The 68,415-nt window shown below is 61.5% G+C and overlaps 3 protein-coding genes across 4 annotated transcripts; 2 read left to right on the top strand and 1 right to left on the bottom strand.

Annotated features, from left to right (window-relative positions):
* Positions 1-683: 683 nt before the first annotated feature.
* On the top strand, positions 684-3,829 carry LOC311514052 (transcription factor HES-7.1-like). Of its 2 annotated transcripts, none has more exons than XM_084616358.1 (4): positions 684-798; positions 925-1,020; positions 1,179-1,257; positions 3,376-3,829. In XM_084616358.1, the coding sequence occupies exons 1-4, from the start codon at positions 757-759 to the stop codon at positions 3,807-3,809; spliced, it is 651 nt and encodes a 216-aa protein (XP_084472484.1). In that variant the 5' UTR covers positions 684-756; the 3' UTR covers positions 3,810-3,829. The 2 variants fall into 2 exon arrangements, with proteins under 2 accessions (XP_084472484.1, XP_084472483.1); XM_084616357.1 differs by having other exon boundaries at positions 1,179-1,356.
* A 19,796-nt stretch (positions 3,830-23,625) lies between these two features.
* Positions 23,626-31,231, top strand: LOC311514054 (transcription factor HES-7-like; the record flags this gene model as incomplete). Its single annotated transcript, XM_084616360.1, has 4 exons — positions 23,626-23,667; positions 26,974-27,069; positions 30,553-30,640; positions 30,843-31,231. The coding sequence occupies 4 exons, from the start codon at positions 23,626-23,628 to the stop codon at positions 31,229-31,231; spliced, it is 615 nt and encodes a 204-aa protein (XP_084472486.1).
* A 10,620-nt stretch (positions 31,232-41,851) lies between these two features.
* Positions 41,852-58,872, bottom strand: PER1 (period circadian regulator 1). Its single transcript, XM_084616362.1, has 23 exons — positions 58,694-58,872; positions 55,018-55,368; positions 53,400-53,498; positions 52,425-52,579; positions 52,112-52,233; positions 51,781-51,982; positions 51,267-51,318; positions 50,420-50,562; positions 50,220-50,298; positions 49,859-49,965; positions 48,700-48,853; positions 48,468-48,576; positions 48,243-48,374; positions 47,664-47,772; positions 47,357-47,513; positions 46,917-47,044; positions 46,238-46,423; positions 45,134-45,325; positions 44,528-45,048; positions 43,935-44,106; positions 43,088-43,292; positions 42,441-42,591; positions 41,852-42,348 (listed from the first exon to the last, which is right to left on the bottom strand). The coding sequence occupies exons 1-23, from the start codon at positions 58,783-58,785 to the stop codon at positions 42,148-42,150; spliced, it is 3,819 nt and encodes a 1,272-aa protein (XP_084472488.1). The 5' UTR covers positions 58,786-58,872; the 3' UTR covers positions 41,852-42,147.
* Positions 58,873-68,415: the final 9,543 nt, after the last annotated feature.

Genomic DNA, 68,415 nt, shown 5'->3' with positions numbered 1-68,415 from the left:
TGGTTTGGGGTCCTGCTCATGAGTCGCCCCATTGGTTTCGGGGGGAGGATACCCAGAAGGGAAGAGGAGGAGGGGCTGGGCTGTGGGGTGGCCATGGAGGTTGGGCAGTGGAGTGGGGGGAGACAGGTGCTTAGGGCTGGGGACTGCTGGGTTGTAGGGATGCGTGGGGTGAGGGTGATGGGCATAGATGTGGGGCAGTGGGGCGTTGGGGAGAGATGAGCATGGGGTTGGGTAATGGGGGGTTGCAGGAAAGTGTGGATCAGGGGCAAGGATGGGTCTGCAACTGGGGTGTCATGGTTGTACAGAAGTTGGGGGTCAGGGCTGTAGGGAAGGGGGAGGGGTACAGAAGTTGGGGATCACAGCTGTAGAGAAGGGAGAGGGGTAGGGAATTTGGGGGTCAGGGCTGTAGGGAAGGGGGTGGAGGGGTAGGGAAGTTGGGGGTCAGGGCTGTAGGGCAGGGGGAGGGAAGTGGGGGGTCACGGCTGTAGAGAAGGGGAGGGGAGGGAAGTGGGGGGGTCAGGCCTGTAGGGAAGGGGGAGCAGGGGCAGGCTGGGGGAGCAGGCTGGGGGGGCTCTCTGCCCCCCACGGGCCGGGCCCCCTCGTGTGCCGCGCCGCGGGGGGGGGCCGGGGGCCAGCCACGCTCCGGCGGCGGATCAAAGCCGGGGGCGGCGCCGGCGGGGCCGGGTCTGGGGCGGGGGCCGGCTTATAAAGGGCCCGCCGGGGACCCGCCGCCCCCCCAGCCCGGCCGCCGCCACCATGAGCAGCAGCGCCCAGTGGGACAGCAAACAGGACAAGAAGGTAACTCCGGAGTCCACTCGCTTCGGGTCTCACTCCGGATCCGGGGCTCCCTGCCCGGATCTCCCCGCTCTTTCGGGGTGTCTCTTTCAAAAGCTGCCCCCCTTCCTTCTCTTTCCCCCTCTCCAGCTCCTGAAGCCCTTGATGGAGAAGCGGCGCCGGGACCGTATGAACCGGAGCCTGGAGCGACTCCGGCTCCTCCTCTTAGAAGCCACCCAGGACGAGGTAAGCCAAATCGGATTTCCTCCTCCCGTTTCCCCGCCGCTACCCCAAACCGAATGATACAACGCATATTTCTCTTTCTTTCTTCCCCTCCTTCCCCCCGCTTTTTCCTTCCTTCCTTCCCTCCCTCTTTTTTTTTTCGGTTGCTGTTGTTCTTGCAGAGACTTAAAAACCCCAAAGTTGAAAAGGCCGAAATTTTACAAAAAACAGTCCACTTTGTGAGGACCCAGCCTCCTGCAGGTATCCCCTTCGGCGCGGCCGGCTACTCCTCTTCCTTGGCTCTAGCCCGGGGGGGCCCGTTGGCCAACCCAAGTTGGGCCCGGACCAGATACGACTACGGTGACCGGCTAGCAAGTGTGAAAAATTGGGTCCCTTTTTGGGCGGGAGGGGGGCATAGCTGCGTATATAAGACAGAGGCCCTGATATGGGGGTGTTTGGTTGCCCTCGACTTCCCCTCTCCCTGGGGGATTTCCTGAGCCGGGACCAGTCCAATGATGGGGTGGGTCTCCCCCGTCCTCGCACCTCTTTCGATGCAGCTCCGGGGCGGCCCGGACCCGACAGATGCTCAGTTGGGGCAAATTGGCATCACTCCGTTGGGGCCCTCGCTGGCCTTGGTGTAAATCTGGAGGACGACCGGTTGGGCGTCTGTGTTTTTACACCAGGGCGAGCGAGGGGGGGCTGCCAGACCCATGGGCGCCCATGGCGTTACTCCGGATTCACACTGGAGCCAGAGGAGACATGGCCTTTAGTCTGGATTTGGAGGTTCTCCTCTCGCTCCGGGGAAATTGGGAGCGCCCCCCCTGTTTAGATGCTCCGTGGGAGCTCTGGGACTGGCTCACTTGGGGAAGGGAAGGAGGGTCTGGCCCAAGAGTTTCGGGTGGGGTGTGACTTTCATTGCACCACCAATAAGCCTCCCTGAGAAGTGGGGGTGGGTGGGTGTCCCCGCTGCCCCCTACTGGACAGGATGAGCCCGTGTGTGGGTGTGGGTGTGGTGTGGGTGTGTATACACAACTCCATCCCTTAGCCCCCATCACTCACCCCATTCAGGCTTTTAAGCTCTCACACTCCTGTCTTGGGTCGGCCCGGCCGCAGGGCCAGATCCTGAACTCAGGCCTGGTCATGCACTAGGAAATCAGGTGGGTAGAACTACCTCGCTCAGCGGTGTGAACCGGCCACCCCCCTGAGTGACCCTGGCCTGACCCCGGGTGTAGACAGAGCTACGGATTTCTCCCCTCGACCTAGCTGCCACCATTAAGTGTAGACGAGGCCTCAGTTTCTCTGCTGTGGACCTGGGCAGGAAATTAAGTCCCCCTCTCTGGACTCAGCTCCCACTCTGCCAGGCCAAGCCCTGGCCTCTGGCTCACCTTCTCCAGCAGGAGCTCACCTGAGAGCTTTCTCTTCCCCCAGCCCCAATCAGCCAGATCCATGTTAGGTGACTTTTGTCTTTTAAATCCCGCCTCCGGGGTTTTGTGTGGGGGTCAGGGAGAGGTTGAGTGACTCCTGGGATGGGGCACACAGAAATACATTGCTTGGCCGCGAGAACTGCTTCAGCTTTGGCATCCAGGGTCATTTTGCTGTTGATTTCAACTGGGTCACACCCAACTGGTGGGGCCTGGTTCTGATTTTAGTCACACCCTGGTGTAAATCCAGAGTCAGTCCACTTGAGTCAGAGGGGCTGATTCCCCTCTTGCTTACCACAGTGTAAATCCGGAATCAGTCCGCTTGAGTCACGGGGACTGATCCCCGTCTCACTCACCCCAGTGTAAGTCTGGAGTCAGTCCACTTGAGTCACTGGGGCTGATTCCCCTCTCGCTTACCCTGGTGTAAATCCGGAGTCAGTCCACTTGAGTCACGGGGGCTGATCCCTGTCTCACTCACCCTGGTGTAAATCTGGAGTCAGTCCACTTGAGTCACAGAGGCTGATTCCCCTCTCACTCCCCCCCCCCCGATGTAAATCCGGAGTCACTCCACTGGGGTTGGCCGGTTTACACGAGTAGCAAACCATTGTCAGCAAGATCTCAGTGGGGTCTGTAGTGTATTTCCCTGAAGCCAGCACGCAGAACCCATTTACACCAGCTGAGGGTCTGGCCCTGTGTACGTTCCCCGTTTAAAACTGGCTTCCACGCAGGGCGTCAAATGCCGCTTATTTCGCGCCCCCCCCCCCCACACACACACACCATGCAAAGCCCCTGCCTTAGCAGCCCCGGGGTGGGGTTTCTCAGTCTGGAGGGTGTTGGGTGTCCTGTCCCCGGGGGTTTGGGGATCAGAGGCCGCCCCGCTGCCCCCTTTGCGCCCCCCCGCTTGATGCCTCGCTAATTAGCCCCCTTTGTCGTTGGCGGTTTTGGCAACGCACCACAGAGCCGGCGAGGCAAGAGGAGACCTTTCTGCGGAGGTACCAGAGCGGCTATCGGGAATGCCTGAGCCAGGCCACGCGCTTCCTCCACTCCAGCCCAGGCATCTGCGCGGGCAAGAAGGCCTACCTGATGGAGCGCATCTGCCACTCCATGGGAAAAATCACCCCCCGGGACCTGCCGACGGGCAGCCCCTCCTCCAACCCGGCCCACGGCCGGCACGCCCGCGACGCCTTGCCCCGCTGCAGCCCGCCACTCGGGGACGCCGCCTGCGTCCTGCACCCTGCCCCGGCCTTGCCCGCTGGCCACAGACTGCAGACCCTCGCGGCCGGCCGGCCCCAGCTGGAGAACTGCCCCAAAGGCCCGCGGGACAAGCTGACCGGCTCACAGAACTCTGCTGGCCAGCCCCAGGGGCTCAATGTCTGGAGACCATGGCCATAGGGGCCAGGGACCCCCTTGTAAATCCATAGAGTGTATATTAGATTCTCTATATATTGTATATGAGGAGGTTTATGGGGGTGGGATCTTTGGGGAGGGGTGTTTGGGGGGGGAAGGGGGGGTGTGTGGTTATTGCAACTTCATAATATTTTTCTTGAAGGCCCAGCAAGGATGGGTTTTCCCTTCAAAAAGAAAAATCACCTGCCCAAAGCAGCCGGCGAATCAAGGTGCTGATTCCCCCCCTGCCCCCCCGGCCGCCCCGTGATTTTTTTAAAGATGCTGTTATGGGTCGGGGAGAAACGGGGCTGGGGTCACGTCCCTTTTTTGTCTACCTCAGACCAAACCCTGAGAGTCCAGAGGCTTAGCCAGCTAACCCTAGACGTTAAAATAATATCCAAGAGCAAGATAACAGATCGAAAGCCAGAGCTGGGGGGGGGAAGGGGAGAGGAGTGGGGGTATTCCCCCCCCATGTATATATATATTTCCTGCCCCCCATTCCCCATCTGTGTATTTCTGAAAAATAAAAATTCGAATGCGGACTCTGACAGATCTTGGCTCTCCGTGGCATCAAAACGGGTGGGGCCGAGGACATAGGGGCAAAAAGGGGGGTTGTGTTGCCCACTGAGTGGGCGTTGTGACTCTTTGCATGGGGCCTGCGTGGAATCTACTCTGCCCCCCAATTTCCCTGCTTGGAATCTACTCCCCCCACCCAGTGTCAGGTTTGCAATGGTGCCGTGGACCCGGGCCCATGCTCAGAAGGGGCCTCTGGCCTGCTCTGTTTGCGCTGTGCCCGGAGACCCTGCTCCCCCCTGCCCACCAATTACTCCTCTTGGCCTGCCCAGGGCTTCTCTCTGCACCCTGGCCCCACTCCCCTCCTCCTCTCAGCCCCCTGGCCGGACCCCAGTGCACCTCTGGCTCCGGGCAGTCTCCGCTTCCCACCACCTGTGGGCCCCCCCCGTCTCCCGGGGTGCAGAAGCCTGGCTAGTCTCGGCCAGTGGGGGGCGGATGGGACAGTGTGGGGGTCTTAGCTGGGTCCCTCCAGACAAGTGGGTCTTGAGGGAGCCTCCCAGCGGGGCTGGTGAGTGCAGCCAGGAGACAGGGCATGGGGGAGGGGGTCTGTGGGGGGCGCTGGGCTGTGAGAGGGCAGGGAAGATGTGTGTGTTGGGGCATTGGGGGGGGGTTCTGTGTGGGGTGCTGGGCAGCTGTGGTGGGGCTGTGGGCAGGGGGGCACTGGGCCGAACTCTGTAGCTTGTTGAGGGGACGGGTAGGGATCCCTCTAGCAGACGCTGAAGGGAGACAATTGCCCTAATAATACCGAGCCCCAATAATATTGATCCCTAGCTGTATTCCACCCAGTGATCTCAAAGTGCTTCATGAAAGAGCCGGGGGACCGTTGCCTTCCATATCACACAGGGGGAAACTGAGGCACGGGAGGTGTGAAATGACTTCCCCGCTGAAGAGTCAGGATTTCAACCTAGATCATGTGAGTTACAAGCCCGTGCGCTGCCTGCCAAGTCACGTTCACCGGGTCATTTTTCTTGGCCAAGGAGACCCTCCCGCCAGTGAGGCAAAGGGGTGAATTTACTGCCCCCCAACCTGTTCCATTTTACACACACATCCGTGTATCCTGGGCTTCCTACCGCCTCCCCCCCCAGTGCACACACACACCCTGTGTGGATTTAAAAATTCCTTGCAATGGAGAATCCTCCCCAGTCCTTGCTAAATTGTCGCATCGTTAATGATGCTCCCTGTTAAAAACACACATCTCGTTTCCAACCTTAATTTGTCTAGCTTCAGCTTCCAGGCCTGTTTTTTGGTAGACTGAAGGGCCCGTTATTAAATAGCTGCTCCCTGGGTACTTAAATTTCTGTTCCCTATGTGATGGCCATGTAAGAAAAGCAAGCTAGATTTTTTTTCAGGGGACATTGGAGAAGAAACATCAAGAAATCAGAAAGAGATGAGAGAGAGCTCTGGATGGCAGCCCCGAAGCCTGCCACTGACCCAGCAGCGCTGCAGCTGGCTGTCCCAGGCCACGTTAACTACGGCCCTTCGTTTTCAGGTTGCACCGATCTTGACAGGAAAAAATCCCAGGTTTTACCATAGAATCATAGAATATCAGGGTTGGAAGGGACCTCAGGAGGTATCTAGTCCAACCCCCTGCTCAAAGCAGGACCAATCCCCAATTAAATCATCCCAGCCAGGGCTTTGTCAAGCCTGACCTTAAAAACTTCTAAGGAAGGAGATTCCACCACCTCCCTAGGTAACGCATTCCAGAGTTTCACCACCCTCCTAGTGAAAATTTTTTTCCTAATATCCAACCTAAACCTCCCCCACTGCAACTTGAGACCATTACTCCTTGTCCTGTCATCTTCTACCACTGAGAATAGTCTACAACCATCCTCTCTGGAACCACCTCTCAGGTAGTTGAAAGCAGCTATCAAATCCCCCCTCATTCTTCTCTTCTGCAGACTAAACAATCCCAGCTCCCTCAGCCTCTCCTCATAAGTCATGCGTTCCAGACCCCTAATCATCTTTGTTGCCCTTCGCTGGACTCTCTCCAATTTATCCACATCCTTCTTGTAGTGTGGGGCCCAAAACTGGACACAGTACTCCAGATGAGGCCTCACCAATGTCGAATAGAGGGGGACGATCAAGTCCCTCAATCTGCTCGCTATGCCCCTACTTATGCATCCCAAAATGCCATTGGCCTTCTTGGCAACAAGGGCACACTGTTGACTCATATCCAGCTTCTCGTCCACTGTCACCCCTAGGTACTTTTCCGCAGACCTGCTGCCGAGCCATTCGGTCCCTAGTCTGTAGCGGTGCCTGGGATTCTTCCGTCCTAAGTGCAGGACTCTGCACTTATCCTTATTGAACCTCATCAGATTTCTTTTGGCCCAATCCTCCAATTTGTCTAGGTCCCCCTGTATCCTATCCCTACCTGCCACCGTATCTACCACTCCTCCTAGTTTAGTATCATCAGCAAATTTGCTGAGAGTGCAATCCACATCATCCTCCAGATAATTTATGAAGATATTGAACAAAACCAAAAGTATTATTCAGTATTTTCCCCGTTTTCGCCCCACTTTTGTACCGTTCAACTATATCAAAAAAGGAACTCGCTTTGCTAGGAAAATGCGACACACTGGCTACGACAGCTGTGTTACGGTTACATATCTCTGTGTGGAGGTGGTCTAGGAGATGCACACAGTAAGCAAACCGGGGCAGGCTCCGAGGTAGCATTGTGGTTTGAGTTCTGTTTCCGCAGGAAACCGCACTGGGCTCCGTTGGTGGAAGCATTAATCTACTTGCTGCTTTTCAGCCGCCAAAATAAACCCCGCTATTGACCCAGAGACGTTATTTTTAGCACTGATGTTTTTTGCTAGGAGTCTTTCTAAACACTTATAAATGCCCAGGAAAAAGTCAATAAAATAAAATCCGAAAATGAAGGGCCCTAAGCATAACATTGCAGCCCAGTTGTGTGTAGGGAAAACCCCTTCTTCTTAATGTCACAAAGCCACCAGTATGGCCCACAGCAATTCCAACTACAGCTTGGAAAGCCCAGGGATCCCGGCAGGGGCATCTTTGCACCCGAGAAAGAATCCGGGATTCCCAGTGGGTCGGGGAGAGTGGTGTTACTCAGGAGTGGTGCATGAACCCCTGCGTTTGGAGAAGCTTGGACTAGATGCCTCCTGAGGTCCCTTCCGACCCTGATCTTCTGTGGTTCTACGATTCTGTTATTTAACCCATCCCTGACAGGTGTTTGTCCAGCCTGCTCTTAAAAATCCCCAACGATGGAGAGCCCACCACCTCCCTGGGCAATTTATTCCAGCACTTAACCACCCTGACAGGACATTTTCCCTAAACTGCCCTGGCTGTGATTTAAGCCCCTTGCTTCTTGTCCTGTCCTCAGAGGTTAATTTGTCACCCTCCTCCTTTTATGGGGTTGAATGGGGTGGCCAAGTTTCCAGGGGTGGAGGGGCGAAAAGCCAAGCAAGAGGGAGAGAAAACTAAGAAATGCTAAGAAAGGAAGAGAAATAAGACCAAACAAAAACCTGGGAAAGAAGGAAAGACAGACAAAAAACAAGGACAAGAAAGAAAGAAAGATGCAAGAGGAAAACAGGAAAAAAAGAAGAAGGAAAATAGAGAAAGAAGGCAAAAATTGAAAGAGGGAAAGATGGAAGCTAAAAGTTTGCACTTGCATTGGCCGGGAATCGAACCCGGGCCTCCCGCGTGGCAGGCGAGAATTCTACCACTGAACCACCAATGCTGCTGCTGGCTGATCCTTCAGCCCTGCAGTTTTCACAGTATTGTAACATTCATCCAGTGTAATTTCTGCTTCCTTTGCACACGTGCCAGGACACGCCGGGGTCGTGCAAGCAGGCTCCCTCCTCCTCCCTTGCCAAACTGACTTTACAAAGCTCCTGCCAGCTTCCACCATCTGGGCCCCATCTGCTTGGGTCTAGTTCAGAAATGACACTTCCCCCCCGGTCATTGTCTTCTCCCCAGGGAGGCAAGGGCATCTTTGCACTAGACTGGGGATGCTGGTGTCCCTGGTATCAGCTTTGTTGGAATCAAGTTTTCCTAGAGAGGGAGATTTTAGGCCTCTTCCTGTGCATTTTGTCACTAGTTGGGGTCTTTTTCTTTCTTCCCCCAAACCCATGTCCCCCTGGCCTTCTCATGCCTCCAGATAACGACACCAGGAGACAGCACCAGCTTTCACCAGTAGAGAGAATCCAGGGGGGACCAATGCCCCACTTCAAGTTTCTACAGCCAGACCCTGTGGGCCCAAGTTGGAGGGGGTATCTCTGGAGGGGATATTCAGGTAGGGCAGGGCCCTATTCCTGTGGGGTGAGCCTGGGCACCCTACACACAGACACTCTCAGCTAATCTTTGCAACCCCCCATCCTGGGAACTCCAGCAGCAGTTTCCCGATTTCCCCCCACCCCAGCCCCCAGCCCAGCGGTGGGAGCCTCGGAACGCCTACCAGGGGTGTGTGTGTCAATTCCCCTCCTCTCATCCAGCTGATGAAAGTGACAAGATTGCTCCAAAGCACCCCAATCTAGACACCTGAAGCCATCAAGAGAGGCAGGAAGCGGTATCATTTGCTCTAGGTCAAAAGGGGGCTGTTGGCCCCCCCAGCCCTTGGTTCATTTCCCCCCCAAAAAAACCAACAACAACTTTTCAAAGGTCTATCTGGTCCTACTCCCGCCCCCCCCTCCCCCCAGGTCTTTACAGGACGTGATATAATGACCGGTAATATCGATATCCTGACACAACTTGCTCCCCTTCACCACCCAGGAATTTTTCTGAATTAATGCCAAGGCCAGTTTGGAGCAATCCTGTCACTGTGAGTGAGTGAGGAACAAAGGAAGGAAGGAAGGAGGGAAGGAAGGAAGAACGAAAAAAGAGAAAATTTAAAAGAAAGAAAGAAAGAAAGAAAGAAAGAAAGAAAGAAAGAAAGAAAGAAAGAAAGAAAGAAAGAAAGAAAGACCAATAAAGGAAGGAAGAAAGACCAATAAAGGAAGGAAGGAAGAAAGAAAATCTCAAAGAAAGAAACAAAATCCCATTAAAAAAAGAAAGACAAAATCTAAGAAAGAAAGAAAGAAAGAAAGAAAGAAAGAAAGAAAGAAAGAAAGAAAGAAAGAAAGAAAGAAAGAAAGTGCAGGCTTAGAGTGAGAGGCAGAGGGGAGGGGTGTGAGGAAGAGGAAGGAGAAGAGGAAGGAAAAGGGGAAGACAAGAGCCAGTCCCCAGGTTCACTGACCCAGCCCCTGAGATTCAAACTCTTGCTTGTGGCCCTGTCCAAGGGGTGCGTTCCCCTGCTCCGCAAAAGGGGCATGGGGTAGAAATGGGGCCAAAAGGGGCCTCCAGGGCCTTCCCCTGACAGATGTTCTCACATCTGCCGGCCTCCAGCTCTTGCACATTTCTGCCTGCAGGGCGTGCAAGGCACTGCCTTCTCTGATGCTGCTCCCCTCCTCTGGGCTGTCCTCCCAGGAACAGCGTCTCTCTGTGTGTCTCTCTGTGTGTGTGTGAGAGAGAGAGAGACAGGCAGAGAGCAGCAGGAAATGGGAACAGAGTGAGGGCTACATACAGCAATGACAGTGGCCTGGTCTACACTACCAGGCTGGGTTCAATTCAGCCGCATTAGGTTGATTTTAAAATGACTGCGTCCACACAACCGATGCCGGTCCGTCGACCTTAAAATCCACTGCTGTACTCCTCCCCGACAAGGGGAGTAGTGCTAAAATCGACCTTGCTGGGTCAAATTTGGGGTAGTGCGGATACAAATCAATGGTATTGGCCTCCAGGACCTATCCCAGTGTGACAACTCTGGACAGCACTTTCAACTACCCCACCACTGTCCCTGGACACCTGCAAGGGGGGAGTCTCATGCATCAGGGAGGAGGATTTTGGGGATGCGGGGGAGGAAGAGAATGAGCAGCAGGCACGCGGTGAATCCGTTCTCCCCAGCAGCCAGGACCTTTTCATCACCCTGGAGCCAATACCCTCCCAAGGCGGGATCCCCGACCCTGAAGCCGGAGAAGGCACCTCTGGTGAGTGCACCTTTGTAACTACAGTACAGGGTTTAAAAGCAATAGTGTTTAATGTCTGATTTGCCCTGAAGAATTGGTACAGCTAAGGGAAAAGTCTATTCACATGTCTGGGGATGGAGCGGGAACCCGCCAGGGACGTCTCCATGAAGGTCTCCTGGAGCATTCACTCCATGGAGGCATTCAGTGTTAGAAGCCAGGAAAGCATTAAGTGAGCATAGAGGCAGAAGCACAAAATGTGGAAGCAGGAGGTGATGCTGAGGCTAATGGGAGAGCAAACGGACATGATGAAAGGTCTGGTGCAGCTGCAGGAAAGCCAACAGGAGCACAGACCCCCACTACATCCATTGTACAACAGCCTGCCCTCCTCCCCAAGTTCCATAGTCTCCTCACCCAGACGCCCAAGAACGCAGGTGGGGAAGCTCCGGGCACCCAGTCAGTGCACTCCAGAGGATGGACCAAAGAACAGAAGGCTGTCATTCAAACAGTTTGATTTGTAGTGTGGCTACAAAAAGCAATGTGGCCTTGTCCTTCCCTCTTCCCCCACCACACCCCACCCTACCTCACTTGGGCTATCTTGTCAGTTATCTCACTTTTTTTAATTAATAAAGAGAGAATGCATGGCTTCAAAACTATAGTTACTTTATTTTGAAGGCGGGAGGTAGGGTGGTTTTGTTACAGGGAATTAAAATCAGACAAGGGGGGTGGGATTTGCATCAAGGAGAAACACACCGTAGCCTAGCCAGTCATGAAACTGGTTTTCAAAGTCTCTCTGATGCGCAGCTTGCCTAGCTATGCTCTTCTAATCGCTCTGGTGTCTGGCTGCTCAAAATCAGTCGCCAGACGATTTGCCTAAACCTCCCACCACACCATAAATGTCTCCCCCTTACTCTCACAGGTATGATGGAGCACACAGCAAGCACCAATAACAATGGGAATGTTGGTTGCACTGAGGTCTAATCCAGTCAGCAATCTGCGCCAGTGCACTTTTAAACATCCAAAGGCACATTCTACCACCATTCTGAACTTGCTCAGCCTTTAGTTGAACTGCTCCTTACTACTGTCCAGGCTGCCTATGTACGGCTTCATGAGCCATGGGAGCAAGGGGTAGGCTAGGTCCCCAAGGATAATTATTGGCATTTCAACACCCCCAGTGGTAATTTTGTGGTCTGGGAAGTAAGTCCCTTCTCGCAGCTGCTCGAACAGCTTATTCTTTCTTTCTTTCTTTCTTTCTTTCTTTCTTTCTTTCTTTCTTTCTTTCTTTCTTTCTTTCTAAACCTTTTCCACTTTCTTTTTTCCTCTTTCTTTCCCATTTTTAAATTTTTCCCTTTCCCAATGTCCCCCTTTTTTGTCTTTTTCTTTCTTCCCCGAACCTCATGTCCCCATGGCCTTCTCATTCCTCCAGATAATGACACCAGGAGACAGCATTAGCTTTCACCAGTAGAGAGAATCCAGGGGGGAACTAATGCCCCACATCAAGTTTCTACAGTCAGACCCTGTGGGCTCAAGCTGGAAGGGGTATCTCTGGAGGGGATATTCATGTAGGATAGGGCCCTATTCCCATGGGGTGAGCCTGGGTACCCTACACATAGACACTCTCGGCTAATCTTTGCAACCCCCCATCCCGGGAACTCCAGCAACAGTTTCCCGATTTCCCCCCACCCCAGCCCCCAGCCCAGCGGTGGGAGCCTGGGAACGCCTGCCAGGGGCGTGTGTGTCAATTCCCCTCCTCTCATCCAGCCGATGAAAGTGACAAGATTGCTCCAAAGCACCCCGGTCTCCACACCTGAAGCCATCAAGAGAGGCAGGAAGCGGTATCATTTGCTATGGGTCAAAGGGGGGCTGTTGGCCTCCCCCAGCCCTTGGTTCATCTCCCCCCAAAAAACACTTCCTTATTTACTTTCTCCACACCAATCATGATTTTATAGACCTCTAGCATATCCCCCCTTAGTTGTCTCTTTTCCAAGCTGAAAAGCCCCAGTCTTATTAATCTCTCCTCATATGGAAGCCGTTCCATGCCCCTAATCATTTTTGTTGCCCTTTTCTGAACCTTTTCCAATTCCAAATATATCTTTTATGAGATGGGCTGACCACATCTGCACACAGTATTCAAGAAGTGCGCGTACCATGGATGTATATATTTATATTTATATTTATATATTTATATATTATATTTTCTGTCTTATTTTCTATCCCTTTCTTAATGATTCCCAACATTCTGAAAGACATGGGGGGCTAGGTGGCAAATCGCTTTAACTGAAATCACTCAGGCTCTCCCGCCACCCCACAATGATGATAATAAAATGCAATTACCACATGCTCTTTCGTGAGCGGGAATGGCGAAAGACACCAAACAAAAAGAGACTCGAGAACATGTGAGCGATTAATTATGTATGGCTTGACAAATAACCTTCCCCCGTAACACATCTCTGCACGACAGCTTTATACCCAACCCGGCAATGCAGGCACAGAACGATGCGAGACACAGAAGAGTGCCGGGCGCCAAGGAGAAAAACACATGCCACAGAGCGAGACAACACAATGAGTCATGTAACTGATGCTGCCTTTATTGCATGGTGCAACCGAAGAAGGGACGCCAACGCTGATGACATGACACGACACCTGGTCTTCAACCAATAAGAAGGGTTAGAATCAGGGGTGGATGCAGGATCCCAATTCAGTGGGCCCTGGAGGGTTTGGCGGGGGAGGAAGTGGTGGAGGGGTCATAAGAATGGCAATTCTGGGTCAGACCAAACATACATCTAGCCCAGTATCCTGTTTTCTGACAGTGGCCAATGCCAGGTGCCCCAGAGGGAGAGAACAGGTCATCATTGAGTGATCCATCCCCTGTCAGCCATTCCCAGCTTCTGGCAAACAGAGGCTAGGGACACTCAGAGCATGGGGTTGACTCCCTGCCAATCTTGGCTAATAGCTGGATCTCTTTTCCCTGAATGTCTCTAAGGCTTTTTTTAACCCAGTTCTATGTGTGGCCCTTCACAACATCCCCTGGCAAGGAGTTCCACAGGTTGATGGTGCGTTGTGTGAAGAAATACTTCCTTTTGTTTGTTTTATATCTGCTGCCTATTAATTTCTTTGGGTGACCCCAGCTTTTTGTGTTATGTGACGGGGTAAATAACCCTCCTTTGTTCACTTTCTCCACACTGGTTATGATTTTATAGACCTCTGTCGTATCTCCTCTCGGTTGTCTCAGTTCCAAGGGGAAAAGCCCCAGACTTTTTAATCTCTGTTCAGCTGTTCAGGGCCGCAGGGATGAGCAGCTTGACAGATGCTGCTGGTCCTACAGCATCCATCACCCTGCTGCTACCTCTCCGCCCAGCTGTTCGCCTCAAGCCCTGTGTACTGATGCCATGTGTAGGGACAGTGGGCGCTGAGGTGGGTGCATGGCCTCCTGCCATACTGATGGCAGGCGCCACCCCTGAGTTGCCAAGGGACGTTGTGAAGACCAGAAATATAACTGGGTTCAAATATATATATAAGTTCCTGGAGGATAGGTCCATCAATGGCTGTTAGCCAAGATGGTCAGAGTGTCCCATGTTCACAAATTTCTGTCTGCCAGATGCTGAGACTGGACAACAGGGGATGGATCACTCAAATTCAGCCTCCATTGTTATGGGGGACCTCTCAAATGAGGGGGACACCCTTCCCCCAGCCCTGACAGTTTCTAACCATTAAGTATGTCTACACTACAAAATTAGGTCAATTTTATAGATGTCACTTTTTAGAAATTGATTTTAGACAGTCAATTGCATATGTCCACACTAAGCACATTAAGTCAGCAGAGTGTGTCCTCACTACCGTGGCTAGTGTCGACTTACAGAGGGGTGCACTGTGGGTAGTTATCCCACAGTTCCCGCAGTCTCCGCCCCCCATTGGAATTCTGGATTAAGCTCCCAGTGCCTGATGGGGCAAAAACATTGTTGAGGGTGGTTTTGGGTACATGTCATCAGCCGCCCCTCCTTCCGTGAAAGCAACAGCAGACAATCGTTTCGCGCCTTTTTTCCATGCAGACGCCATACCACGGTAAGCATGGAACCCGCTCAGCTCACTGTCACCGCTGCTGTTGTGAGCACTGTAAACACCTCTCACATTATCCTGGAGTATATGCAGAACCGGGCTAAGAGGCATCAGCACGAGGAGGATTTCAATAGTGCTGCAAGCTCTGGTGGATCACAAGGGACGTCTCACCGACATCACCGTGGGATGACGCTTGCATATTTAGGAACTCCGGGCTGTTCGAGCAGCTGCAAGAAGGGACTTACTTCCCAGACCACAAAATTACCACTGGGGGTGTTGAAATGCCAATAATTATCCTTGGGGACCCAGCCTACCCCTTGCTCCCATGGCTCATGAAGCCGTACACAGGCAGCCTGGACAGTAGTAAGGAGCAGTTCAACTATAGGCTGAGCAAGGGCAGAATGGTGATAGAATGTGCCTTTGGACATTTAAAAGTGCACTGGCGCTGTTTGCTGACTAGGTTAGACCTCAGAGCAACCAACATTCCCATTGTTATTGCTGCTTGCTGTGGGTCCATCATACCTGTGAGAGTAAGGGGGAGACGTTTATGGTGTGGTGGGAGGTTGAGGCAAATTGCCTGGCGTCCGATTTTGAGCATCCAGACACCAGGGCGATTAGAAGAGCACAGCTAGGCAAGCTGCGCATCAGAGAGGCTTTGAAAACCAGTTTCATGACTGGCCAGGCTACAGCGTGACCGTTGTGTGTGTTTCTTGTTGATGCAAACCCACCCCCCTTGTCTAATTTTAATTCCCTGTAACAAAACCACCCTCCTTCCCGCCTTCAAAATAAAGTAGCTATTGTTTTGAAACCATGCATTCTCTCTTTATTAATTAAAAAAAAGTGAGAAAACTGACAAGATAGTCCAGGTGAGGTGGGGGAGGAGGGAAGGACAAGGCCACATTGCTTTTTGTTGCCACACTACAAATCAAACTGTTTGAATGACAGCCTTCTGTTGTATGTACCATCCTCTGGAGTGCACTGGCTGGGTGCCCGGAGCCTACTCACCCGCATTCGTGGGCGTCTGGATGAGGAGGCTATGGAACTCAGGGAGAAGGGCAGGCTGTTATACAATGGATGCAGTGGGGGTCTATGCTCCTGTTGGCTTTCCTGCAGCTGCACCAGATGCTTCATCATGTCCGTTTGCTCTCCCATTAGCCTCAGCATCACCTCCTGCCTCCAAGTTTTGCGCTTCTGCCTCTATGCGTCACGCTCACTTAATGCTTACCTGGCCTCTAACACTGAATGCCTCCATGCATTCAGCTGTGCCCTATCAGTGGGGGAGGACTGCATGAGCTTGGCAAACATGGCATCTCGAGTGCGTTTTTTTCGCCTTCTAATCTACGATAACCTCAGGGACAGAGATGATAGCGGGAGCGTAAAAACATTTGCACCTGGGGGGAGATAAAAAGGGAGAGTAAAATTTAAGGTGATACATTTCTGAGAACAAAAGGGAGACTCTTTCACAGTGAATCAAGCAATTCTCAGCAGACGGCACATGTGCTTTAGGTACAAGGTCACATTTTGCCTTTTATATTGCATTTCTGCCGGTATGGTGACACATCACACACAGGTGGGCAGCAGAATTAAGTTTCCAGGCAGCCATGGTAAGGCTCAGGGTACGCGGGATTGGCTTCTTATGCATAACATGTGGGAATGGTTTCAAACTATAGCGCCATCCTTTCCCATAGCAAGCAACGGGTTGGGTTTCACATTTAAAAGGAGGGGCTGTGGTTTTCGGGTGGATGTGCAGCACACACCTCCCCCCACCCCACCGTGTGGCTATACTCTGGGATGATCCCTTTTAGCCAAGCGCAAACTGCCCAGCATGAACAGTGTCCTTTTACTGTTCCCTTACAAAAATTCCCCTATTTCAAACAGGTGACCATGAATGATATCACTCTCCTGAGGCTTACACAGAAAGACAAAGACCGAATGTGGCTTGAATGCGACCAAAACCCAGGACCATTAGCTGCTATGCTTTGTGCTGCAATGATTCCAGACTACTTGCTACTGGCTTGGCGTGGTAAAGTGTCCTACTGTGGAGGACAAAATAAGGCAGCCCTCCCCAGAAACCTTCTGCAAAGGCTTTCAGGATACATCCAGGAGAGCTTCATGGAGATGTCCCTGGCGGGTTCCCACTCCATCCCCAGACATGTGAATAGACTTTTCCCTTAGCTGTACCAATTCTTCAGGGCAAATCAGACATTAAACACTATTGCTTTTAAACCCTGTACTGTAGTTACAAAGGTGCACTCACCAGAGGTGCCTTCTCCGGCTTCAGGGTCGGGGGTCCCGCCTTGGGAGGGTATTGGCTCCAGGGTGATGAAAAGGTCCTGGCTGCTGGGGAGAACGGATTCACCGCGTGCCTGCTGCTCATTCTCTTCCTCCCCCGCATCCCCAAAATCCTCCTCCCTGATGCATGAGACTCCCCCCTTGCAGGTGTCCAGGGACAGTGGTGGGGTAGTTGAAAGTGCTGTCCAGAGCGGTCACACTGGGATAGGTCCTGGAGGCCAATACCATCGATTTGTATCCGCACTACCCCAAATTTGACCCAGCAAGGTCGATTTTAGCACTACTCCCCTTGTCGGGGAGGAGTACAGTGGTGGATTTTAAGGTCAACGGACCGGGGTCGGTTGTGTGGACGCAGTCATTTTAAAATCAACCTAATGCGGCTGAATTGAACCCAGCCTGGTAGTGTAGACCAGGCCACTGTCATTGCTGTATGTAGCCCTCACTCTGTTCCCATTTCCTGCTGCTCTCTGCCTGTCTCTCTCTCTCTCTCACACACACACAGAGACACACAGAGAGACGCTGTTCCTGGGAGGACAGCCCAGAGGAGGGGAGCAGCATCAGAGAAGGCAGTGCCTTGCACGCCCTGCAGGCAGAAATGTGCAAGAGCTGGAGGCCGGCAGATGTGAGAACATCTGTCAGGGGAAGGCCCTGGCAGCCTCTTCAGCCGTAGCATTGGTGGTTCAGTGGTAGAATTCTCGCCTGCCACGCGGGAGGCCCGGGTTCGATTCCCGGCCAATGCACAGTGGGAATTTTTTTGGCTTCATTTCCACCCCGTGCCCCTTTTGTGGAGCAGGCCACAGGGAAGAGTTTGAATCTCAGGGGCTGGGTCAGTGAACCTGGGGGCTGGCTCTTGTCTTCCCCTTTTCCTTCCTCTTCTCCTTCCTCTTCCTCACACCCCTCTCCTCTGCCTCTCACTCTGGGCCTGCACTTTCTTTCTTTCTTTTTTCCTTTCTTTCCTGGGTTTTTTTTCTTTCTTAGATTTTGTCTTTCTTTTTTTTAATGGGATTTTCTTTCTTTCTTTCTTTCTTTCTTTCTTTCTTTCTTTCTTTCTTTCTTTCTTTCTTTCTTTCTTTCTTTCTTTCTTTCTTTCTTTCTTTTAGATTTTCTCTTTTTTCGTTCTTCCTTCCTTCCCTCCTTCCTTCCTTCCTTCCTTTGTTCCTCACTCACTCACAGTGACAGGATTGCTCCAAACCAGCCTTGGCATTAATTCAGAAAAATTCCTGGGTGGTGAAGGGGGGCAAGTTGTGTCAGGATATCGATATTACCGGTCATTATCTCATGTCCTGTAAAGACCTGGGGGGAGGACAAGATAGACCGATGAAAAGTTGTTGTTGTTTTTTAGTGGGGGAGATGAACCAAGGGCTGGGGGGGTCCAACAGCCCCCCCCCTTTGACCCATAGCAAATGATACTCCTCCCTGCCTCCCTTGATGGCTTCAGGTGTGGAGACCGGGGTGCTTTGGAGCAATATTGTCACTTTCATCGGCTGGATGAAAAGAGGGGAATTGACACACACACCCCTGGCAGGCGTTCCCAGGCTCCCACCACTGGGCTGGGGGCTGGGGTGGGGGGAAATCGGGAAACTGCTGCTGGAGTTCCCGGAATGGGGGATTGCAAAGATTAGCTGAGAGGGTCTATGTGTAGGGTGCCCAGGCTCACCCCACAGGAATATGGCCCTGCCCTACCCGAATATCCCCTCCAGAGATACCCCCTCAAACTTGGGCCCACAGGGTTTGGCTGTAGAAACCTGATGTGGGGCATGTGGGTGACGGAAAGAAAACCAGCTCCCACCAGCCTTGTTCCAATCAAGTTTTCCTCAGGAAGCAATTGATGGGAGGGAAGCAGGGCCAGCCTAGGGAAAATGGCACTCTGGATGAACTTGTATTTTGTCATCCCCAGGCCCCTGCTGCCACCCCATCCATCCCAACCCATCCCCTTTGGCCCCTGTTGTCTCCCTCAGCTCCTCCACATATGCACCCCCGCTCCCACTGCCTCCCCCCCCCATTGCCGTGAGCACCCCAGGCCCACCATGCTCCTTGCCTCTTGACCACAGCGCTGCGCCCCCTCCGATGACCTGGATTGTCACCCATGTGGTCTACCAATGGAGGGAGGGGGGAGAAAGATTTTAGGCCTGTTAGATCTTTCCGTGTGTTTCTCGCTGGTTGGGGGTGGTGAGGGAGAGAAACAGGGGCCAGGGAGGCAAGGAGCCTTGACCGAAATCACCCAGACTCCCCCTCCCTACCCCCAACAATGATGATGAGAATAATAAGAGAACATGGCTGTAGCAGCCAGCTGAGAAGCCTGGAGAAATGGGAGCCCTGCGGGGATGTGGGAGGCCCCAGGCCTGCGTCACCCAGAAGGGCAACAAGATGGGAAACCAGGCTGGGATAAGATGGGCCAAACAGACTTAGCCACCCTGTGTAATGACAATCAGGACGAGTGGCACATCATGGACAATTGCCCAGTTTAGGTTCATCCATTCCCATGGCTATCCCCCGGGCTCTGGGCTGGATAGATGCAGGGTATTTATGGGAATGGGTGCATGGATGGATGGATGGGGTGTGTGGGGATGGATAGATAGAGGGTGCGGGAACCTTAAGAGCCAATCTGTGTCCCGCCATCACTTTTGCGGTTTGGCTCATGCCAGATAGGGTGAGCAGATGCCCTGATATTAACGGGGCCGTCCCTATATTAGGGGTTTTGTTTTATACAGGCAATGAAACCCTCCCCATCCCTGGATTTTTCACCCTTGCTCTCTGGTCACCCCATCGCCGTGGGAAAGAAGAAGGATGAGAGCGGAGAATGGACATCGCTGTTGACTCTCTGCCGGGGATGCACGATATTGGGGAAAGCAGAAAACCAACCAAAAACTACTTGGTTGCATTGGCCGGGAATCGAACCCGGGCCTCCCGCGTGGCAGGCGAGAATTCTACCACTGAACCACCAATGCAGCTGCCAGCGGCTTTCCCTACCTGCCTATCCCCCCTTGCAGATGTTTCAACATCTGGCTCTCCACAGCTGTCCCAGTTCTCCGCTTCCAGTGCACAGGGTTGCTGCTGCCCCCCACTCCCAACATCTGCCCCAGACAGCCGGAGAGTGGGCCCCGGGTAAGGGAGAAACATGCCCCAGAGAAGGGCTGCCGAGAGAACGTTACGCGGGGTGAGAACCTAGATCCATCGACTTAGCTCACAAGAGTTTCTATCTTGAGCTCTTTCCGGATCTTTTTTTTATAACCTGCCGGCTAATTTTTGTCACATGATCATCGATGGGATCCATCCACCCACACCTGTCTACCCGCACATCCTCAGGCCCCCCCATCCACCCATCCCCATACACCCCCACCACCTGTCTACCCGCACATCCTCAGGCCCCCCCATCCACCCATCCCCATACACCCCCACCACCTGTCTACGCACACATCCTCAGGCCCCCCCATACACCCATCCCCATACACCCCCACCACCTGTCTACCCACACATCCTCAGGCCCCCTCTTTCAAGCCATCCATGCACCCTTTCCCATAAGCTGCCTCTATCTACCCATTCCCCTACACACCCTCTATCTGTCCACCCCATACCCCCCTCTAGCCATCCATCCATCCAGCCCCATAAACACCCTCTATCTATCTATCCACCCTTCACACCCTCTCTCTATCTACCCCCATACAACTCCCTCTCTGTCTATCCACCCTTGCCCCCCATACACATCATCTCCCCAGCCCTGGCGTCCCCAGACTATCCATGCTCCCTTCTGTTCTCCAGGTGTCAGAGCTGGGGTAGACCCCCCCCCCAACCCGCAGTTAGCAGCCATCCGTTTCAGGCACGTTAATTCCGGGCTGCTGTGATTTCTCAAGCCATAAAAACCCATATGGCATCTCCAGCTTTGAGCTGAAGTGTGAGAACTTCCCCCAACACCTCCTGGGCCAGGACACCGGCTGTCCCAGCCCCATCAGCGCCCCAGGAAGCTGCAGGTGAGAAAGAAAAGGGATTTTCCCAGGGCAGGCTTTTTGCTTTTGACTGTCACACCCATCAATTCCCATCCACCCTCTCTATCCATCCATCCATCCCTGTACACCCCCCATCCATCCATTCATCCCCATCCACCCCCCATTCATCCATCCATCCACCCCCATCTACCCCCTCTATCCATCCATCCATCCCTGTACACCCCTCATCCATCCACCCCCATCCACCCCCTCTATCCATCCATCCATCCATCCATCCCCGTACACCTCCCATCCATCCATCCATCCCCATACACCCCCTCTATCTATCCATCCATCCCCTCCATCTATCTATCTATCTATCTATCCCCATACACCCCCTCTCTCCATCCATCCCCATACACCCCATCCATCCATCCCCATCCACCCCATCTATCCAAACATCCAGCCTCGTACACCCCCATCCATCCATCCATCCATCCCCCCATCTATCCATACATCCCCATACACCTCCCATCCATCCATCCATCCCCCCATCCATCCATCCCCCCATCTATGTTTCTATCTATCCTTATACACTCCTTCTATCTATCTATCTACACACCCTCTGTCTATCCATCCCCACACACCTCCCTCTCTCTGTCTATCCTCCCATGTCCCCCGTACACATCATCTCCCCGGCCCTCGTGTCCCCAGACTATCCATGATCCCTTCTGTTATCTATCTATCTATCTATCTATCTATCTATCTATCTATCTATCTATCTATCTATCTATCTATCCCCATCCACCCCCTCTATCTATCTATCTATCTATCTATCCCCATCCACCCCCTCTATCTATCTATCTATCTATCTATCTATCCCCATCCACCCCCTCTATCTATCTATCTATCTATCTATCTATCTATCTATCTATCTATCTATCCCCATCCACCCCCTCTATCTATCTATCTATCTATCTATCTATCTATCTATCTATCTATCTATCTATCTATCTATCTATCTATCCCCATCCACCCCCTCTATCTATCTATCTATCTATCTATCTATCCCCATCCACCCCCTCTATCTATCTATCTATCTATCTATCTATCTATCCCCATCCACCCCCTCTATCTATCTATCTATCTATCTATCTATCTATCTATCTATCTATCTATCTATCTATCTATCTATCTATCCCCATCCACCCCCCTCTATCTAGCTCTCTGATGTCTAACCTAAGGATTACATCTCCCTGCCTATTTCTCCCTGTCTGTTTAACCCCTGTGTGACCATTCTCTCTATCGTGGCTTTTTAAGAAGAGGGAACCAAAGGCCGGATGCCAGATGGTAATGGCTCCCCCCGACCCTCACCCCCACCCCGACGGCCCGGCTCGTCCTCTCCAGCAGGGGGCAGCACACAACACACACGCGGGAGAAACTTCGTCTCCACGGGGAAAGCAGCACATTTCGGGCCATTGCCCCCCACCAAAAACCGCCCCCCTGGTGGCTGGGGCTGGACCCAGCCGGGCGGCTCCACGGGGGACAGACGGATGAGCCCCTGGGCTGGGCTGGGCTGGGGGGCAGAAACCAACGTTCACTTCCTTCCAGCCTCCCCCCTCCACCTCCACGCACCCACTCCTGCCCCCCTCTCCCCCACGCACCCACTCCTGCCCCCCTCTCCACGCACCCACTCCTGCCCCCCTCTCCCCCACGCACCCACTCCTGCCCCCCTCTCCACGCACCCACTCCTGCCCCCCTCTCCCCCACGCACCCACTCCTGCCCCCCTCTCCACGCACCCACTCCTGCCCCCTCTCCCCCACGCACCCACTCCTGCCCCCCTCTCCATGCACCCATTCCTGCCCCCCTCTCCCCCACGCATTCCTGCCTCCTTCTCCCCCACGCACCCACTCCTGCCCCCCACTCCCCCACGCATTCCTGCCCCCCTTCCCTCTTTCCATTCCCCTCCGCCGTTGGGCTCCCTCCTCGCAGGGGGTCCTTCGGGTCGGCCCATCTTGGACCGGCATACTCCCCCTTCCCGTGTGTCCCCTCCCTACTCATAACACCCCCCCCCAGTTTCCTAAAGGCACCAGCTGTGCCCCCTCCCAGCGCAGACACATCTGTCGCATGCGCCCTGGGCCACGCTCGGCACCCTGCGCCCACTGCCAGGGTCCATGCCAGGCGCTCGGCACCCTGCGCCCACTGCCAGGGTCCGTGCCAGGCGCTCGGCACCCTGCGCCCACTGCCAGGGTCCGTGCCAGGCGCTCGGCACCCTGCGCCCGCTGCCAGGGTCCATGCCAGGAGCTCGGCACCCTGCGCCCACTGCCAGGGTCCGTGCCAGGCGCTCGGCACCCTGCGCCCGCTGCCAGGGTCCGTGCCAGGCGCTCGGCACCCTGCGCCCGTTGCCAGGGTCCGTGCCAGGCGCTCGCACCCTGCGCCCGCTGCCAGGGTCCGTGCCAGGCGCTCGGCACCCTGCGCCCGCTGCCAGGGTCCGTGCCAGGCGCTCGGCACCCTGCGCCCGCTGCCAGGGTCCGTGCCAGGCGCTCGCACCCTGCGCCCACTGCCAGGGTCCGTGCCAGGCGCTCGGCACCCTGCGCCCGCTGCCAGGGTCCGTGCCAGGCGCTGGGCACCCTGCGCCCGTTGCCAGGCGTCCGTGCCATGCACATAGGTGACAACATGCGCCCCCCTCTCTCCTCCAGGCCCCAGCCCCGAGCCCGTGGGGAAGGGGAGGGGGCGCCCGGCCGGTGCCAGACCCGGGGTCAATTTGCTCTTCACACCCCGGGGGATTTTAGCAGCTTGGAGCCAAAACGACCCCAGCCAACAGCAAAGGGTGGTGGGTGGGTGGAGGGGAGGGGAGGAGGCAGGTGTCGGGGGGGGGGGCGGCTGGGGAGGGAGGGGCCCGGCCGGCTCGCTGGGCACCTGGGGGGTGGGGAGGCGGGCGGGGGGGTATAAAAGAGGGGCTGGCTACGCGCCAGAGCCTTTGTTTCTCCCGGACAAGGAGCAGGGCTCGGGGCCACATGGTGACCAAGGGCGGCTCGGAACCCGCCGCGCCGAGGAAGGTGCGCTGGGGCCCCCGGGGATGGGTGGGGTGCCCGGGAGCGCCCGCGGGGTCCTGCGGGGGGCGGGGATGAGGCCGGAGGCGGGAGCAGGGGTTGGGGGGGGGCGGGGGGTTATTTAGGGGATAGAGGGGGGTGAATCTCCCCGATGGGGTATTGGGGGGCAGCGCGGGGTTGCAGGTCTCGGGCGAGTATTTGGGAGACAGCGGGGTGAAGCTCCCGGGGGGGGGTATTTGGGAGAAGGGGGGGCAGGTCTCGGACGGGGTATTTGGGGGGAGGTGCAGGCTGGGTTATTTGGGGGTCAGCGGGGGAGTCTAGGGGTCTGTATTTGGGGCGCAGCGGGGGGGAGCAACTCCTGGGTGGGGTATTTGGGGAGTGGGGGGGTGCAGGTCTCGGGCAGAGTATTTGGGGGTCAGCGGGGGTGTGTGCAGGTCTCGGGCGGGGTATTTGGGGGAGCCCGGGGGGGTGCAGGTCTCGGGCGGGGTATTTGGGGGAGCCCGGTGGGTGCAGGTCTCGGGCGGGGTATTTGGGGGGACCCGGGGGGTGCAGGTCTCGGGCGGGGTATTTGGGGGGACCCGGGGGGTGCAGGACTCGGGCAGGGTATTTGGGGGAGCCCGGGGGGTGCAGGTCTCGGGCGGGGTATTTGGGGGGACCCGGGGGGTGCAGGACTCGGGCAGGGTATTTGGGCGGGCCCGGTCGGGGTGCAGGTATTGGGCGGAGTGTTTGGGGATCAGCGAGGTGGGGGGTGCAGGACTCGGGCAGGGTATTTGGGGAGCGGGGAGTGCAGGTCTCGGGCGGGGTATTTGGGGTGACCGGGGGGGTGCAGGTCTCGGGCGGGGTATTGGGGAGCGGGGAGTGCAGGACTCGGGCGGGGTATTTGGGGGGTCCGGGGGGTGCACGACTCGGGCGGGGTATTTGGGGGGTCGGGGGGTGCAGGTATCGGGCGGGGTATTTGGGGGAGCCCGGGGGGGTGCAGGACTCGGGCGGGGTATTTGGGGGGCCCGGGGAAGTGCAGGTCTCGGGCGGGGTATTTGGGGGAGCCGGAGGGGTGCAGGTCTCTGGCGGAGTATTTGGGGGGCCCGGGGGTTCAGGACTTGGGCGGGGTATTTGGGGGGGCGGGGGTGCACGACTCGGGCGGGGTATTTGGGGGGCCGGGGGGGTGCGGGTATCGGGCGGGGTATTTGGGGGAGCCCGGGGGGTGCAGGACTCGGGCGGGGTATTTGGGGGGCCCGGGGAAGTGCAGGTCTCGGGGGGGGGTATTTGGGGGGCCCGGGGAGCTGCAGGTCTCGGGCGGGGTATTTGGGGGGGCCGGAGGGGTGCAGGTCTCTGGCGGAGTATTTGGGGGGCCAGGGGGTGCAGGTCTCGGGCGGGGTATTTGGGGGGGCCGGGAGGGTGCAGGTCTCGGGCGGGGTATTTGGGGGGGCCCGGGGGGTGCAGGACTCGGGCGGGGTATTTGGGGGGCCCGGGGAGGTTCAGGTCTCGGGCGAGGTATTTGGGAGTCACCGGGGGGGTGTGCAGGTATCGGGCAGGGTATGTGGGGGGGCCCGAGGGGCTGCATGTATCGGGCGGAGTGTTTGGGGATCAGCGGGGGGGGGGGTGTGCAGATCTCGGGCGGGGTATTTGGGGGGGCCGGAGGGGTGCAGGTCTCGGGCGGGTATTTGGGGGGGCCGGGGGGTGCAGGACTCGGGCGGGGTATTTGGGGGGCCGGGGGGGTGCAGGTCTCGGGCGGGGTATTTGGGGGGGCCGGGGGGTGCAGGACTCGGGCGGGGTATTTGGGGGGGCCGGGGGGGTGCAGGTCTCGGGCGGGGTATTTGGGGGAGCCCGGGGGGGTGCAGGTCTCGGGCGGGGTATTTGGGAGGGCCGGGGGTGCAGGACTCGGGCGGGGTATTTGCGGGGGCCGGGGGGGTGCAGGACTCGGGCGGGGTATTTGGGGGGGCCGGAGGGGTGCAGGTCTCGGGCGGGGTATTTGGGGGGCCCGGGGAGCTGCAGGACTCGGGCGGGGTATTTGGGGGGGCCGGAGGGGTGCAGGTCTCTGGCGGAGTATTTGGGGGGCCAGGGGGTGCAGGACTCGGGCGGGGTATTTGGGGGGGCCGGGGGGTGCAGGACTCGGGCGGGGTATTTGGGGGGGCCGGGGGGGTGCAGGTCTCGGGCGGGGTATTTGGGGGAGCCCGGGGGGGTGCAGGTCTCGGGCGGGGTATTTGGGAGGGCCGGGGGTGCAGGACTCGGGCGGGGTATTTGGGGGGCCCGGGGGGGTGCAGGACTCGGGCGGGGTATTTGGGGGGGCCGGAGGGGTGCAGGTCTCGGGCGGGGTATTTGGGGGGCCCGGGGAGCTGCAGGACTCGGGCGGGGTATTTGGGGGGGCCGGAGGGGTGCAGGTCTCTGGCGGAGTATTTGGGGGGCCCGGGGGTGCAGGACTTGGGCGGGGTACTTGGAGGGCCCGGGGAGCTGCAGGTCTCGGGCGGAGTATTTGGGGGGGCCGGAGGGGTGCTGGTCTCTGGCTGAGTATTTGGGGGGCCCGGGGGTGCAGGACTTGGGCGGGGTATTTGGGGGGCCGGGGGGTGCAGGTCTCGGGCGGGGTATTTGGGGGAGCCCGGGGGGGTGCAGGTCTCGGGCGGGGTATTTGGGGGAGCCCGGGGGGGTGCAGGTCTCGGGCGGGGTATTTGGGAGGGCCGGGGGGTGCAGGACTCGGGCGGGGTATTTGGGGGAGCCCGGGGGGTGCAGGTCTCGGGCGCGGTATTTGGGGGGGCCGGGGGGGTGCAGGACTCGGGCGGGGTATTTGGGGGGGCCGGGGGTGCAGGACTCGGGCGGGGTATTTGGGGGGCCGGGGGGGTGCAGGTCTCGGGCGGGGTATTTGGGGGAGCCCGGGGGGTGCAGGTCTCGGGCGGGGTATTTGGGGGGGCCCGGGTAAGTGCAAGACTCGGGCGGGGTATTTGGGGGGCCCGGGGAGCTGCACGACTCGGGCGGGGTATTTGGGGGGCCGGGGGGGTGCAGGTCTCGGGCGGGGTATTTGGGGGGTCCGGGGGGGGTGCAGGACTCGGGCGGGGTATTTGGGGGGCCGGGGGGGTGCAGGTCTCGGGCGGGGTATTTGGGGGAGCCCAGGGGTTGCAGGTCTCGGGCGGGGTATTTGGGGGGGCCGGGGGGGGTGCAGGTCTCGGGCGGGGTATTTGGGAGTCAGCGGGGGGTGCACAGAGGGAGCGAAGCGGGTTCCCCGGCCGGGGGCGCCCAGGGGCGGCGGGGGCGGGGGTCCGGGCGCCCCAGTGCCGCGGGGGGCTGAGGGGCTTCGCGCCTCCCTTGCGCTCTCCCGGCCAGATGCTGAAGCCGCTGGCGGAGAAGCGCAGGCGGGAGCGGATCAACCGGAGCCTGGAGGAGCTGCGGGTCCTGCTGCTGGACCGGACCCGGCACCAGGTCAGTGCGCCCCCGCCGTGCGCCCTGGGGGCCCCCGAGCCCCCCGCCCCCCACCCAGACAGCCCCCTGCCGCCCCCAGAGAGCCCCCTGTGCCCCCCACCCAGAGAGCCTCCTGCCCCCTGCCCCCCCAGACAGCCCCCAGAGCCCCTCTGAGCCCCCCGCCCCCCCCAGACAGCCCCCTGCCCCCCCGCGCCCCTCCGAGCCCCATGCCCCCCCAGACAGCCCCCTGCCCCCCCTGCGCCCCTCCGAGCCCTCCGCCCCCCCACCCAGACAGCCCCCTGCCGCCCTCAGAGAGCCCCCTTAACCCCATGCCCCTCCCGAGAGCCCCCTGTGCCCCCACCCAGAGAGCCTCCTGCCCCCTGCCCCCCCGACAGCCCCCAGAGCCCCTCCCGAGCCCCCCGAGCCCCCCACCCAGACAGCCCCCTGCTCTCCCCCTCCCGACAGCCCCCTGCGCCCCCCACCCAGAGAGCCTCCTGCCCCCTGCCCCCCAACAGCCCCCAGAGCCCCTCCCGAGCCCCCCGCGCCCCCCACCCAGACAGCCCCCTGCTCTCCCCCTCCCGACAGCCCCCTGCGCCCCCCACCCAGAGAGCCTCCTGCCCCCTGCCCCCCAGACAGCCCCCAGAGCCCCTCCCGAGCCCCACGCACCCCCCAGACAGCCCCCTGCCCCCCCGCACCCCTCCGAGCCCCATGCCCCCCCAGACAGCCCCCTGCCACCTCAGACAGCCCCCTGCCCCCCCTGCGCCCCTCCGAGCCCTCTGCCCCCCCACCCAGACAGCCCCCTGCCGCCCTCAGAGAGCCCCCTTAACCCCATGCCCCTCCCGAGAGCCCCCTGTGCCCCCACCCAGAGAGCCTCCTGCCCCCTGCCCCCCCAGACAGACCCCAGAGCCCCTCCCGAGCCCCCCGCGCCCCCCACCCAGACAGCCCCCTGCTCTCCCCCTCCCGACAGCCCCCTGCGCCCCCCACCCAGAGAGCCTCCTGCCCCCTGCCCCCCAACAGCCCCCAGAGCCCCTCCCGAGCCCCCCGCGCCCCCCACCCAGACAGCCCCCTGCTCTCCCCCTCCCGACAGCCCCCTGCGCCCCCCACCCAGAGAGCCTCCTGCCCCCTGCCCCCCAGACAGCCCCCAGAGCCCCTCCCGAGCCCCACGCACCCCCCAGACAGCCCCCTGCCCCCCCGCACCCCTCCGAGCCCCATGCCCCCCCAGACAGCCCCCTGCCACCTCAGACAGCCCCCTGCCCCCCCTGCGCCCCTCCGAGCCCTCTGCCCCCCCACCCAGACAGCCCCCTGCCGCCCTCAGAGAGCCCCCTTAACCCCATGCCCCTCCCGAGAGCCCCCTGTGCCCCCACCCAGAGAGCCTCCTGCCCCCTGCCCCCCCAGACAGACCCCAGAGCCCCTCCCGAGCCCCCCGCGCCCCCCACCCAGACAGCCCCCTGCTCTCCCCCTCCCGACAGCCCCCTGCGCCCCCCACCCAGAGAGCCTCCTGCCCCCTGCCCCCCAACAGCCCCCAGAGCCCCTCCCGAGCCCCCCGCGCCCCCCACCCAGACAGCCCCCTGCTCTCCCCCTCCCGACAGCCCCCTGCGCCCCCCACCCAGAGAGCCTCCTGCCCCCTGCCCCCCAGACAGCCCCCAGAGCCCCTCCCGAGCCCCCCGCACCCCCCAGACAGCCCCCTGCCCCCCCGCACCCCTCCGAGCCCCCTGCCCCCCCAGACAGCCCCCTGCCACCTCAGACAGCCCCCTGCCCCCCCTGCGCCCCTCCGAGCCCTCTGCCCCCCCACCCAGACAGCCCCCTGCCGCCCTCAGAGAGCCCCCTTAACCCCATGCCCCTCCCGAGAGCCCCCTGTGCCCCCACCCAGAGAGCCTCCTGCCCCCTGCCCCCCCAGACAGCCCCCAGAGCCCCTCCAAGACCCCGCCCCCCCACCCAGAGAGCCTCCTGCCCCTGCCCCCCCAGACAGCCCCCAGAGCCCCTCCCGAGCCCCCCGCGCCCCCACCCAGACAGCCCCCTGCCGTCCCCAGACAGCCTCCTGCCCTCCTGCCCCTCCCGACAGCCCCCTGCGCCCCCCACCCAGAGAGCCTCCTGCCCCCTGCCCCCCCAGACAGCCCCCAGAGCCCCTCCCGAGCCCCCCGTGCCCCCCACCCAGACAGCCCCCTGCCCTCCCCCTCCCGATAGCACCCTGCGCCCCCCACCCAGAGAGCCTCCTGCCCCCTGCCCCCCCAGACAGCCCCCAGAGCCCCTTCTGAGCCCCCCGCGCCCCCCACCCAGACAGCCCCCTGCCCTCCCCCTCCCGACAGCCCCCTGCGCCCCCCACCCAGAGAGCCTCCTGCCCCCTGCCCCCCCAGACAGCCCCCAGAGCCCCTCTGAGTTTCCCGCCCCCCACCCAGACAGCCCCCTGCCCCCCCACACCCCTCCGAGCCCCATGCCCCCCCCAGACAGCCCCCTGCCGCCTCAGACAGCCCCCTGCCCCCCCTGCGCCCCTCCGAGCCCTCCGCCCCCCCCACCCAGACAGCTCCCTGCCGCCCCCAGAGAGCCTCCTGACCCTCTGCCCCTCCCGAGAGCCCCCTGCGCCCCCCACCCAGAGAGCCCCCTGCCCCTCCCGAGAGCCCCCTGGCCCCCCCAGACAGCCCCCTGTGCCCCCCACCCAGAGAGCCCACTGCTCACGTCCCAAGCCCGCTGCCCACCCAGACAGCCCCCAGCGCCCCTCCCGAGCCCCGAGCCCCCCCAACCAGACAGCCCCCAGCGCCTGTCCCGAGCCCCCTTCCCCCCCATACAGCCCCCAGTGCCCGTCCTGAGCCCCCTTCCCCCCATACACCCCCAGTGCCCATCCTGAGCCCCCCACCCTCCCCATCCAGACAGCCCCCAGTGCCTGCCCCAAGCCCCTGCCCTGCTCCCCCACCCACCCCCTGCCCCCAGAGAGCCCCCACCCAGAGCCTCCATCCCCCGCACCCAGACAGCCCCCAGCACCTGTCCCGAGCCCCCCATCAGCCCCACTCAGCCCCCAACGCCTGTCCTGAGCCCCTTGCCACCCCCAGACAGCCCCTAGCATCCGTCCCGAGCCCCCTGCCCCCCCAGAGAGCCCCCACCCAGAGCGCCCCCACCCTGAGTGCTTTGCCCCACCCAGGCGGTCCCAACCCAGAGCCCCCCTGAACCTACACTCTACCCAGACAGCCCCCAGCCCCCAGCCTCCACGCAGAGCTCCCCAACCCCCAAACCCCCACCCAGACAAACCTGCCCCCAGCCCCCAAGTGGACAGACCTGCCCCGAGCACCTTGCCCCATTCAGGCAGCCCCCACCCAGAGCACCCCTGCCCCACCCAGACAGACCCCCCCCCACTACCTCCCCAGTGCCTGCCCAGTGTCTCCCAGCCACCCTCTGCCATTAGCCCCCTAGCTCCTCCCCCACTGATGCCTTCCCACCTTCTCCAGACCCCCCCCCCGCACCTCCCCCATCCCCCGGTCACCTCAGCCCCGTCCGTGGCCTCTTGTGTTGCAGACCCTGCAGAACCAGAAAGTGGAGAAGGCCGAGATCCTGGAGCTGGCTGTGCGCTACCTGCGGGACTGGAGTGCCCCCGCCGGGCGGGGTAGGGTACTGCAGGCGGGCGGGCATCGTCTGTGTGTGTCCGTGTGTCCCCCCATGTACAACACTACCCATTCCCGTGCCCTTGTGTGTGTCTCTCTGCCTCCCCCATGCACGGCACTGACCCCCCCCCACTTCCCTAGTGCATGTCTCGCTGTCCCCCCATGCATGGCACTGATCCCCCCTCTCCCCTGATGCCCCCCCAGGAGCCGATCCGGCGGGGGAGGCCGACCCTCTGCAGCGCTGCTACCTGCTGGGCTTCCGGGAATGCCTGCTGCGGCTCTCTGCCTTCGTCCGCGATGCCCAGCCCTGTGCGCAGGGCCAGCTGCTCGACACCCTGCACCTCTACCTGGCCGCCAAGTGCCGCCAGGTGCCGCCGGAGCCCAGCCCGCCGGAGCCAGCCTGCAGGCTCCGGCCTGGCCTCCCTCCCCCGCCTGCCTGCCCGGTCTCCCCCAGCCCATCCTCACCCGCGGTGCCACGCCACCGACCCTTTCGCCGCCCCGGGGCCCCGGAGACGCCTCAGAGACACACGGACGAGGCAGCGGCTTCGAAAGGGGAGCCCCCGCAGCCGGCCGTCTGGAGGCCGTGGCCTTAGGCCTCGCAACGCAGACACTGTACAGACCTCCTTGTATAAGTACTGACCCCTCCCTTCAGGCCGTGTACATAACGTAAAGTTTTATCTATATTGCCCGCTCCATGACAATCCTCTGGTCCCGCAGGTCCCGTTTCCTGGCCTGCGCCGGGAACACGTCTTTTCGGTGGAGCTGGGAAGGGGAGGATTTTTTTCATCCGCAACATGATTGCTGGTGAGAATTGCAGATTGGGTGGCACCGAAAGGGCTGGTGAATCTGCAGCTGTTTGACCAAATTCTTCGCTTCGGGGGTGGTGTGGATTTGTGTGGGGGGGGAGGGTGAATTTGAAAGCGGCAAAAGGTTTCATTTTGCCGTTCTTGAACTGAGAGGCGCTTTGATTTGTCAGGGGAGCGCCGACTCCTTGTTTGGAAATTCGCTTCCATTTTATTTATTTTTTTTTTGGAAATATCCCCCATGTTCTTAAATAGGGCTGAAATGAAGAGTAGGGCGAAATGTTCCATTCTGACCTTTTCGAAATGAGATCTTTTGCTTCTTCAGCGAGAACTGACTTTCCAGTTGGAAAATTTCCTTGGATTTAACCCCCACTCCACCACCATTTTTAAATGGGAAGCGGTGAAATGGTCTTATTTAAACCAGAGCAAATTTGTTCGTGGACCCTATCCCGGCAGTTGAAACCTGGCTGCCAGCAATTGCTGTGCACGCAACAGGGTAAACTCGACTTTTTGCCCCGATCAAGTCGAAGTAGACAAGAAGGACAGTGGGTGAACTGTGGAAGCAACTTTAGGCCTGGTCTACACTTAAACATTAGGTCAACCCAGCCCCGGTGCACTGGTGTAGACGCGGCTAGCTTGACGGATGAATTCTTCCATAGATCTAGCAGCCACTGGAGGAAGTGTCTACACCGTGACGCTACAATGGCATAGCAGTGGTTTTGTACCTGGGCCCCCATGGTGTAGACATGCCAAGGAGGCCTTGGTAGGCTCCGGAGTGCTTATATTCCCGTACTGTGCTGGGTGCCAGAGAAACATGGAACAAAAAGATGGTCCTGTTAAAAGCCCATTGCTGAGGGCTAGCCACACTTCACCGAGGTCACATGCCCGGCCATCCGAGTACTCCTAAATTCACAGGCTAAGACTTGCAAAAGTAAGTCGTGATCGCAGCTAACCGACCTTAACAGAACCAGATATTTTAGAAGGCACTTTCTGATCACGAGGCTCTTTGGGTGGTGAATCCAGGTGGGACACTGGAAACTCGAACCGAAGATGCCAAAAATCACTAATCTCAAGCCCGGATTTTAAGGTGGTTTTGTCTGGCGTGGTTTCAATTTACGGATTTTTCTGTTGGCTGGCCAAACTCAAAAATTGGGGCAAATAATAATCGTGCGCTGCCAGCCAACTGATTTAAAAAAACCCCAACATTCAGCAAACGGAAAGCAGAAATAAACCAACCCCCCCAAATTGGTTCAACTTTTCGTTCGACTTGGTTCATTTCGGAGCTTTTAAAAAACCCTTTATAACTGAATAAAGTAGACGTGACATGCGAAATGAAAAGTGGCTTTGAATGGAAATGTTTTGTTTTGACCCCCCCGTTGCAATGAAACGTTTTGAATCCCACCCCACCCCCCCGCAACTGAAACAATTCACTGAATTTGACACAAATTTGCCAAAATGTTTCGGTTGACCCTGAGCTGTATTTTTCTGGTGGAAAAGCGTGTCCCCCAAAGAATTTCGCCGAGCCCGAATTCGGATTAGCTCGATCTATTGCCCGCTTGACGGCTGCCAAAGAATTCCAGCCCCCAACGTCCACCAAAAACCACCTTTAGCCACCCTGAAAGCTAAGCAATGAGTGCTGGATGGTCTTAATTTCTGTAGGGATCGCGATTATTATTATTATTTTTTTTTGTTACAGGTAAGTAGCAGAAATAAGATTTGAAATCTGGCTCTGGGGGGATTTGAATCCACCACCTTTGAATGGCCGTACTCTAGAAGTCGAATATGCAATCAGGTGCATCACAGAGCCAGCTGCACAGGTATTAAAGTTTTCTTTTAATGGATAACGGCCTCCGGTGTCTGCAGTGGTATTTCATAGCAGACTCTATTAAAAGCTCTGTGTTTTATAAATTATAATCTTGAATTCCAACCGGGTAAACCGCCCGCAAGTTGGGTGCTCTGGCGCGGGATGCCGCAGCAGGAAGGAAATGGTCATGTTCCTAGAGAAGAGGACTATTTCCCCCAAATATTCTCCCATCCCTGCACAGAGGGAACGGTGCATAGGGGTATTTTGTGCATTTGTGGCTGATGTCCACTTGTAATGTGCATGGAGGTATGTGGTAGCCAGAATTTCTGTTTTGTTAGAAATGTTGCAATTTCGGGGGGGTGGGGGGGGGATTCATTCCAAATCAGAACACCGACACCAAATGGAAATTCCCCATAAAAGGAACTGTTCCGGGAAAAATAAAACCCTTTTGGCCTCATTCTGGTTTCCCTGCTTACGATATAGCCCTGGAAATGAACTTTAAAGTAGATGTGCATTTTGAAACGCAAAGTTGCTTCAAAATGAAAAATCAAAACGTTTCCAGGCGGATGGATAGCAAACCGCTTCCTTTTGATTGTTTTGCCCACGCAAAAGGTCACTGAACTGGACATGTTCCCATGAAATGTTAGCTTTTCATGAGCTGGCCAATTTTTCAGTGGCAAACTGGTAGGTTGAATTTTTTCCGACTGGCTTTCTATGTGTCTGTGTCTTTTGGGTGTGTCTCTGTATCGTTGTGTCTTTATCTCTCTATATTTGTGTGTGTGAGTGTGTATCTCTCTATACCTGTGTGTGTGCTTTCAACCCGCTCCGAGCGCAGTGCGGGAAAACATTGCTGTACGTGGAAAGCGCATCCCACCGCTGACACCAGCAGAGCTGAATATCTTGGTCCCCATCTGACTTTGCACCGGCTTCCAAGCTTTGTTGGGCTCCTGCTTCACCCTGTCAGCTCTGCCCAGTGAGTCCAGCTGAGATCAACTCCGGATCAAAGGCTCTTCAGGGACTGCAGCCAGTATCTGCAGTGACGCCCGGCTGTACAGAGTTGGGTTTATTAGTCAGCTGGAATCGGGAAGTCCTTAGGTTAAGACAGGCTTAAGACATCATCAGCCAAGCTGCCTTGGGCTGTCTCTTCATCAGTCCCAGATGAGAGCCAGATCTTATCCCCCCTCCTCTCCCCTCTTGGCCCACCACTGTCCCTTCACCACTGAGCTCACGTGACCAAGTTTCCCATCCTTAGATGTTAATTGATCCGTACTTGGGGTGCCCATTGTCTGTCCGGATCCTCCACTGATCAGTTACGGCCCCATTTATTCACTCCAGCCAGTTCCAAGACCTTAACACCTCATGTCTCCTGGAAGAGTAGGTTTCACCCCATGGGTAGCCAGCCATAGGTCTGGGCTACGCTACAAAATTAGGTGGTATAACTACGTTGCTCGGGGGGTGTGTGTGTGAAAAAAGTGACACCCCCCCACGAGTGGCGTAGTTCAGCTGAGCTAAATCCCCATGTAGACAGCGATAGGAAATCTTCCCTTGACGTAGCTAGTTGGATTACCTAGGCCACGGTAGTGTTTTAAGTGTAGACAACCCTTCATCAAGCAAGTCCCTGATGGGCCTAGCATTCACAAACATCCGACAGAAAAATCCCCCTTCAGGGCGAGGACGATCCCTGAGCTTTTGGAGGCTGGACCAGGTGAAATTTTTCAGCTGAAACTTTTTGGGGGGTGGGGGGGTGAGAAACCTATCATGACCTCGTGTCGATGTCACCCACTTGGTCATTTAAGGGGCAAAGCAAAAAAAAAATATTGGAAATGGTGGGAAAGAAACATTTGGTCGGCTTTGAATCAAAACGTTTCGATTGTCCCCTTGGGGGCGGCTTTTTGATTGGCCAGTTCCCTTTCCTTCCCTCAAGAAAAGAAAAAAGGGGGGAACCCGTTAATGCAGAAAGTCGGAAGGAGACGTTTCCTTGCGGCCCGTCTCTCCGGCCCGAATCAACTGGGGTTTGGATTTGCCGGCAACGTAACAATTTGGTGTGACCCGAAACCCTGGTGGGCAGGAAAACTCTGCGTGCGTGTGTGTGTGTGTGTGATTGTCCATCCTGTAGGTTGTACAATGAATGCTTCATTTGCGAATAAAAAGCATGGCTAAAAAGTTAACAGACGTGAACTCCGTTCTTTCCCTGCGATGACCTGAGTCACACTCGGCAGCCCGGCTTTCGGGTCGTACCGGGCTTGCTGCCTGCTGGGGAGGCCACGCCCGGGGTCCGCAAGCCCCCCAGCCTCACGGGTGGCTGTCACTGGGCTCGCAGTCCTTGCAGGACCCCTCCTTCCCCGGGACAGCCCCCACCGTGAACCACCACCAGAGGACACCCTCTGTCTATGTACACCCCCCATCTATCTATCTCTGCCCCTCTATCTATCTCCCCATACACCCCCTCTAGCTATCCACCCCCTCTATCTCCCCATACACCCCTCTATCTATCTATCCACCCCGCATCTATCTCCCCATACACCCCTCTATCTATCTATCCACCCCCTCTATCTCCCCATACACCCCTCTATCTATCTAGCCACTCCCCCATCTATCTCCCCATACACCCCTCTATCTATCCAGCTCCCTTCTATCTAGCCACACACACACACCCCCTCTCTCCATACCGGGAACTCTCTCTCCCCTTTCAGAGTAGCGCCTCCTAGTGGCAGGGGGGGATATTATGACAACGAGGGGCAGCGTGTGTGGGCTGAGCTCATTTTGCACACCCCTCCTCCGGGGTGGGGGGGTCCCTACACCCCTATAGCCCCCACCAGTTCCCTGTGTGCCACCCCTGCACCCCTCTCTACTTCGGAGGCTCCCTTCCCCCCCATCTTCCCCTGACACGGGCTCTGCCTGTGTGCCCCCCATGTCCTCCTCCCCCCCATGACAGGGAACCCCCAACACCAACACCAGGGTCTGTGTGACCCCCATTCTGCCCCCCAGGGGCTGTGTGACTCCCCCCAGCCTCCCCTCCCCCATGCCAGGGACCATGTACCCCTCCATCCCCCACCTTGCCAAGGGCTCTGTGCTGCCCCCATCTTCTCCCCATGGCCCCCCCCATTCCGCCTCCATGCTAGGAACGCTGTGTGCCCTCCCCCCATACTAGGGACCCCCGTTCTCTCCCCCTCCCCCCACGCCAGCCTCCTCGACTGGGCTCACTCCCCAGGTCCCCCTTATCCGTGCCAGCGACTTCCAGTGGCGGTGAGTTCCATATGCTAAACCACGTCCGGCGGTGTGAAAAAGGTCTGCCCGGCCTCTCCCTTGCGAATCCGCCCCCCCCGACAGATTCATTCCTCCAGCTGCCCCCCACCCCCACTCCTCCCTGTAGATTGGGAGTGTGGGGGGCAGCGGCTCAGACTGCCACTTCCACAGAGGGCTCGGGGGGGGCAATTAGAAACGGGGCGAGGCAAGTGACCATCAGCCTCCAATGTCCTTAGCGAGCAAAGCCCTTGACCCCCGCCCCGCTTTGGGGTGTTATTGGGGGCTGCAGAAGCCCCCACCCTTATCCTAAACGAGCCCCTGTCCCAGGGACGGCCACCTGGGGCCCTCCTGCCCCTGCCCTATCAAGTGTGCCCCCTAGTGGTGCTGATTCCCCCCTCGCTCAGAGTCACACCAGAGTGAGGGGGCGGGGAATCGGCACCTCTGACTCCACTGGAGTGACTCCAGATTCACACTGGAATGAGCGAGGGGGGAATTGGCACCTGTGACTCCTCTGGAGTGACTCTGGATTCACACCAGAGTGAGCAAGCAGGGCATCGGTGCCTCTGATTCCAGTGGAGTGACTCCAGATTCACACCGGAGTGAGCGAATGGGGCATCAGCACCTCTGACTCCACTGGTGTGACTGCAGATTCACACCAGAGTAAACAAGAGGGTAACCGGTGCCTCTGACTCCACTGGAGTGACTCCGGATTCACACCGGCGTGAGCGAATGGGGAATCAGCACCTCTGATTTCACTGGCGTGACTGCAGATTCACACCGGAGTGAGCAAGAGGGGAACCGGTGCCTCTGACTAAACTGGGGTGACTCCAGATTCACACCGGAGTGAGCAAGGGCGGAATCGGTGCCTGTGACTCCACTGGCGTGACTCCAGATTCACACCAGAGTGAGCAAGAGGGGAACCGGTGCCTCTGACTCCACTGGAGTGACTCCGGATTCACACGGGGGTGAGTGAGAAGTGGTGAGACTGGAGCGCATTGTTAGCCCCAGCATCAGCCTGCCACGCCGTGACCTGAAACACTCCGGGGCCTGCGTGCCAGGGCAGTGGCGCCCACCGGCCTGGGTGCCCGTGACTGTGTTCGCCACGCGCTGGCTGAGGCCGCTTAAGCTAAGGGCTGATCGGATGCCAGGACAAGACCGGGGGCATGGGGTGGGCACGTTGATTGCCCGGGAGCTGAGGAAGAAAGAGGGGCGAGCAGATGAGCTGTGCAACGGCCCGGAGAGCCTGGCTTGGCCCAGAGGCTGGAGGCACAACCCGGGTGCGGACGGCGCAGGCTGGCGTGGTGAAGGGCAGGCGGCTGCCAGGGCTCCCCCGTGGGAAGGGGCTCCAAGCCCCCCGACATGCAGGAAATGAGTCCCAATGCAGCAAAGCTGGTGTAACGCCGCTGACTGACTCCTGATTCACATAAGGGTGAGCGAGCGGGGAATTGGCACCTCTGATTCCAGTGGAGAGACTCCAGATTCACACTGGAATGAGCAAGTGAGGAAAGGGGACCTCTGATTCCAGTGGAGTGACTCCAGATTCACACTGGAATGAGCGAGCGGGAAATGGGCACCTCTGATTCCAGTGGAGTGACTCCAGATTCACACTGGAATGAGCGAGGGGGGAATCGGCACCTCTGACTCCACTGGAGTGACTCCGGATTTACACCGGAGTGAGCGAGGGGTGAATCGGCACCTCTGACTCCACTGGAGTGACTCCGGATTTACACTGGGGGATCAGCCCCCTCAGGCCCTGGCAGGGGGCAGGCAGCACAGAGATCTGAACCCCTCTGGCTCTCTGTGCCATGGGGGGTCTCGCTCTGGGTTGGACAACGCCAGCGGCTCGGTCCTGCAGGGGCCAGTTCCAGCCCGCGGCTGCCAACCCAGCCGGGCCTCTCCGCGGTACCTCTGTCCCGGCCTGTCCGCGGCCACGTCCCTGCCGGCGTTTGGCTGGGGAGGCCGCTCTGCGGGGATCGGGGCTCCGGCACCGGGCTCAGGTCCCCAGATCGGCCCCGGGGCAGGCTCCCACCAGAGCCGGGGCCACCCCAAGTGGCGGGTGTTTGGCTGGAGAGTCGATGACGAGTTTGTTGGGTGCCCCAGCTCAGAGAGCGAGTCCTGAACACTGGCCTCCCGGGGCGTGTGTCTCCAAGCGTCAGGGGAATCCCCTCGCCAGCCCCTCTGAGGCATTTGGGGGTCATTCCCCCTGGCCCCAGAATTTGCTTTTCCTGGACCCAGCAGTGCCACCCACCCCAGCTTGGGGTCCCGGCTTTCGATGCCGGCGCAGGCTCGATGCTGGGGGGACACGCAGTTTTCAGGGTCGATTGGAGGGAGCTGGCGAAGGGGAAACATTTTTTATCGGCCCAGCTTTGGTGGGGGCGAGGGAGACAAGGAGGTCCTGAATAAGCCTGCGGCTTCGGAGCCCGGGGCCTGGAGAAGTGGGGTGCCCCAGCGTGAATAGGGGGAGGAAATACAGCAAAGGAAAACGGGCCCGACTGAAGATGCAGGAGGTAGGCTGGGCATGGGCTTATGCGGCGCTCGGCCCAGCCACGCCACGGAGATGTCCTGGAAATGGGACAGGCCTAGGGAGCACATCTGGGGCATCTATGGGGCCTGCGTCTTGCCTTCCACATCGACCCACCGCCCCCATCCCACATCTACCCGGGGCAGATTGTGGCCTCCCAGCGCAGCTTTGGGCTGCCAACTGCCCTGCAGACCCGCCTGCAGGGTGACCACTCTGCCCCCGCTCCCTGTGCAGTTTCCGTGACTCAGTTTACCCACTCCCATGGTACGGCTACCCGCTAGCTGTGAAGGGGTGAATTCCTCCCGGCTGCGGGGACCTCCAGGGAGGAGGCAGCTGGGAGTGGCAAATATGTGCTTGCATCCCTGTGCCCCTGGGACGACCCGGGGCGGCCTAATGCACCACATGGGACCAGGAGAAACACCGACCCCGAAACCCTGCACCCAGCGGGACAGGCGAACTCAGCTGCAGGACGGAGCAGTGGGGTAAACCCATGGGGTTTAGGCCAGACAGCGCCCCATAAAAAGCTGGGGTGGGGTAAAAGGCCAGGGCCTGGATTCAAAGCCCCCTGTGGGGGAGGGGCTTCTGCCAGAAAACCAGCATCAGTAGCTGGTGGGGGGATCCCCCCTGTGCCGGGCGGCCCCATGGGGCTGGGTGCAATTGTACGGGGAGGGAGGAATCAGGAGGATGGGGGGCAAGGAAGGCCATGCAGGGCACGAGTAGCAGCCCTGACACGAATGATGCCATCAGGGGCTCAGGCTCTCGGCAAACTCAGGCAGCATTGGTCACGGGGGAGCAGCTCCCCCTTCTGCCAGCAATGGGCTCAGGCTCTCAGCAAACTCAGGCAGCGTTGGTCACGGGGGAGCAGCTCCCCCTTCTGCCAGCAATGGGCTCAGGCTCTCGGCAAACTCAGGCAGCGTTGGTCACATGGGGGGCAGCTCCCCCTTCTGCCAGCAATGGGCTCAGGCTCTCGGCAAACTCAGGCAGCGTTGGTCACATGGGGGGCAGCTCCCCCTTCTGCCAGCAATGGGCTCAGGCTCTCGGCAAACTCAGGCAGCGTTGGTCACATGGGGGGCAGCTCCCCCTTCTGCCAGCAATGGGCTCAGGCTCTCAGCAAACTCAGGCAGCGTTGGTCACGGGGGAGCAGCTCCCCCTTCTGCCAGCAATGGGCTCAGGCTCTTGGCAAACTCAGGCAGCGTTGGTCACGGGGGAGCAGCTCCCCCTTCTGCCAGCAATGGGCTCAGGCTCTCGGCAAACTCAGGCAGCGTTGGTCACATGGGGGGCAGCTCCCCCTTCTGCCAGCAATGGGCTCAGGCTCTCGGCAAACTCAGGCAGCGTTGGTCACAGGGGGGGCAGCTCCCCTTCTCCCAGTGATGAGTTCAAGCACTCAGCAGCCACAGGTAGCACCCCGGTGCACAGCTACCTGCTCCCCAAGCAAGAGGCTCAGGCTCTCGGCAGACACAGGCCATGGGGGTTACTCTCACTCGGCCCCCTGGGGCCATTACCAGGCATGGGTCAGGCCAGATTTCCCGGCTGAACTTTTGCCTAAAAGGCCCAACGTGATTGAAAAAAAAAAATCAAATCAAATCATGGGTGCTGGAGAACGGACCAGGGTTCCCCCGGAAATAGGGCCCAGGGTTAATTCGCCTGGCAGTGAAAACTGGCACCGTCCTTCCCGGCCGAGTCAGGCCGGCGCCAACGTCCCGCGGGTCCCGTCAGAGCTTTGCCTGCTCGGCGAGTTCTCTCTGCTCCTGCCTCCGGCTGAAACCGGCCCTTCCCCTCCTAGCGTCTCCCCGCTTTAACCGTGCGGGGGGCTCTTCGGCGACCCCTCAGCCAGGCCGCCCGGCCGCAGGACCCCAGCAGCGGTCGCACAGAGGGACCCTTTGGGCCACAGCCTGGCCTGGGGGGGACATACGTTGAGGGGGTCACCAAACCCCCGGGGAAGGATGAAAACCAGCCATGGGGTGAGCGGGGCGGAGTCGTGGGCACACCCTGGGAGGGAGACAGAGCCCGGGCCTGGGGGAAGGCCAAGGGGAGTGTGGCACAGGGGTCAGACCTTAGCACAAGCAGGCAAGCCCCAGCTAGGGGAACCCCGGGGCAGGCCGCCAGGCACGGGCAGCTGGAGCAGACGGTTCCCACCGTGGCACAAGGAACGTGGCCTGAGGAGGGGAGTGGGGTCTAGTGGTTAGAACAGGGGGGTGAGGGGGCTGGGAGCCAGGACTCCTGGGTTCTCTCCCTGGCTCTGGGAGGGGACTGGGGTCTAGTGAGCTAGAGGGGTGAGGGGGCTGGGAGCCAAGACACCTGGGTTCACTGCCTGGCTGTTGGAGGGAAGTGGGGTCTAGTAGGTTAGAGGGGTGAGGGGGCTGGGAGCCAGGACTCCTGGGTTCTGTCCCTGGCTCTGGGAAGGGAGTGGGGACTGGTGGATTAGAGCAGGGCGGGCTGGGAGCCAGGACTCCTGGGTTCTCTCCCCGGCTCTGGGAGGGAAGTGGGGGCTGGTGGATTAGAGCAGGGCGGGCTGAGAGCCAGGACTTCTGGGTTCTCTCCCCGGCTCTGGGAGGGAAGTGGGGGCTGGTGGATTAGAGCAGGGCGGGCTGAGAGCCAGGACTCCTGGGTTCTCTCCCCGGCTCTGGGAGGGAAGTGGGGGCTGGTGGATTAGAGCAGGGCAGGCTGGGAGCCAGGACTCCTGGGTTCTCTCCCCAGCTCTGGGAGGGAAGTGGGGGCTGGTGGTTAGAGCACAGACTGCAACCAGGTGGGCAATGGGGCTGGGGAGGCGCGTCAGGGGCTGCGGGCGGCGCGGGGGACACGCCGCTCCCTGGGAACGGCCCACAAAGGAGGCCGCGGATCTCGCTGGGACGTTGCCGCCCGCTGGGGACAGCCGCGGCCGTAGTTTATTGTCCCGCCTTTTCGTACAAAAACACACCTTCCAAAAATAAATACTCCGCCCTGCGCAGGGCCGGTCCCGGCCTCCCGGGGGCGCCCGCGGGCAGGGTAGGGGCCGGAGCAGGGCCTGGCTCGGCTGGGCCTGGCTGAGTCCCGGGGCCGAGGCCGGGCCAGCACGTCTGGTCCATCCTGCGCGGTGGCCGGCTCCGAGGGGCAGCCGGCGGTGGCTGGGAGCGTGGGGCGAGGCGGGCTCGGGGCTCAGCCAGCGTTTTCAGTGCCCGCCTGGGGCTGGGCTGGCTGCCCGGCCTCCTCCTCCTCCATGGCCGTGTCCGGGCAGGGGGGGGCGCTGCTGCCCTCCTCCATGGGCTCCAGCGTGGCGCTCAGCTCCATGGCGTGCGACTCCGTGTCGAAGAGGGGGGCCAGGCGGGGGGCTGGGTGACTGCCACAGTCCAGGCAGGCCTGGGGGGGGAAGAGCAGGAGAAGCAGGTCAGTGCGCCCAGGGCACCCCCTACCTGGCGGCCAGGGAGCTGGGTGGGTCCGGGCCCCCTCACCGTGACGTTGATGGCCTTCGGCAGCAGCCCCTTCTTCACCCAAGGGTGCACCGCGGCCAGCTCCTTCTTCTGCTCCTCGGTGAAGCGCGGCTGGTGCTTCTGCATCTCCCGCAGCTTCTCCCGGTCGGCCTGGAGCACGGCGGCCGTGGGGCTGCGGGGCACAGAGCAGCGTCAAGGGGGGTGACCCGGCCCTGCCTCCCCTCTCAGCGCTGCCCCCTGCCTGCCAGGCTCCCACATGCCCCCGCCAGCTCCCCCCTTCACTCTGGCCCCGATCGCCAGCCTGGCCTCTGCCCCCCAGATCTGCTCCCCCCCGCCTCAATCCCCAGCCCTGCCTCTGACCCCAGATCTGCTCCCCCCAATCCCCAGCCCCGCCTCCGCCCCCCAGATCTGCGCCCCCATCACCTCCGCCCCTCTCCCCGATCTCCAGCCCCACCGCTGTCCCCCAGACGTGCTCCCCAATCACTTCACCCTCACCCCGATGGCCAGCCCGGCCTCTGCCCCGCATATCCCTGCCGCCTCCCCCGATCTCCGTACCCCCTTGTTTGCTCCCTGGAGGGGCAGGTGCCCCAGGGCAGCTGCTCGATCCTCTCCCGCCCCCGCCCTGCCCTCCCGGCTGCGGGCTCAGGCCAGGGGTCCCTGGCACTCACCGGGCAGGCAGCTGGTAGGTCATCATCACCTTCTCGTCCGTGTTGGCCATGAGCAGCCAAAGGGGGTCCTGCAGCACGTACTTGACGAACTGCTCGCCAGCCCCGCCCACGCCCCCGCCCACGCCCGGCGGCTGCCCCGCCCGCTCCGGCTCCGACGAGTCGATGCTGCCGAAGTACTTGCTGGTGTGGCTGCTCTTACTGCTGGCTGCACGGGGCCGGGGAGGGGGGAAACAGAGGGGAGGCAGGAGAGGAGGGCAAATCAGCACCAGAGCCAGGGAGAGAACCCAGGAGTCCTGGCTCCCAGCCCCCCCTGCTCTAACCCACCAGCCCCCACTCCCCTCCCAGAGCCAGGGAGAGAACCCAGGAGTCCTGGCCTCCCCTGCTCTAACCACTGGACCCCACTCTCCTCCCAGAGCCAGACAGAGAACGCAGGGGTCCTGGCTCCCAGCCCCCCTGCTCTAACCCACCAGCCCCCACTCCCCTCCCAGAGCCGGGGAGAGAACCCAGGAGTCCTGGCTCCCAGCCCGCCCTGCTCTAACCGCCAGCCCCCACTCCCCTCCCAGAGCTAGGGAGAACCCAGGAGTCCTGGCCTCCCCTGCTCTAACCACTGGCCCCCACTCTCCTCCCAGAGCCAGGCAGAGAACCCAGGGGTCCTGGCTCCCAACCCCCCCTGCTTTAACCCACCAGCCCACACTCGCCACCCAGAGCCGGGGAGAACCCAGGAGTCCTGACTGCCCTTGCTCTAACCACTAGCACCCACTGCCCTCCAGGAGCTGGGGAGAGAACCCAGGAGTCCAGGATCCCCCACCAAAGCCTCAAGCCCATCCCCTCCCAGCCCATCGCTTACTGGTGCCGCAGGCTGAGGTACTGCCCCCCCCGGAGCCAGAGCCGGAGCCCATGGAGCCGCTGCCCGAGGCGGCCGAGCCGGTCCCGGAGCGCGAGTCCTCCTGCAGCAACAGGTCCAGCAGGTCGCTGGAGCTGGACAGGGCGTCGTTGTTGGAGGAGTCCTGAGCTTCCACCTGCCGGGACAAGGGGCGGGGGGTGGGGGGAAGAGAGGAGATCAGGACTGACCTGGGGGGCTGCACACACACCTCCCCAAAACACAGGGCTGGTAAGTGCCAGAGCCGGGGAGAGAACCCAGGAGTCCTGGCTCCCAGCCCCCCCGGCTCTGACCTCCAGCCCCCACTCCCCTCCCAGAGCTGTGGAGAGAACCCAGGAGTCCTGGCTCCCAGCCCTGCCTGCTCTAACCACTAGACCCCACTCCCCTCCCAGAGGCAGGGACAGAACCCGGGAGTCCTGGCTCCCAGCCCTGCCTGCTCTAACCACTAGACCCCACTCCCCTCCCAGAGCTGGGGAGAGACCCCAGGAGTCCTGGCTCCCAGCCCCCCCGCCGCTCTAACCACTAGACCCCAGTCCCCTTCCCAGTGGGCGGCTCCTTACCAGGCAGGTTTCCTTCTGCGGGCCGAGCTCGCCGGTCCCCGGCGGCCCGCCGGCCCCACCGCTTCCCAGCCCGGGCTGGCCACCGGGCACCTCCTGCCGCTCGGCCGCCTTGGGGGCCTCCTCCATCTGCAGCAGGTTGAGCTGGAGCGGGGAGCTGCAGCGGGAGTCGAAAGGGGGCGAGTGGGGCCGCTCAGGCGTGGTGGAGCGCGAGGCCTCAGGGGGGCCGAAGGGCTCCCCCCCGAAGGGGGCCGGGAAGTACGGCGGGGGCAGAACGTAGTTGGGCAGCATCAGGGCCACCACGGGGGCCACCAGAGGGGCGGGGAAGTGGGGGGGGGGCTCAGTGGGGGGCTGGCTGGGCGGGAAGACGGGCACCACGGTGGGGAAGGGCAGGGGGGGGGCCGCGGTGGGCCAGGGGCCGGGGGGAGGCGAGGAGCCGGTGCTGTCGGACGCCTTGTGCTGCTTGACACGCTTGGCCTTGGATTTGCCGCGCCGGCCGGCGCCCCGCCGTGGGCCGCGGTGCCCTGCCGGGAGAAGACAAGGCGGGGGGTTAGCGAAGGGGGCGGGGAGCCGGGCACGAGCCCCCCCTCGCCCCCGGATACAGCCCACCTGGCTCGGCGCCCTGCCCGGCTGGCGAGTCGAAGACGTGGAGCTGGCTCAGCTCCTGGAAGCGGGTGAGGAAAGCCAGCTCCTCCTGCTGGGTGTGGACGGACAGCACCTCCTTGGTGAGCCCCACACGGCGGTACTGCTCCCGGTCGGGGGCGGGCGCGGCCCCGGGGCCCTCCTCCAGCATCGCTGTGTCTGGGGAAGAGACCAAGGGGGGGGGGGAGGGTCAGCTGGGGGGGGCCGCCGCAGACAGGGAGAAACAGCGGCCAACAGCGAGCGAGCGGCAGAGCCGGGGATGGAACCCAGGAGTCCTGGCTCCCAGCCCCCTCTAACCATCAGCCCCCAGGACCCTCCCAGAGCCAAGGATAGAACCCAGGAGTCCTGGCTCCCAGCCCCCTCTAACCACTAGCCCCCACTCCCCTGCCAGAGCCAGGGATAGAACCCAGGAGTCCTGGCTCCAGCCCTTCCCCCTACCATGCCATCAGTACCCAGGGGAGGACCCTGTGTGGGGGCTCCCCGCAGCCGAGGGGCCGTTGCCAAGCAGCTGTGCTTTGTTTGGGGACCCCCCAGCCCCCACCCACAGCCCAGCGGGGGCTTCGCCAGCGACTCGGCCGCCATCAAGGAAGGAAACAAAGGAGGGAAAAAGAGATGTCAGCTGGAGGCAAAAAAAGAAGAAAGAAAATCCACTGGGGGAGGGCCACGAATCCAGCGGCCAGCCCGGCCCCGGCCCCCCCCAGGAGTCACCCACAGGGCTGTCCTGACGGCAGGCGTGGGGGAAGGGGGAAAAAGGCAAATTAAACCCAGCACCCCCGCCCCTGAGAGCCGTGGAAGGAAGAGGTTACGCGGGGGGGGGGGGGGAGAGGGGAGCAGAGGCTGCTGGGGAGATGACCCCCCCCGAATATTATGCTGCTACTGAGACGTGGCGGAGATGGGGGGGGCCCTGACGGCAGGGGGAGATCCGGGCGGCTCTCTGCCGCAGCCGGGGGGTGGGGGGGGGGCAGATCCAGCCAGCCGGAGTCGCCCAGCGCGGGGGGCCGGGCGGGGGGCCGACGCGGCCCCGGTCCGGGCCCCTCCCGTGCCCAATTCCGGGGCTGCCCCCTCCCGTACCCGATTCCGGGGCTTTCTTATCTCCCACGTGGACGATGGTACTGCTGAAGCTACACTGACTGGTGACGGACACCACGCTTTCGGCTTTGCTGGGCAAGGCCAGCGGGGCCAGCGGGGGTCCCACCGCCGCGGCGGGTTCCTCCTCCTCCCTCCTGGGCTGGCTCGGCTGCATTTCCTCCGCCGCATCTGTTCAAAGAGACAACGAGGGGTTAATGAGGGGAGCGGAGGGGGGGGGGCGCCACGGGCCCCGGGGAGGGTGAGAAATAAAACAAACCACCACTGAAAAAAAACCTTCCGGGGCCATTTTCCTCGGGGCGGGGGGAAAACGGGGCCACGGTGCCGAACGGTGGCCCCAAATCGTTTCGATTTCAAGGGCATTTCGGTGTCGGGAGCCGGCCAACTTTTCCACCCGCCCCGGCTTTAACGCGCCGAAGGGAGGGACGTCCGCGGCGCCGAAGGGAGGGACGTCTGCGGCGCCGGCCGAATTTCCCCTTTTCTGGCCCAGCAGGGGGAAAACCAGCTGGAGATCTCGGGCCGTTAGCAGCAGCTGCCCCCGGCCAGCACCAGGACCCCCCTCCATCGAGCCCCGTCAGCAGCAACAGGGTAATATCCAGAGGGAGAGACAGGGCAGCAGGCAGGCTGAGGAGGGTAGGGGGCAACCCGGCAGGGGGGACGATACCTTTTGCCGAGCTGGCCGGCTCCCTGCCTGCCCTCTGTTTGTCGTCGTCGGAGTTGGAGGAACCGGTGTAGGACGAAGAGCCGCATTTCCGCTTCACCCGGTTGGGGATGTTGCAGCTTTCCAGATACCTAAGAAAAAGCCACAGGGACCAGAGTTAGCGGGGCCAAGGGATCCTTATATAGCCAGCCGCCCCGCCCCAGAGGTGGCTGCATCTCGGCGCCAGGCGAGGTGTCCCTGGGTAACCAGCCGCCCCGCCCCAGAGGTGGCCGCATCTCGGCACCGGGTCCCTGGGTAACCAGCCGTCCCTCCCCAGAGGTGGCCGCATCTCGGCGCCGGGTCCCTGGGTAACCAGTCACCCCAGAGGTGGCCGCATCTTGGCGCCGGGTGACCCCCCCAGTGCGGGGACCAGCTCTGTGATGGGGTCTCCGGTCCCTCCTCACCTGATGATCCCGTCCAGGCAGTTGATTTGCTGGTAGGAGTAACTGGAGGCCTCCTTCCTGCCCGACTCCTCGGAAGCCACCACGTGGCCCGGGCCCCGCTGCACCTCACAAGGGGCCTCCCTGCCCAGCCCGCCACCATCCTGGGGTGTCCCCGGGCCTGCAACGAGAGGGGAGCCCGGTTCAGCTGGAGCGGCCTTCGATCCGCCCCCCACGTGTCTCCCAAGCGACTGGGGGTGACCAAAGAGGGGCTGGTACCCAGGATGGCAAACCCGTCTCCCCCCGGCCTCAGGAGCCCCAGGGCTCTCACCTGCGCGGGGGGGCTTGGCAACCGGCGGCTTGGCGCGGGACTCGATGAACACCTGCTGGCCCTGGTTCTTCACCATGTGCACGTCCTTGCAGAACTGCTGGAAGGTCATCTGCGGACAGGAGGTGGGGTCAGGGCAGCGGGAAGGAGGCCCTGCTCCCACTCTCCCCCATGCTCCCCCCCACTCTCACTACTAGCCCCCACTCCCCTCCTAGAGCCGGGGAGAGAACCCAGGCATCCTGGCTCCCAGCGCCCGCTGCCCTCCCAGAGCCAGGGAGAAAACCCAGGAGTCCTGGTTCCCAGCCCTCCCTGCTCTCACCACTGGCCCCCACTCCCCTCCCAGAGCCGGGGAGAGAACCCAGGCGTCCTGGCTCCCAGCCCCCGCTGCTCTAACCACCAGCCCCCACTCCCCTCCCGGAGCCGGGGAGAGAACCCAGGAGTCCTGGCTCCCAGCCCCCGCTGCTCTAACCAGCAGCCCCCACTCCCCTCCCGGAGCCAGGGAGAGAACCCAGGAGTCCTGGCTCCCAGCCCTCCAGCTCTAACCGCCAGCCCCCACTCCCGTCCCGGAGCCAGGGCTCTTACCGGCCGCTGGGCCTGCGTCTCCTCGGCGGGGAGGCCGTTGCTGTCGCTGGAGGAGGCCGCGCTCAGGAACTGCTCGTGGGACGCGTTGCTGGCCAAGCTGCAGAGCCCCACGGAGCCATTGCTGTGCACAGGCTGCGGGGGGGCGGGAGGGAGGCAGAGGGGGGGGTTAGCAGCCGGAGGGAGGCATCTCGGGGTGGGGGGGGCTAAGGAGGGAGCGCGGCCCACCTGGAGGAGCAGCCGGCGGATCTGCTCTGAGAGCTCCTGGACGTCAGGCTCCAGCGGCCGCATCTTGAGCGCCTTGGGGGCCGTGAAGACGTCTTCATTGAGGGGACCCCTGCGCGGTGCGGGAGGAGAGAAGGGTCAGGGGGAGGCGGGGCGGGCCCGGGAACCGCGAGCCGGCCGGAGATCCTCGGAGGCGGGGGGTCTCCCCCCCGGCCAGGCAGGGCCCGGGACTCACGTGCGCACTTTGTGACGCCCCATGACGAAGGAGACCTTGCGGCTCCAGGGGTTGACGAAGCTGGACCAGCTGGTGTCGATGGTGACGTACTCGCCGTTGCGGGTGCAGAAACGGAGCGGGGAGTGGTCGAAGGGCTGCCCGCCGTACTGGAGAACTGGGGGGGCAAAAGGAGGAAGAGGGATCAGTGTCTGAGACACACACACCCCACTCCCCTCCCAGAGCTGGGGAGAGCACCCGGGAGTCCTGGCTCCCAGCCCCTCCCCCCTTCCGCTCTAACCACTAGCCCCCACTCCCCTCCCAGAGCTGGGGAGAGCACCCGGGAGTCCTGGCCGCCAGCCCCCACCTGCTCTAACCACGAGCCCCCACTCCCCTCCCAGAGCTGGGGAGAGCACCCAGGAGTCCTGGCTCCCAGCCCCCCCTGCTCTAACAACTACACCCCACTCCCTTCCCAGAACTGGGGAGAGAACCCAGGAGTCCTGGCTCCCAGTCATATATAATATCAGAGTTGGAAGGGACCTCAGGAGGTCATCTAGTCCAACCCCCTGCTCAAAGCAGGATCAATCCCCAATTTTTGCCCCAGATCCCTAAATGGCCCCCTCAAGGATTGAACTCACAACCCTAGGTTTAGCAGGCCAATGCTCAAACCACTGAGCTATCCCTCCCCCCTTAAGTCCCTTCTGCCCGTGGCCTCTCCAATGCAAAGAACTCACTAAGCAAGACAGGGCCAGAGGATGCCAGTTGGTGAAAACCCCCCAAGGCCAGGCTGATCTGGGGCGGGGACAGGGGATTCCTTCCTGACCCCAAACTGGCAATTCGTTGGACCCCGAGCAGGTGAGCTAGCCCCATCACCCAGACAGCTTGGGAGCGGTTTTATGTGCCAGCAAAGGTCACCAGCCCACCTGGGAGCTGAGCTCGGACATTTCAAAGGAAGGTGGAAAAAAAAATCCCAGAACAGATTTTGCCAGTTGCCCGCGGGGAGGAATCTCCCTTCCTGACCCCGGCAGGCTCCAGGCTGAAGCCCTGAAGCATGAGAATGGATTAGCATCAGCATCCGAACGGGGAGCTGCAAATGACGCTCACCCTTTGGTTCTTCCCCCCAGGCACCCTTGGGATCCCCCCTTTCCCACTCAGACACCCCCAGGGTCCCCCCCCCACTCACTTTTTTTGTGGATGGCCAGCATGAGCGGCCTGTCCTCCGGGTGCAGGTAGAAGAGGACGGGCGTGCCAATCAGGTCCTGGGGGAGGTAACCCAGCAAGGGGGCAGCCCTGGGAAATCAGACGGGCACCGTGAGCTGGCGTTCCGGGGCGGGCCCCACCACCCACCAAGGTCCCAGCCTCGACAGGACCCGCAGCCCAGCTACAGAGAAGGTTGACCCAAAGCGACAGGCGGTTAGGGGGCGGCGCTGGCCCGCAGGGGACCCTTCAAGCTTCGCGGTGGTGCTGGATCCGGTGCTGGGGGGCAGCCCGGATACACAGAAAGGGTCTCCCCCGCCCATCCCGGGCTCGGCCAACTTGCTCACCTCTCGTCCACGTCCTGGAACAAGCAGCTGGGGGTGTGCCTGGTGGTGAAGATCCGCTTATCGGTCGGGATCCGGGGAGCTGGGGCGGGGAAGAGACGCAGGCTGGGGTTAGGACACAGGCTGGGGGGCACAGGAAGGGGCCGAGGGGCTCTCCCTTGGCCTGTCCGCCCCCCAAGCCCTGTTCCCCCGACCCAGCTCACCTTCGTATCCCGAGTGGATGAGCTCGGCGACGAGCAGGCAGCAGGGCTGGCCCTCGGCGCTGTCCGAGGGGCGCACCTTGGCCAGGTAGGGGGTGAGCCGGAAGGGGGAGTAAGACAGCTCCCGCCCACGGGCACGGCCTCCGCTGAGAAACAAACGCCTGCAATAAGACCAGAGGCCAGAGGAGACCGGGACCAACCAGCAACGACAACCGCAGGACCCCTCTGCCCCAGCCCCCCGGCACTGGGGGGCCACCCGTCCCAGTCCCAGATCCCCTCCTCCCGGGCACGGCTGGGAACATGGCATGTGGGGTCCCCTTCCCCACCCCAGATCCCACCCTCCCGGAAGCGGCTGGGAACATGGGGTCCCCGCCCCAGATCCCCTAGGCACTGCTGGGAACACGGGGTGTGGGGTTCCCTTCCCTCCAGATCCCCCAGCTTCCAGGGAGCTGCTGTGAGCACGGGGTGCCCTGCCCCTCCCGGTGGCACTGCCCATGCTGAAGGGAGCGAGTGGGAAGGGGGCGCAGACAGGATCAGCTCGGCTTCCCCAAACAGAGGGGAGCTTGGGGCGGGAGCAAGCCTGGGCCCAAGCAGACCGATCCGGGGCCGGCTGAGATATTCCTCCCCGTTCACCAACTTGAGGAGCTCCCGTCTCGCAGCCTGGAAAGGCTGGGATGTGGGGCACAAGGCCACAGGGGGCCTGGTGCAGCAGAGGGCGAAGGGGAGCTGGCTGGGGTCTGCCGCGTGGGATCTGAACGCCGGGCACGACCCAGCACCCAGGGGCCCCCCCAGCGCTGCACCCCCTCACCCCGTCCGAGGTGACACCCAGCCTGCTGCAGCTGAAACTCACCTGATCCGGCAGAAGACTGATTTCTCTTGGGTGTAGCCCACGGCGGCCGCAGCTGGGGACAAAGACCGAAGGGCAGGGGGTGAGCGGGGGCTAGGAAGGCTCTTATGTGCCCAGAGCTGGGGGAGAGAACCCAGGAGTCCTGGCTCCCAGCCCCCTGCTCTAACCACTAAACCCCATGCCCCTTCCAGAACAGAACCCAGGAGTCCTGGCTCCCAGCCCCCTGCTCTAACCACTAGACCGCACTCCCCTCCCAGAGGTGGGAGAGAACCCAGGAGTCCTGGCCCCCTGCTCTAACCACTAGACCTCATGCCCCTTCCAGAACAGAACCCAGGAGTCCTGGCTCCCAGCCCCCTGCTCTAACCACTAAACCCCACTCCCCTCCCAGAGCCGGGAGAGAATCCAGGAGTCCTGGCTCCCAGCCCCCCTGCTTTAACCACTGGACCCCAGATGGGCATCTGAGAAGACCCTGGCCCCGGATCCCACCCCCCACGCCGCCCCGGTCCCAGGCACTCACTGGCCGAGGTGCAGGTGCTCCAGGAGGGCAGGTGGTAGGGGGCGGTGGAGGCGTAGAAGATGCTGACGTCCTGGGGGGCCAGGAACTCGGCGAAGGTGGCCCCCTTGAAGACCTCCCTCTTGCAATGCAGGACGAGGGCCGCCTGGTCCGAGATGTACAGGATCTTGCCGGTGACAAAGGAGACGGCCACGGCGAACGTGTCCTGCGGGGAGAGGGGGCAGTTGGGAGGCAGGGCGGGGCAGCGGGCGCGGGCTGGGGGGGGAGACGGACGGGGCTTGCAGGGCCGGGGAGGGGGGATCCCGGGAGCCGGGGCCCCCGCGGGGGCACTCACGGGGTTCTTGCGGGTGTACTCGGAGGTCATGCCCTCCAGCTCGGCGACGGTGTAACTGGCCACATCCAGGTGGCAGGGCTGGCTCTCGTCGAGGGTCCACTGCTGGTAGTAGTCGTGGCTGGCTGCGGGGGGGGGGAGCAGAGAGCCCGTCAGCGCTGGGAGCGTGGGCACCTCCTGCCCGCCACGGGCCGGGCACGGCTCAGCCGGCCCTGCCCGGCAGCCTCCGTTGTGCCACACCGCAGGCGGGCGGGTCCCTTTGGGATCTCGCCCCCCCCGCTCCCCCAGGCCCGCCGCGCCCCGCCGCGCCCCCTACCTTGGACCTGTTTGACGCAGGACAGCGCGTACTGCAGGGTGGCCAAGGTGCCCGACTGGCCCTTGCCGCGTTTCTCCGAGGGCAGCCGGATCTTCATCTCCTTCAGCGCCTTCATCAGCTCCTTCTGGGTCTTCACCCGCGCGGACTGCTCGCTGCTGCAGGGGGGATAGGGGGGGTGGTGAGCCACCGGCCCAAGCACCCTCCACCAGCACCGCGAGGGGCAAAGGGCGGTGCCCAACACCCCCCCGCTGGGGGGTAGCCGCACACCACCCGGCCGCAGGGAGGGGGAAGGAGTTGCCCACGGTCACGTTGTGGGACCGTGGCTGACCCAGGAAGAGAACCCAGGAGTCCCGGCTCCCAGCCCCCCACCCCCATACTAACCCACCGCCCCCCTCCCAGAGCTCGGGAGAGAACCCAGGAGTCCCGGCTCCCAGCCCCCCACCCCCATACTAACCCACCGCCCCCCTCCCAGAGCTCGGGAGAGAACCCAGGAGTCCTGGCTCCCAGCCCCCCAATCCCCCCCAGAGCTCGGGAGAGAACCCAGGAGTCCCGGCTCCCAGCCCCCACCCCCATACTAACCCACCGCCCCCCTCCCAAAGCTAGGGTGAGAACCCAGGCGTCCCGGCTCCCAGCCCCCCACCCCCATACTAACCCACCGCCCCCCTCCCAGAGCTAGGGTGAGAACCCAGGAGTCCTGGCTCCCAGCCCCCCACCCCCATACTAACCCACTGCCCCCCTCCCAGAGCTCGGGAGAGAACCCAGGAGTCCTGGCTCCCAGCCCCCCACCCCCACACTAACCCACCGCCCCCCTCCCAGAGCTAGGGTGAGAACCCAGGCGTCCTGGCTCCCAGCCCCCACCCCCCTCCCAGAGGCAGGGCGAGAACCCAGGCGTCCTGGCTCCCAGCCCCCACCCCCCTCCCAGAGGCAGGGCGAGAACCCAGGCGTCCTGGCTCCCAGCCCCCACCTCCCGCCTACCTGCAGCCGCTGGTGGAGGGGTTGTCCTGCTCGGAGCTGGTGCTCAGCAAGCTGTAGGCGATGGAGCTGGTGGGGGGCGATGGGCTCTGGGAGTTGGTGCTGCGAGGGGGCGGGAGGGGGAGGGAGAGAGACGGGGGCTGTTCAGAACCCGGAGGGGCCGCCGCTCTTTTCGGGGGGGGGGAATCAGAGCTAGCAACCCAGGCCCCCATGGGCACCCCTTCCCCCCCAAAATGCCAGGCACAAATGGGCAGAGGGGCTCCTCCCCCCATTCCCAGGCTGGGGGGGGCACAGACCACACCCATCACCTAGGTCACCCTGACCTGCCTTCTAGACACCCCACCATCCCCACTCCCTCCTCTTCCCGGGATGGATCCCCCACACTCCCGCCCTACGCCAGCGTGTCACACCACACCAGCCCTGCCTCTGCCCCCGGACGCCAGGGTCCACAAACGAGGCGAGGCGTGCCGGCAGCCGGCCCATGCCCCCGGATGCTGGGGTCCGCGAACCGGCCCGCGCCCCTCCATGCCCCCGGACGCCAGGGTCCACAAACGTGGCGAGGCGTGCCGGCAGCCGGCCCATGCCCCCGGATGCTGGGGTCCGCGAACCGGCCCGCGCCTCTCCATGCCCCCGGACGCCAGGGTCCGCGAACTGGCCCGCACCCCTCCATGCCCCCGGACGCCAGGGTCCACAAACGTGGCGAGGCGTGCCGGCAGCCGGCCCATGCCCCCGGATGCTGGGGTCCGCGAACCGGCCCGCGCCCCTCCATGCCCCCGGACGCCAGGGTCCACAAACGTGGCGAGGCGTGCCGGCAGCCGGCCCATGCCCCCGGATGCTGGGGTCCGCGAACCAGCCCGCGCCTCTCCATGCCCCCGGACGCCAGGGTCCACAAACGAGGCGAGGCGTGCCGGCAGCCGGCCCATGCCCCCGGATGCTGGGGTCCGCGAACCGGCCCGCGCCCCTCCATGCCCCCGGACGCCAGGGTCCACAAACGTGGCGAGGCGTGCCGGCAGCCGGCCCATGCCCCCGGATGCTGGGGTCCGCGAACCGGCCCGCGCCTCTCCATGCCCCCGGACGCCAGGGTCCGCGAACTGGCCCGCACCCCTCCATGCCCCCGGACGCCAGGGTCCACAAACGAGGCGAGGCGTGCCGGCAGCCGGCCCATGCCCCCGGATGCTGGGGTCCGCGAACTGGCCCGCGCCCCTCCATGCCCCCGGACGCCAGGGTCCACAAACGTGGCGAGGCGTGCCGGCAGCCGGCCCATGCCCCCGGATGCTGGGGTCCGCGAACCGGCCCGCGCCCCTCCATGCCCCCGGACGCCAGGGTCCACAAACGTGGCGAGGCGTGCCAGCTGCTAGCCCATGCCCCTGGATGCTGGGGTCCACCAGCCGGCCTGAGCCCCTCCGTGCCCCCAGGGTCCACGATCCAGCCCATGCCCCTCCATGCCCCCGGACGCCAGGGTCCACAAACGTGGCGAGGCGTGCCGGCAGCTAGCCCATGCCTCTGGACGCCGGGGTCCGCCAGCCCACCTACGCCCCTCCATGCCCCCGGGGTCCACGAACCGGCCCGCGCCGCTCCGTGGTCCCGGACGCGGGGGTCCGCACCCCTCCCCACGCCCTACCTCTTGCTGCTCTCGGTGGTCTCCAGCAGGGCCGAGTCCTTGCCGTTCCCGCTGCTGCTGCAGTCGCTCCGCAGGGAGTCCCGGCCGTGCGACTCGTTGCCGCTGGACCCGTTGCTGTTGGCGTCCATGTCGTCGGTGGCCCGGCCCTGGGGCTCGGCCCCTCGCTGGGCCCGGGTCCGCCGGGGGGCTCCAGAGTTGGCCCCAATCACACTTGCCCCCTCGAAGGGCGTCTGGCCCGGCTCGCAGCTGGCACTCATGATCGGGGAGGACCCGGGGACATCACCCGGCCCGCGGGGAGGAGCAGGGGTCGGGGCAGGAGACGGATCCGGTCGGAGAAGTCGTAGGCTGTACCTGTGAGAGCAGAGGGGGGCAGGTGGTTAGAGGCACTGGGCCCCCCACCGACTCATAGATCCAGCCAACACCAAGAGGCTGCGGGGGGACCCCCCCCACCCCGGGGCACTTCCCCGCACCGGCTCCTGGGGGATGGATCGACTTTGACACAGACCCTTCCTCCGCCACCCTGCTGGCTCTTAACCCTAAATTCACCCCCCATTTCCTGAGCCCAGCCAGCCCTGGCAAACATCCCCTGCACCCGAGGCGTGGTGGATGAAAGGAACTCTCCATCAGACCCCATGGCACACGGATAGGCAGGGTTATTACTCACCAAAAATACACTGCTAAGGGACAAACGCTGCCCAGAGCCCGGGAGAGAACCCAGGAGTCCTGCCTCCCAGCCCCACTGCTCTAACCCACCAGCCCCCACTCCCCTCCCACAGCCAGGGAGAGAACCCAGGAGTCCTAGCTCCCAGTCCTCCCTGCTCTAACCCACCAGCCCCCACTCCCCTCCCACAGCCAGGGAGAGAACCCAGGAGTTCTGCCTCCCATCTCGCCCTGCTCTCACCACTAGACCCCACTCCCCTCCCAGAGCCAGGGAGAGAACCCAGGAGTCCTAGCTCCCAGTCCTCCCTGCTCTAACCACCAGCCCCCACTCCCCTCCCAGAGCCGGGGAGAGAACCCAGGAGTCCTGGCTCCCAGCACCCCCCCCCCCGCTCTAACCACTAGACCCCACTCCCCTTCCAGAGCTGGGGAGAGAACCCAGGAGTCCTGGCTCATAGTCCACGCCTCCTCTCCCCTGCATCACTTCCGACAGCCAGGCCAGAGCCCCTGGGTGTCGTTTGGACGCACCCCAGAGATCCGGGCGCCGAGCCCCACCCCAGATGTCGGCCCCTTTCTCCCGAGCCCACGGGGCCCACGGCAGCCCAGTGAGCGCTTAGCCCAGTGAGCCGCCGTGGGTCTATTTCAGGGCCCCAAGCCGGCCTATTCTTAGCGCGGCTGTTTGCTCTCAGCCTGATTGGGGCCACGAGGCGCTTGACGCTCGGCCGGGAAGCTCTTCGCTCGCCACCTAGCTATATTTAGCCCCCGTCCGAGAGACGGGGGGAGCCGAGCCGAGCCGATCTGGGCTGGAGCCAAAGGGTTTGTACACAGAGAGTTGGCAAAGACGCCGTGGAACGACCCGGAGCCGCCCATTTCGTGGCCACGAGGGCCGCCCGGCTGCAGGGACCCCCGAGAGCCCCACGAAGACTCGCCCATTTCACATCGCCTCCTCTGCTTTAGCGACCAGGCAGGGCCCGAGCACCGCGGGCCACGTTGCCCTGGCAACAAGAGGCAGCGATGGGGGAAGTCAACCCCGGTTACCAGAGAAACTGCGAATTGGGCTCTCGGGTCCTGACAGATACATACACCAACAAATGGATTTTTTTTTTAAATGCTTCTTTGGACAGACAGACATTGGGGATGGACAGACAGATGGACAGACACCTTTACTGCTGGACACCCAGATCTTCTGGATGCGAAAAGCAAGGGACCTGATCCCACAGTTAACGGAGCCGAACCAAAGGTGTGGACCACCTCAACTCCTCACCGTGACCGGGATGAGCTGTGTGGGTGCTCAGCCGTTTTGGAAAGGGGAGCCTTTATATTTAAGGGGCGCCACCACAGCTTTGAGGAGCCTCACTTTACGAGCCCAGCTTCGGCCTAAAACTTTACACCGATTCGGTTGACCAAGTGCTTGCCTACACCCCAACTGGCACAGAAGGAGCTCAGTCCGTTTAGATGCACACCTGTAATGACTTGGGTGAAAGTCTGTATGTGGCCGCTTATTCTGGAGTAAGAACACCCTGTTCAGATTTCGTTTACACTAGCAATGGAGTGAATTCAAATCAGACCAGGGCGCTCTTACTCCAGATTAAGGACTCAGATACACACCAAAGATGTATTGCTTTAACTACCCCAGAACTGTTCTGATTTGGATATCCTTTAAGGTTGCTCCCAATTGACTGGAACTGGAATATAGTGTGTCCACACGGCGTGGTGGGTGAGTGAAATTAAGATGTTTTAAAGACAATGATAATCACACCTTGATTCAATAGCCCTGAATCAATAATAAGAGAGAAAATAACAGCTCAGAGTTGGCCCGGGGGAGGGGGAAAATAATCTACCTTTTCTAAAGACAACACTAAACCTATCACTTGCCAGGATTACACACACACACACACACAGAGAAACAGGCAACAGCTGCAAATGCATGGAGAAATGGGTACAGACACACACAGCAGGAGAAAAACACAATAGCTACACACACCACACTTATTTAGCAGGGAAAGACATTCCTAAGCAAGCAAGCCCTGACCTGGCTGCATCTGCAACCCAGGTACAACTGCTGCGAAGGGGCTGTGAGTGTCTACACCAGAACCTTGCATCCATTTAATTTAAGGGGAGAGATTTTAAACCGATTGACACTGGTGCAAAGGGCTGCGCGGACACTTTTACGGCTTTCGTTGGGCTTATCGTGGGTAGCTACTTGAAACCAACAATAAGCCAACCCCAATCCGAAACAGCCCCCACCCTGGGGTTCGCACCAGCTGGACTAAATTGGTTTAAAAACCCGATTTAAGTGGAACCAGTGGCAAAGCCTAAATACAAACCCTAAGGGGTCAGGGGGAGGGAAACAACTGGTGTCTCCCCGCAGAGAGAAAGTAAATTTCAGCTCCTGCCTGTCTGACAAGCTCAGGAAAGAAGGAATCAAAAACCACAGACCCGCTTGCACAGCTGACTAGATTTTAAACACGACTTTCGAGAGCCACCTCCAAAACACATCAAGTCACCCACGACCCCGTCCCAAGCTTCAATTCCCGCCCCCTCCCCAAGTTACAGCTCTTGCAGCCTTTTCCTTGTGTTGTCTAACACATTTGCTAAAGCGCACCCGACAAACCAGCCACCCCTCTCTCCAAAGCGGGCGCCCACCTATCCCGCACCAGCTTCCCACCCCCTGACCTGGCTGCACTGCAAAACCTCGCCCTACAAAAAAAAAAAGTTATATACACACAGCTTCCCGGGGCCAATTAGTATGCCAGTGACAAAGGCCAAGGGCAGGGAAACAGTGGGCTGGCACACCCTGCCTTGGAAAGCGGGACAGTGGGAACGACCGCTCCCTTTGCGGAGAGAACATTTTGTGCTGGCAGAACAAATCCCCGTGCGTCAGCTCCGGGGAGGAGCCCGCAGCCCTAGATCTGACGGGCTGCAGAGGGGGAGGGAAGGTGGTGAGGACCGGGGAGAGCCCGCAGCCGCCAAAGGGGGCAAATGCATAGAAATCTGGGCGGGCGAATTTCACACTCACAGTGACAGCGGTGAGTCTCTGGTGACTTTGGTGCTGCAAACCCCACCACGGCCGGCCTGTTCCTCCTGCCTGCCCAGGGCTCCAGGGTGCATCCTCCACAGCCGGGCGCCCCCGAATTGCCACCAGCGCCCGGCGGCTCTGGCAGAGACGCTGTCCCCAGTTGTGTAACACCCGGCGGCCTCGGCATTGGCCGGCCGCCGGGTGATGTCAGCGCCGTGTTACACATACCCGCACGTGGACCGTGGTGCTGTCACCCCAGGTTCCGGGGCGGCGCTCATTGGCTGAGCGGGCCGGCCAATGGGAGCCAGGCCTGCTCGCATAATCAGCCAGCGAAAGCATCAACAAACCTCGTGCCAGCTGCTGGCAGGGCATCAAAAAAAAAAAAAAATCAGATCAGGGGGAAAAACAGAGCCAAGTAGGATGTGCCAGGATTTTTGCTGTAAGGCCAGATCTGCCAGCTGTAACGAGGCAGATTTGGGGGGGTTCCCGGGCCAGGACAACTGGAGATTTCCCCAATTTCCACAAACTGCGGGGCGGGAAGACTCACAATTCAATACAAAAATCTCACCCGGATCCTTTCTAACCCTTTCACCCAAGGTCCTTAAAAACCCACCCTGGATCCATCACCCGGCCCCTACAAAAACAAAACCCCATTCCAGAGACGCCCGCTCAAACGGCTCACTCACGGTCACCGGCTGCCCCAGGCCCGTCACTTCCCGATGTTCCCCAAAGAGACGAGAACTGAGATGCAGAGATCACGGGAGGCGGATGCAAGGGGGGGGTTGGACCCAGCCCACAAGACCACGCTGGTGAAGTCTTTTTTCACATCCCAGGCCTTAGCTGCTCACAATAAGAAAGGGGACAGGAGCGGGGCAGGACCCAACTATTTGTTCAGGGTTTGTACAGCTCCGAGCGCCTCTCGGGTAGTCAATAGGCAGACTGCAGGCCAAATGCCAGGACCAAAGAGAGACAGATCGCACCGGGAAGATGGGAAAGCCACTCAGTAGCAAGCAGCAGGCAGGAGCATGGCCTTGGTAAATATTATTTATTTCGGCAGATAAGAGATCCCCGAACAAGAGGCACAGAGGAAACACAGCCTGAGCACGGAGGCAAAGGCGTGTGCAGCCGGGAGGGGCGAAAATATTGACTTTGGCCCACGCTGGCTGATAAGGTGTCCCCTCCGAAGCAGCCTGCTGATAAATATTTGCGTTGTCGGCAAATACGAGGAAAGAGGAGCACTCAGCCGGGGGCCCCAGAGCAAACCCTCTGCTCCTGGCACAGCCCAGAGAGTTGGGTCTGCAAACCCAAGCCCCGCCAGGGCCGGAAATGGAGCCGCCGAGAGATCTCGCTTGTATGGTCCCCACAGTACACGAGCGCCTCCCGGTCTTTCATGCATTTATCTTGGCAACCCCCTGGGAGGCAGGGTGATCATCCCCATTTTATAATTGGGGAAACTGAGGCACAGACCAGCAGCACAGGTTTGAGGCCCCTGGGCCCTATCCCCCAATCTTGCCAAACATCCTGTTCTTTAACCGCATGCTCTGCGGGACAGGGGCTGGCTGCCCCGAGGCCTTGAGACACACCACTGCAAACCAGCACTGCAGCGGTTGGGGCGGGGGGACGGGGATGGGACCGTTTTGCTATGCTACCATCTCCTGCCTGTTTCCCCACTGCACCACGGAAAAGGCGTGCAGCCAGCCTCAGTTTCCCTTGCAGACGGCTCTGAGGCCAAAGGCCTGGCACCCCCAGGACTCGGACAGGGCCCTTTTTGCTGCGGATGGGAGGCCCGGGTCCCCCACCTCAGTCCTCATCACGAAAACCGGAGCCCTGCTGGATTCACACCCACGCTCCCCTCCACTCAGCCGCAGCGAGAGGCGCCCGCAGGTCAGGAGAGGCCCCCCTCCCCGCCGGCTACATTGTTTCCTGCCGCCTGGAGACACCTCACTCATCTGCAGGCCCATTCTCCCGCCACCCCCACCGGCCCTTTGATGCAGGGCTCTGGAGAGTGGCGGCCCCCCTCACCTCGCCCACTCAGGGGAAGTGCCGTGTTTAATTACACAGGGTGGGCGAGGGGATGACACAGCCGGAAGGGAAAGAATGCTCTGAAGAGTTCACTGCTCCCCCTCCCAGAGCCGGGGAGAGAACCCAGGCGTCCTGGCTCCCAGCCCCCACTGCTCTAACCACTAGACCCCACTCCCCTCCCAGAGCCAGGGAGAGAACCCAGGCATCCTGGCTCCCAACCCCCACACCTTCTAACCACTAGGCCCACCGCCTGGGGCGGAGCCACACACCCTGCGTCTCCTGCACCCGGTCAGCTGTAACCAGAGCCCCCCTGAGCCAGATTCCTGACATAACCAGGTCACCCGCTCGGGGCTGCAGCAGCTCCATTCACAGGGGCCCTTATGTAACATTTCCCAGCCAGGTACCTGCCGGGCAGCTCCTTACACAACGCGCCAGCCCCCCGGGGGGGCTTTCCAGGAGCCGCGGCGCCACTGGAGCCGCGCGCCTGCCATTGGCCTGTACCCAGGAGGGTGGAGGATGCGGGGCAGGCATAAAAGCTGCCCGCCCCGGACCCTGCGTGTGCCATGTGGCAATAAACCAAGGCAGAGTGCTGGGAACACCGTGTTCTCTCGGCTTAACCACAGGCTGGTCGGGAGCCAGCGACTCCCGCCCCTGCTCTCACATGCTAAGTTATTCCTTGGCTGCTCCCAGAGCCAGGGAGAGAACCCAGGAGTCCTGGCTCCCAGCCCCCCCTGCTCTAACTCACCAGCCCCCTCTCCTCTCCCAGAATCAGAGAGCCACCACTGTGGGTAGACAGACACACGCTATCTCGCTGAAATCAGCGGCCGGGGTGGGGGCGGGGGGGGGATGATGTCTGGGTGGGTTTATTGCCCATCTGTTGTATACAGCTGGTCTTAGCATACTCCAAGCCTCAGTGTAGACGTGCCCCGGACCTCACCCCTTCTCTGCCCCACCAAAACCCACTCCAGCACCACCCCTGCCGTCGGGCCTCAAACCGACAGCAGCCCCAATCCGCCAGGCCGAGCGAACCGGGACTCGTAGCTAGGTGGGACTGGAGACCAGCCAGCGGCGGAGCAGCAAGCAGGAGGAGGAGCCCTGCACGTGGGAAAACACGGCACCATGCCCCCGCCCTGCTAACACACCCCTCTGTGCCAACAAATACCAACCGCTCCAGTAACCTCTGCCCTACTGTATTTTTTATTATGGCAATTTCGCGGGCTAACACACACCAGGGCTAGGGAAGGATTGCAACATTTACAGTAACCCCGGCACGCTGGCTCTTTCCAAAACAACCCGTGATGTGCAGAAATCTCGCCAGCGTGATGGCCGGTGCGAACAGCCCTCGATTTCCTGGGACGCGCGGGAGATTCGGCGTCCCCAAACACGGGGCAGAATTTCGCTGGCTTTGTGCAAAGCCCCAGGGCTAGTGCCAGACGATCGGGCTTTCTCCTGGAGCGGGAGGAGGAGACGTGGTTACGTTCCTCCGGGTCATCCCGAGCCGGACAAGACCAGCCTCTTTTAGGAACGGAACCGACGGCGTTTAATTCGGGCCTGGGGAGCGGTAAGGCTCCCAGGAAGAACCCTTGATCCTCTTGACGGTCCGGGGCATGGATGTTCTCTGCCGTAATCCGTACGCCGGCAGCCCATCATCGGCTAAGCTGGCTTTTTTAGGTGGCACATCTTGTGCCCCAATCCGTCCCCCGTCCGGTGCGTACTATTCTGCCCCCCTCTAAGGTCAAAGGGCACTGAAGAATCCAGCACCGGGCAGGCCTGCAGGGTGCATGCTGTCTCCTGGCTGGCGGACAGGGTTCCTCTTCTTTGAGCCCAGGAGGGACCGGGATGGAAAATGTCAGCCCGGCTCTTTTCGGTAGAAAGCTGGGAGATTTCCCAAAAGGAGAGGGGGTATTTATTAGGCCCAGTAACTGGCAAGGAAGGACTGTGAGACCTGCCCCCCTGGGTCTTCACGGAGCCTAGCAACCCCAAAAAGCTGCAAGCCAGGACTCCTGGGTTCTCTCCCCAGCTCTGGGAGGGAAGTGGGGTCTAGTGGTTAGAGCGGGGGGGGGGGGAGCCAGGACTCCTAGGGCTTTGCCATTGTGTGCTCCTGCGTCACTATCCTTGACGCGCACACACACAGAGAGACACACAAAGAGAGCAGTTCACACACAGAGCAAGGGTGGGGGGAAAACGCGCCGGGAGCCTCCTGGGGCCGCGCCACGCGAACAGCCCTCGCCCCCCGACATGCTGCTCTCCCGGGGCTGTGGGCTGGCCGGGGAGGGGGGGGATCACACAATGACTCAGTCGCCGAGGCGAGCTGGCCCGGATTACATAAGCCACTCGCGGCGATTATGAAAGGGGCCCACACGCACTTGTCAGCCCCAGCGACAGGGGCCAGCCAGCTCACCCGCAGGGGGGCTCTCTCCATTCCCCCCCTCCCACCCCAGAGCGGGGCAAGAGGCTAGCCAGGTGTGGGCAGCTGAGATGCAGCCAGCTCTGGGGTGGGGCACTGATTGTAGCACCACGGTCACGCCCCCTACGGAAGCAGGGGAGGGGCCCCTGAACAGCTCCGCTCACCCCACAAGAGGAATCCACCCTCCCGCTGCTCAGACCCCCACAAGCCCTGTCTGGGAGTCCCGCAAAACTCCCCCACGACGCCGTCAGCTCCCAATGCACCCTCATCAGCCCCTCTCCCATGCACAACTCCTAGCAACTTAGCATGCCCCCGGCCCCCCACACAGAGCCTCCAGCTCCTAGTGACCCCCAGCCTGCCCCCATGTCAGGAACATTCAGGGGAGAGGGGTGTGAAGCTGTGTCCATGAGGAGGTGGCTGAGGGGAGGTGCTCCCCCCACAGCGCCTTCTCCCATAGACCCCCAACTCCACCCCCCCTGCTGATGCCCTACGGGACCCCCACCCCCATAAACCCAGCCCCCCAGAACCTCCCCATCCCCTCTGCCCTACATAACCCCGAGCCCCCCACAGAGACGCCAAGGCCAGCCCCTGACTTCCCAGCTCCTCCCCATCCTACAGACAGCCCCAAATCCCTTCCCCCTCCCCATGGATGCCCCCCAATAGAAATCCCAGCCTCTCTGCACTATGGGACCCCCTCATGCCAGCCCTTCCCCCTATGGGCACCCCTCCAGGCTACCCCTGCCCCCCACAATAAAGGACCTTTCCAGCCACCCCTCAGCCCTATGAAATCCCCCAAACTTCTTAGCTCCTCCCCTTATGGACCCCCTCATAGCTCCTCTGCACCCCCATGCTCCCCAGCCTTTCTACCCTATGGGACCCCCAACTCCCCAAATCCTAGCCTCTCACCCAGCCCCTCTACTCCCTCACCCTAGGGACCTCCAGCCTCTCTGCCCTATGGGACCCCCACAGCCTCTCTGCCCTATGGGACCCCAAGCCCGCATGGAATCAGCCACCCAGTCCCTGTACCTTACCAGACTCTCTGCCCTACGGGACCGCCAGCCCCCACGGACTCCAGCCCACCAGCCCCTAAGTCCTACAGGACTCCCGGCCCCACGGATCCCCCTCCCCGACCCCACGAGACCCCCAGCCCCACGGATCCCCTCTCCCCGACCCCACGGGACCCCCGGGACCCCCAGCCCCACGGATCGCCCCTCCCCGGCACCACGGGTCCCCGGCCCCATGGATTGCCCCTCCCCGGCACCACGGGTCCCCCCGATACCCCCCTCCCCGGCCCCACGGGACCCCCGATCGCCCCTCCCCGGCCCCACTGGGCCCCCGGCCCCATGGATCGCCCCTACCCGGCCCCACGGATCGCCCCTCCCCGGCCCCACGGATCCCCAGCCCCATGGATCGCCCCTCCCCGGCCCCACGGGAGCCCCGGATCGCCCCTCCCCGGCCCCACGGATCGCCCCTCCCCGGCCCCACGGATCGCCCCTCCCCGGCCCCACGGATCGCCGGCCCCACGGATCGCCCCTCCCCGGCCCCCCGGGATCCCCGGCCCCACGGATCGCCCCTCCCCGGCCCCACGGGACCCCCGGCCCCACGGGACCCCCGGCCCCACGGATCGCCCCTCCCCGGCCCCACGGGACCCCCGGCCCCACGGATCGCCGCTCCCCGGCCCCACGGGACCCCCGGCCCCACGGATCGCCCCTCCCCGGCCCCCCGGGATCTCCGGCCCCACGGATCGCCCCTCCCCGGCCCCCCGGGATCCCCGGCCCCACGGATCGCCCCTCCCCGGCCCCCCCGGCCCCACGGATCGCCCCTCCCCGGCCCACGGGACCCCCGGCCCCACGGATCGCCCCTCCCCGGCCCACGGGACCCCCGGCCCCACGGATCACCCCTCCCCGGGCCCACGGGACCCCCGGCCCCACGGATCACCCCTCCCCGGGCCCACGGGACCCCCGGCCCCACGGATCACCCCTCCCCGGGCCCACGGGACCCCCGGCCCCACGGATCACCCCTCCCCGGGCCCACGGGACCCCCGGATCGCCCCTCCCGGCCCCACGGGACCCCCGGATCGCCCCTCCCGGCCCACGGGACCCCCGGCCCCACGGATCACCCCTCCCCGGGCCCACGGGACCCCCGGCCCCACGGATCGCCCCTCCCCGGCCCCACTCACCGCGGCGCCGCTCCCCGTCTGTCCCTCCGGCAGCTCAGCCCCATGCCCAGCCCCGCCCCCCGCCGCTCGCCCCCATTGGCCGCCGCCGGCCCCGCCCCTCTCGCCGTCCATTGGCCGTCCGGCAGCTCGGCGGCTCCCATTGGCCGGCCGGGCCCCGGGCATGCAGGCGGCCGCGTGAGGCCGCCTGGCCCCGCCCTCGAGGGGCGAGTCCCGGCCGGGCATGCAGGGCCGCGCGTGCCCCGGCCCCGCCCCCCGCCGCGGCCCATTGGCCCGCGCCCCGCCCGGCCCCGCCCCGCCGGCCGCCCATTGGCCGGCGCCTCTCTGCAGCGGCAGCTGGGGGGACACGTGCGGGCCCGGCGCACGTGGCAAGCGGCGGGCAGAAGGCGGGGGCGGGGCTAGTGAGGGGGCGGGGAGCTCGGACGCCTGGGTTCCATCCGGGGCTCTGGGTGGGGAGGAAGGGGTCTGGGAGAGCAGGGAAAGTTGCACTACCCCCGGGAGCCCCATTTCTCAGCCCCAGCTTGACTCTGTATCCACCTGGAACAGGTGGGGAAACTGAGGCCCAAGCACAGGCAGGGGGACGCCCACAGCTACAGCCTGTCACTGGCAGAGCCCCTGGGCCTTGCTTCTACCACTGACTGCCCCTGCTCTAACCACCAGCCCCCACTCCCCTCCCAGAGCGGGGGAGAGAACCCAGGAGTCCTGGCCCCCAGCCCCCCCGTTCTAACCACCAGCCCCCACTCCCCTCCCAGAGCAGGGGAGAGAACCCAGGAGTCCTGGCCCCCAGCCCCCCCTGTTCTAACCACCAGCCCCCACTCCCCTCCCAGAGCTGGGGAGAGAACCCAGGAGTCCTGGCGCCCCCTGCTCTAACCCACCAGCCCCCACTCCCTTCCCACAGCCCGGGAGAGAACCCAGGAGTCCTGGCCCCCAGCCCCCCCTGTTCTAACCACCAGCCCCCACTCCCCTCCCAGAGCGGGGGAGAGAACCCAGGAGTCCTGGCCACCAGCCCCCACTCCCCTCCCAGAGCTGGGGAGAGAACCCAGGAGTCCTGGCGCCCCCTGCTCTAACCCACCAGCCCCCACTCCCTTCCCACAGCCCGGGAGAGAACCCAGGCGTCCTGGCTCCCAGCCCCCCCTGCTCTAACCACCAGCCCCCACTCCCCTCCCAGAGCTGGGGAGAGAACCCAGGAGTCCTGGCGCCCCCTGCTCTAACCCACCAGCCCCCACTCCCTTCCCACAGCCCGGGAGAGAACCCAGGAGTCCTGGCTCCCTGCCCCCACTCCAACCACTAGGCCCCAGTCTCCAATCAGCGCTGTCCAGGACAATGTGTCTCAGCCACTCCTCTGGGGCAGGAGCCAGGTGAGGCTCCCCGCAGCCCCTCCCCACGGCTCATGGGGCTGCGTTCGGGAATAGGTAGTCCCAGATCTGGGGCAGGCCCTGCCCCACTCCGTGGGTGTAAGGAGCCGGGGTGGGGTCTGGGGAGCTAGGTTAGGAGGCCAGAACGCCTTGTTCCGGGACATCTATTAATATCCGGAGCTGAGACAGCCCCAGGCTTTGGCTCTGTGGCACCAACCAGGCAAGCAGCAATCCGGCTCTGGCAGCTGGATGGGGCCTACGCCAGGGATCACTCCAACCCCCTGACCCTGTCTCCCTGGTGTAGCTTCAACCTTATCTCCAGTCCTGGCCCCTCCCTCAGCTGCAAATCAGGTGCAGGAACCTGAGGGACTTGGCACAGAATCCAGCGTGCGAGACGTAGAAATCATGGGGATTCGGTGCAGGGTCCAGCGTCTGTGATGCCGAAATCGGGAGGATTTGGGGCAGGGTCCAGCACGTGTGATGCTGAAATCGGGGGGATTTGGGGCAGGGTCCAGCGTGCGAGACGTAGAAATCCGGAGGATTTGGGGCAGGGTCCAGCGTGCGAGACGTAGAAATCGGGAGGATTTGGGGGCAGAATCCAGCGTGCGAGACGTAGAAATCGGGAGGATTTGGGGGCAGAATCCAGCGTGCGAGACGTAGAAATCGGGGGGATTTGGGGGCAGAATCCAGCGTGCGAGACGTAGAAATCGGAAGGATTTGGGGGCAGAATCCAGCGTGAGAGACGTAGAAATCGGGAGGATTTGGGGGCAGAATCCAGCGTGCGAGACGTAGAAATCGGGAGGATTTGGGGGCAGAATCCAGCGTGCGAGACGTAGAAATCGGGAGGATTTGGGGGCAGAATCCAGCGCGAGACACGTAGAAATCGGGAGGATTTGGGGGCAGAATTCAGCGCGAGAGACGTAGAAATCGGGAGGATTTGGGGGCAGAATCCAGCGTGCGAGACGTAGAAATCGGGAGGATTTGGGGGCAGAATCCAGCGTGCGAGACGTAGAAATCGGAAGGATTTGGGGGCAGAATCCAGCGTGCGAGACGTAGAAATCGGGAGGATTTGGGGGCAGAATTCAGCGCGAGAGACGTAGAAATCGGGGGGATTTGGGGGCAGAATTCAGCGCGAGAGACGTAGAAATCGGGGGGATTTGGGGGCAGAATTCAGTGCGAGAGACGTAGAAATCGGGAGGATTTGGGGGCAGAATCCAGCGCGAGACACGTAGAAATCGGGAGGATTTGGGGGCAGAATTCAGCGCGAGAGACGTAGAAATCGGGAGGATTTGGGGGCAGAATCCAGCGTGCGAGACGTAGAAATCGGGAGGATTTGGGGGCAGAATCCAGCGTGCGAGATGTAGAAATCGGAAGGATTTGGGGGCAGAATCCAGCGTGCGAGACGTAGAAATCGGGAGGATTTGGGGGCAGAATTCAGCGCGAGAGACGTAGAAATCGGGGGGATTTGGGGGCAGAATTCAGTGCGAGAGACGTAGAAATCCGGAGGATTTGGGGGCAGAATCCAGCGCGAGAGACGTAGAAATCGGGGGGATTTGGGGGCAGAATTCAGTGCGAGAGACGTAGAAATCCGGAGGATTTGGGGGCAGAATCCAGCGCGAGAGACGTAGAAATCGGGAGGATTTGGGGGCAGAATCCAGCGTGCGAGACGTAGAAATCGGGAGGATTTGGGGGCAGAATCCAGCGTGTGAGACGTAGAAATCGGGGGGATTTGGGGGCAGAATCCAGCGTGCGAGACGTAGAA

Source organism: Lepidochelys olivacea, assembly GCF_965140295.1.
Source record: "Lepidochelys olivacea isolate rLepOli2 genome assembly, chromosome: 28".
NCBI classification, from domain to species: domain Eukaryota; kingdom Metazoa; phylum Chordata; order Testudines; family Cheloniidae; genus Lepidochelys; species Lepidochelys olivacea.
Note: the sequence above shows the minus strand (reverse complement) of the source record. Positions and strands in the feature narration are given on the sequence as shown.

Excerpts from the sequence above, each read along its gene's own strand:
- LOC311514052 (XM_084616357.1), top strand. The coding sequence starts at position 757 with ATGAGCAGCAGCGCCCAGTGGGACAGCAAACAGGACAAGAAG. Across the intron at positions 799-924 it reads ACAGCAAACAGGACAAGAAG|CTCCTGAAGCCCTTGATGGA; the intron begins GTAACTCCGGAG and ends CCCCCTCTCCAG. Across the intron at positions 1,357-3,375 it reads CCGGACCAGATACGACTACG|AGCCGGCGAGGCAAGAGGAG; the intron begins GTGACCGGCTAG and ends AACGCACCACAG.
- PER1 (XM_084616362.1), bottom strand. The coding sequence starts at position 58,785 with ATGCACCCTGGAGCCCTGGGCAGGCAGGAGGAACAGGCCGGCCGTGGT. Across the intron at positions 52,234-52,424 it reads CTGCGTCAAACAGGTCCAAG|CCAGCCACGACTACTACCAG; the intron begins GTAGGGGGCGCG and ends CCCCCCCCGCAG. Across the intron at positions 47,514-47,663 it reads TGCCAAGCCCCCCCGCGCAG|GCCCGGGGACACCCCAGGAT; the intron begins GTGAGAGCCCTG and ends CTCTCGTTGCAG.